Raw genomic sequence first — 72,089 nt, 5'->3', positions numbered from 1 at the left:
ATTAAGTTAATTTAACATTTCACTATTATATCTTTTGTGCTTTTGTCTTTCATATTTTGCATAAATAGCAAAAGTGTGACAAGCAAATATTAGCTCATTGATTGTCTAACTTCAAACTGATGATAAGTGACACTGTAAGAATGTTTACAGTGCAAGAAAGAAAACTTACATTAGTAGATAATCTAAACAAATTCGTAGTCTTGTAAAAGAATCAAAGTGACCATTTAATTCAAATACTTACAAGGATTATTATGCCGTCTACAATTCCAACTAGGGAAATGGTTAGTCTTGGCTATTGGAGCAGTTAGCTCCACGGGTAGAGACATAGATGTACTCATTAGAAGAATGATACATTGGACTGGACCCAAGATGAATTAATTTTGAACCGATTTGTGAATTAATTCATTTGTGACGTTCATGGTGTGATTTACCCAAATCCTGAGTTAGTCACTGACCATGCATATGTACCTCATGTTCTTTAATATAAATGAAGACTTATGTTCTAAATATGATCAAGTCCATAGCTGGTATGTTGGGTACATGACTTGTGTACGACATTGGTACATGACTTGTGTACGACATGTTTTTACTAGCAGCCATTAAAGAGTTAATGATATTCTCTCATTGGCATTTTGTGGATTGATAAATATGGAACGTGGTCATGGGTTGTTTGTTCTCGAACGAGCAATTTATCACAGTTATTTGTTGACAGTGATCATATTAATCATTAAGAAGACACAATGGTGATAATGAGATAAAATGAGATTGTATTCAGTGAATGAATTTAACTCAAAGGAATCAAGGATATCATATGAGGGTAACACACACAAGACGAGGTCATTGGACAAAAAAGTTGGATGAATTGCTTTCGTAAAGAGTATACAATAAGGAGTTTTCATTCATGACACTTCTTATGGACTAACTCATAATTAAGTAAATTGAGAATTATCATGATAATGCTTCTAGAAATCATTACAATTTCCAGAGCCTAATTGTATATCTGATTGGTCCCTCCGCTACCTCAACAAAAGCTTGACTAGACTATATTTGAATCAGAAGAAAATTCTATGACTTTGGAAATAATTTAATTGAGTCAATTTATTCGATGTGGAATCCAATTAGGCAGTTGTGAGAATTGTTCAACTAGAGAATTTGATCAAAGAATTTTTTTTGGTAAATTAATTTTGGAAAATCTAAGTGAGTTTTGGGAAAAATAATTTTGATCAAGTAAAATTAAATTAATCAAATTAATTAAAATTAAAATGCTATTTTTGGAAATTAATTTTCAAGTTAGATAATTGGCCCAATAGGTAATTGAACTTGAAAATTGGACATAAGATTGAAAATTGGGTTTGAGAATCCAAAACCGATATCGAGACCCAAAAACTGGTCAAATCAGTCCAAGTATATGAAACTAGGTCGACGGTCCAATCAGTGGTTGGACCGAACTGGTCGAGTCTTCGACCGAACTGACAATAGCCGAACCGGCTCGGGGTGTTATGAGGGTGTCACGCCTGCACCACCGGGCATAACGATGCCGGCGGTTGCGACGACAACAATTCGGTGGTCGGTGGGTGATCCTTCGGCGATTGAGGAGTGGAGGAATCATACTCCTACTGGGACTTTATCAGATAATTTGATTTCAAATTAACTATTCCAAAAATAATACTATTTTAACAAATTTAATTTAATACTTATTTTGATAGTATTTTATTAATTTAATATTAAAATGATTATCTTAATATTTAATTTAATTTAATATTAATCTTGTAGATAAATATTCTATTAATTTAATAGATTTAATATTAAATTTAATTTAATATTTATCTTGATAAGTATTATATTAATTTAATATTTATTTTGATAAGTCTTGGGTCATTATTTTTCACATACTTTAATTCAAGAGAAAGTTGGAGAGAAAATTCTCTAAAGAAATTATTTTAGAAAATTTCTAAAGATATTTTTCTTATTTCTAACTTGGTCCAAAAGTTTAGAGAAATTGCGAAATTACTCCACTGGTAATTTTTGTGAAAATTTTTCTGATTTGAGATGAGCCCAGACTCGAAAGACGTGAGCTTGAGAATAGTAGAGAAGATTACTCGGCAGAAACGTTCATCCTAAACGAATCGCAAATGTACAATTTTGATTAACTGGTTATTACTTTAGATATTACAATCAAGTTATTATTTTTGGAAAAAAAAATTAAAACTCTAGTTTTTCCCTTAAACTTATTTTCCACTGTGTTTTCCAACAGCCTAGACGTGAATGAAAACATCAACTAGAAGGGATATCTCGATATCGAAGCATGGAAGTCATAACACTCCTGGCAGTGTTAAAATGAGAAGAATTAAGGCCATCTATAGTGTTATCGCGATACTAACCTTGGGTATCACGATAACCAACCTCTCAAGACTCTCCCTTTTCAAAACTGTCGTGGATATCGTGATACTAGACCATGGGTACCCTTGTTGTGAGAGACAAAAATTTACTGCAGGGGTAGTCATTGTCCAACTCTAACACTAATAAAAAATGGACGATGAGGGGCATTTTGGGTATAAAATTTGGGTTGTAATCAAATGTTAAAAACTAGTTTTGGTTGAGAGAAAAAAAGGAGAGCTTTTAGTTTAGGTTTTCTTTCATCTTTTTAGCTTAAGTTTTAGAGTAGTTTTCTTCTCCATAGTTCTAGGGTTTTTAGTTTGTGCTTTTCTCTGGTTTTTTCTTAGCATTTTATTAGTTAGTTTAGCACTTCAAACTCTCCTGTAATTGCACTTTAATCCTTTAGTTCAATATCATTCAACTTTGTTATATTTCATCTTTCAAAAATCATATCTTTAATGTTTTTATTTATCTTTCTTGCTGACATTACTTCTTGTTCTTCTTGTTCTTTATGTTAGTTAAGTTAGTCAACCTTGTAGCTAAGATTTATTTACATTTCTAGTCCCTATACCTTGCATTCAAGACTTTTTAAGCTTAGTTTAATGTATTTCAGTTTATTTTACTTTAAATCTGCTAAAAGCTTGTTCCTTTTATGTTTCTTGCATTAGATTTCGCTGGTAGATGCTTTTGATTTCATGTTATTTAAGTTTTATTGCATAAAAATCTCAACTTTCACATTTTGCTCAAGCTTTACTTTCATGGTTGCTTTGTTTTCCATTGTTATGTTTATTTTCTTGACTTTGAGTATGTGTAGCTAAACCCTTAAGAAGGTTGGTTGATGGAGATGTGCATAAACTAAAATCTTTGGACAAAGAACTAAATCGTTACAAATTAGACTAATTTGAATAGAACTAAGAATTAAGGTAGTGACGCCCTTAAAGGAATATTAAGATAAAATGAGACCGGAAGGTAATCCTCTCATGCACTAGTTTGTTAGTCAAGAATTAACCGGTAAAATCAGAAGATAAACTAGATCTAATTCATCAAAGTCCGTAAAATTGAGATTGAAAGATAAAATGGAGCCACTTGTTAATTTACGCGATTTATGTCCCTAGTTTGAGGTTTTGTGAACCACATGAAGTCAACCAACCCCCATTAGTCATTTGTTAGATAGTCCCTCTAGTTTACGCTTCTTACAATTTAGTCCCTAAAGTAGAATGTTTAATTTTCTTACAAACTCATCTTTTATGAATCGTCGTAATATAAAATCGTATTAATAGCCACTTAGCCTCTATTGTATATGCTAGTTATTACTCAATCACCTCTTCCTTTGGGTTTGGTCATTGGAATACTTCGATGTTTCATTGTATCACTATAAATATTACAACTGACCTATACTCTTGCAATAAAATCGGGCTTTAAAAATTATTATATAAATTTGTTGTTTTAATGAGCATGCGTGCAGTCGGTCACTTAGAAATTAGTATAAGTAGCTAAATCTTAGGAGGTTGGTTGATGGAAATGTTGCTTAGCTAATTTTTGGGTCAGGGACTAAATTGCAAAAATTAGACTACATCAAATAAACTTCAAAACTTAAAACTGAAGCCCCTAAGAAAAAATTAAGATAAGTGAGACCGTAAGGAGATCTTATCGGGCACCAATTTGATAGTCCTGGGTTAGTTGGGTGAGGTCGAGAGATAAGCCAAACTAATTTGCCTAATTTGGTAAAATTGAGTCCGAAAGGTAAAATTGAGTTATTTTAGGAGTTTAAGTGATTTAATTCCCTAATTCGAAGATTAACTAGCAACACAGAAGTTAACCAACCATCATTTGTTATTAATTTGATAATTTTTTAGTTTTTTTTGCTTTACAATTTAGTCCCCCTTAGTGTTAGAAAGCAAATTAGTGTAATCAACTTCAAATTATGATATGTCATAAGATTTAATGACTAGTTAGTAGAATCCTTTAATTGCATGTTACTAATTGGAATCACTTAATCGTCGACTCTTGTGGGTTCGATCATTGGACTACTTCGATGTTCCATTGAACATTATAAATATTACAATTGACTTGTCACACTTGCAGATACCACTTTATTATTTGATTGTGTTAGTGTTGATTCTATGCCCTAGCGTATGCACGTTGGTGGCGCGAGCGGTCATTTATCTTCCTTTCAGCGGAGTTGCCTCAGGGCTTAGTAATCTGATCCCCAATAACACTAGATTTCTTTGGACAATCTCTCAGAAAGTGTTCCGTGGAACCACATCAGAAACAAGTTTTTATCTTCGCTCGACACTCACTGAAATGGTTTTTACCACAATGTTCACAAATTGGTCTATTCACATTACAAACACTGCTTACACTGGTTGTTAGTTTAATCAAGTGTCTTAAATTGCTCGATCTCGGTCTGACCCTCCCCAAAATCCTGGATAGAGATATGAAACAATTATGAACAACCCTAAACTTCTTCGGTGGAAGAGTCTTAAATAATCTAGTCGAATTCTGTTTACCAGAATCTTGGAGCTTCGATTCTGCTAGTTTCTTTAAGTTACATATCTCTTCCATTTTTTGAGCTCTTTTTGACAACACAACAAATTCTTTCAATTCTAAAGCCCCAACAAGCAGTCAAATGCCTTTATTTGAACCCCACTAGAACTGGTTACATATCTCGCCTCAGTGGATACTAAATCTTGGACATATTTGCTGAGTTAGACAAATTCACATTTATATTCAGCGACAATCAGATCACCCTATTTCAGTGCTATAAATTCTTTCTTTTACTTCTCGAGGTACAAACAACTAATATATTTCTTTCTAAACTCAGTCTTGAAAAACTCTCAATTTACACGGTTTCTCGGAACAACAGATATCAACGTCATCCACCACTGATACTCTTCGTCTTTTAATAATGATACCAAACATCTCAAACTATCTTCCGATGTACACATCATTTCGTTGAACACTCTCGGAGTATTTTTCGGCCAATATTCAACTTTAGCTGGATCATTGTCCATTTTACCTCGAAATTCTTCTGCCTCAAGTTTTCAGATTTTGTCGATTGGAAGTCGATGAACAATTACTGGATTTTTGTTTGAGGACAATGGGGTGTCATGGGAGGCACGGTCAGGGTAGAGGTTATGGAGCTGAGGGAGTAGCTCCTATGAATTGTGAAATCCACTGATTCATCATTTGGAAGAATGCATTTTTCGCTTCACTTCCAGAAGTCTACGAAATCGGAATACTATTACTTGCTCCCTAGTCAAAATTTGGTACATTACTATCTACCTCATCAGATACGACACGATTTGATTCGATCGACGTTGTAAATCTATAAGAAAACAGGGTGAAACCAGATCAGAAGGCACCACGCTATCACAGGTTATTGTGGCATGTATTTCTAGACTCGTACACACTACGTTCAGTCCTAGAATCGACTAAAATTGACTATGATACCATTAAATGTAAGACCCTCGCCTGACCCGATTGTTGGATCCAAGCTACAAAATGCTACAATATTTGCCAAACCAACTACAATCAAATAACATGCACCACCAACATTCCAAATACCCCAAGTTCTTTGTCATGACGATCACCATGATAGAATCATTAAATGGGTTCACTGCCGAGAACTCTTTCAGATAATGCCTCATAGGCATGCCCAGGTCTTACTAAAAGGATGGAATAACAACTCACTGTAACAACTGTCTAGAAAATTTGCCACCAAGGCTTTCCAAATGATATGCCACAAGGGCTTTCCAAATAATTCGCCACAAAGGCTTTCCAAATGATACGCCACAAGGGCTTTCCAAATAATTCGCCACAAGAGCTTTCCAAATGATACACCACAAAGGCTTTCTAGAGAATTCGCCACAAAGACTTTCCAAATGATATGTCAAAAAACCTTTCCAAAGAATTCACCACAAAGGATTTCTAAATGATATGCCACAAAAGTTTCCTAGAAAATTCACCACAAAGGCTTTCCAAATGATATGCCACAAAGGCTTTCCAAATGATACGCCAAAAACATTTTCTAGAGAATTCTTGAGTTTATAGTCCTAATGGACCTCGTGTTTAAGGTCTCGGTAGACTACATCTTCGCCATGCTATCCTTCTTGTTTACTGTCACAATGGACCAACACCATGGATGTCATGGAGCCTTACTTACATGGTCTTACATCATCTTGCCATCTTGGCATATTATCAAATGACGCCATAGGGCCTCACCTGCAAGGTCAGGCCGTGATCTGCTGTTCGGTTTGCAATAAAACTACCCTACCAGAGGCATCATAAATAAAGCTTCATTTACATACTTGCAGATACTTCTTAAAAAACACATGTACACATGTTTACATCACTATACAAGAATACTTATTCACTCACAGAAACATCAACCATAACATAATCAACATAAAATGACATGCATGAGTCAGGTTCAGAGGCTCACCAGAGACCTACCTTTACTTTGATCCAGAGTTTCTGTTTTGATTATCTTTCCTAACCCAGTAGCAGCAACTACTTAAAAGATCATAAGATTTCCATTAGAATCCTCATTATAGATATTTTACTAACATTTCAACTAAATGTAACCCCCATGCAAAGCCTTCCTATAACATTCTTCCCTTCTATAATCGTAATGTACAAAGCTGTAAGACTTACCAGAAGGCAGAATCACCTACTCATTAGACGAGATCTTAGTCCGATCTTAACGAAGAAAAAGAAATGAATGTTAAGGTTATAAAGAAAAAAATAAACTTTAAGCAGATAGAAAAACCATCTAAAATGTACCTTTCCAAAAAAATATACTCTCAATCCCCTTGATTTCCCTACCAAATACGAAAAAATCTGGCGAAGGTTTACCTTATTGTTGACTAGTCATGGGAAGGGTCAAGTTAATCTAATTGACTCTTGTTGAGAAATGACTAGTCATGCTACTTGTGATAATTTGCTTAATTGGCTTGTTTTAGTGTACAAGCAATCTTTCACATATCTTACTACTTTGCTCTTTCTTCTAATCTTTACTTCCGTTGCTGAGAAATCCAACAACTCCCAAACAAACCTGATACAAAAATCCAATTAGGCAATACATATGCAAATTGGGCATACCGTACATAACTTAGCTATAACTCATATTTGGTGTGATCTTAAAGAAAATTAAAACTTCTACAGCTTCCCCATACACTTGACAAGCTCTTAGTGCTCAAACAAAACTCTAGGGCGTATCCCTTTAAAGGCGCACACTTTCTTGAGTGTAATCTTTCTTCTCTTGGAAACTTCCTACAATCAATTCCTTAAATACCACCAACGGGTGGATGCTTTAACTCTAGTATGCACCAATACTTTAACTCACTATCAGGCCAACAGGATAGTAGATTATGCTACCACAACACGCCCAAAAAATCTACATACCTATCTTACTCATCTTTTCAGATCCGTCGATTTTTGGGGTGTGACACAAACACCATAATTATAGATCATAAATTCATTGTACCATCATTAAACCATCAATACGTATGCTCTAGAATTAGCCTGAAATAGCATAATGACCAAACTAAAGCATTTTTTTTTAAATTTCAAAATGACATCGTAATGTGAGGAGTTCTTCGTCACGATGTGATCGTCTGTGTCTTATTGTGACGATGGGGTTCCTTAACACGCGATGGTCAAAAATCTAGATCTCGTTGCGACGACCATCGTTTGACGTCAATATGTAGACTCTATTTTTGGCACAAACTAGACATTTTGGTGCCTACTTTAACCAACCATATTTATACTCTTTTGGTGTATATTTGCACACTTGCACATGCACAAGATTAACCAATAACTTATCCCAAAACATGCAGTTAACCATTTACACATCACTCAATCCATTATTCCACAATTTGGCACCAACTAAAACCAAACAACTTAATCTAATTCAACCTACATCATAAGCCTTTAAAACCTTTCAAACCAACCTTTTACAATGCTATATCAGTGCTTATTTATGCTACCAAATTGCCACACAAAATATGAACAAGTTACCAAACATAAATTCTTACATTTGAGCATTAACACTTCATGATTCAAACATTAACCAAGTTCAAAACAAACTATTCATCCAAAGTAAACTCATATAGATATAACACCTATGTACATGTCACATAATTGATCTACCGTAATTTGGTGTAGCAGATTAAACTAGTTTGTACACTTTTGAAGCTTGAAATTAAGCATTATCATTAGGATTTAATTATGTTTTAGCAAGTTTCGTTAAATTCAATAAAATGTGCAATTTGACTATTTTATTGACCTTAAGGGCCGAATGAGGCCTAAGAGTGAGCTAACGCACTTTATGAGTGTGCAGGAGACCATTAGTAGGCATGCTCAACAAATACTGATCACTATGTTGCAACACGAAAGGTTTGTTGTCGCACCAAAAGGAACATAATGGAGAAATCACGAAACTGCCTTTGATGTCGCGACACAGACTAGTAATATCTCGACATACCCTTGAAGATATCCCAAGAGGAGTACACTAACTACTATGTCGCAACACTGGTCCTGGTGTGTCGCGACACCGACTCTGGGACAGAAAATAAATACGAAACAGGGGTGCTTTGGTCTGCACAATCAAACTTAAAGCCTGGGAACGTCAGTTGTCCTAGGGTTAAGGACGACGGCCACCTGAAGGCTATAAATTGGCTCATTTGCAAATGTTATAGACACCAATCCATTATCTTAGATTCTTTCTTTAGATTTAGTTTTGTTTTCTTGCTTTCTAAGGTTTTCTAGAATTTAGTTTATTTGTTTTTTTTTTGTTTCAAGATATCTAAATTGTGAAGGAGATTAACTTCTTTGGATTCGCATTCATTATCAATATCAATCAGGCTTTTCTTAAACTCTTCACTTCAATTCATTCATTATGATTAATTCTTCCATCTATTCCATGTTGTTTATGAAAGCCATGAGGAACTAATCCTTCTATGGTGGATTAGCGAGTGGAGGTATGATCTATTAACTATTTTGTAGGGTTACTTAACAGATCAGCTGTTTGGGAAAGGAAGAACATGAAACAAACCCTAGGCTTGATAACCCCGAAAAGTCATCAAGGTGGGAATTAACCTAAAATTAATATGGCCCATCCGTGAACACCTTCACCCTAAGCCAATTTGGACTGTGAGGTAGGAAGATAAGTAGTCATTACTGACTCGTTATGTTAGTGGAAGATTGGAAGATCCTGCTAGGGTATCGGCTAGTTGATTGACAAGGAACCTGAAACAACAGTTGGTTGGAATTGTTGAAGCGAGCTAATCACTCATAATAAAATTTGATTTATTCTACTTTTTTATCTCTTAAATTTTATCCTTTTATGTTATTTTGTTATTAGTATTACTCTAAAAAACCCTAAAAAAATGTTTATTTATGTTTATTCGTAATATAGTTTATTTAAAGTACTAATTAGATTTATTGGCGTTTAGGTTAGAATTAATTTAGTACTAGTCTACCTTGGGTATGATCCTTGGAATACTTACGAAGTGTTTCATTGTAACAAATTATATTACAACCTGACTCATATACTTGCGAACATCGCCTCAAATTCCATAAATTTTGAAGTAGTATTCATACTTTGGACGTTAGTACATCTAGAGGCGGTCAATAACCAAGCTTAAAATGAGTGAAAGTCTATCGATTCGATAGTTGGATAGTGTGAGCTTCGAGGTGATCCAATCGATGAGTTCTGCAAACCAACAATCTATAGAAAAAGGGGGAAAACAACTAGGTAAGCATTTTGAATGCTTAGTAAGTTCATAGGCATAAATCATTAACTTACCTCACTTTACACTTATACACAATAAATTACTCAACTTGACAATTAAACCTAAACATGGTAATACAATTTCACAAGGTGAGTTCTCATATAAATGTACCATATAATAAATCAACATGTAAGATTTCATTTTACTATAAATCAACATTCCAATGTCATTCTCATAATCAATCCAACATCTAACCAAATGTTTATCAAGCTCATGTTATTTCAATATCATTTATCAACTTGTATTAATCATTTAGCCCAATAAACTCTAGTAAATAAAATCAGATACACAGGTAACTAAACCACACCTAAGAGCATCGAAGTGCCAAATAGAGAGTATTGAAGTGCTAAACATAGGACACAAGAGTGCTAATTAGAGAGCACTAAGGTGTTGAACCCGTATAAGTGTGCAAATAACCCTATTGACATGTCAACCGTATCCTAATCATTTACTAAGTTCACACGGGCATTAATATTTTATTCGTAACATTTAAATCACTATAGTGTAATCATGTACATATCATCCCATCATAAAAATTTTGTATCCATTAGGTACTTCATATATGTTTATAATTTTCACATATACAGTACTTTACAATTTAGTCTCTCCAATGTTGAATATCATTATATTCACATCAACTTAAATAACAAGCATCAACTGTAACACCCCTAACCCTTATCCGTCGTCGAAATAGGGTTATGAAGCATTACCGAGATTTATAGATCAAATGCAAATAAATTTATATCATTTCACATTCATATCATAAACCTGTAATAATCAATCATATCATCCCTTATGTGAGTCATCGAGACTCAAAACACGAATTAGAATCAAGTTGGGACTAAACTAGGTACTTAGAGAATTTTTCGCAAATTCTCAAAAAAATTTCAAGGTGCAGGGGACACACGCCTGTGTGGTCAGGCTGTGTGGCTCACACAACCAAGAGACACGCCCGTGTCTCAGGCCATATGGGCATTTGAAATAAGGCACACGGCCGTGTCCCAGCCCGTGTTAGTACCCGTGTAACTCTCTGACTTGGGTCATACGGCCAAGTCACACGCCCGTGTCCTAGGCAGTGTGAACATAATATTTTGCATTAAATAGGTGCAAGGGTCACACGGCTAAGCCACATGCCCGTGTTCCAGGCCGTGTGATCAATTTTGAGCATTCTATTTTGAAAATTTAAATATGCAGGGGACACATAGCCGAAACACACGCCTATGTGCTAGGCCATGTGTCACACATGGCTGAGACACACACCCGTGTCTTTACCCGTGTGGACGAAATAAGGTCATTTCCTAGCTATGTTTATCACCTAAATTTTCCTTTCACCTACATAAACACTTAGATATGTTCTCAATCAAATACAAGTCATTCAAATCCATCCAAAATAAAACTTTATACTTAATATCTTACCACATTCATTAAAAAAAATTACTTACCAACTTGACCATATACATATATATAAACTCATTTGTACCTAATTTACCAAGTGCAAACCAACCATCAACATATTTATAAATTATCCATCATTCAACCATACTAGCACACATTAAACATGATAAGGTCATTTACATACATATCAAAATATGTTCATCACAAGTCATTCCAATGGCTAGTTACAACCAAAATCATTTTCATATTAACATTGGCTAGTTAACCTATACATTTCCATGATAATTCATCTCTAGTTCAAATTATTCCATGTTGGAACTTTGCCCGTTGAATTTATTTGAAATATTGATGGAAACACAGGTAGTACACTTAATGTGTACAAAATTATAATCCGTCAATTCATATTCGGGAATGCTCATTATAGCACATAATCGGGAAGCTCTCTCTCGAGCCATATAACGGGAAGCTTATATGAGCTATGTAACAGGAAGCTTATCTGGGTTGTATAACAGGAAGCTTATAAGAGCCATAATCAGGAAGCTCATGCGAGCCAAAAACGAATAGCTCCGAAGAGCCATTAATTAGGAAGCTCCAGGTAACCTATTATCGGGAAGTTCAAGTGAGCCAATATCGGGAAGTTCAAGCGAGCCAATATCGGGAAGCTCTGGAGAGCCACTAATCAGGAAGCTCACAAAGAGCCTTTAATCGGGAAGCTCACGAAGAGCCATATATCGGGACGCTCATAAGAGCTGTGGTGTGTCTATAACACATGCAGAATCACTACCAATCGAGATGCTCTGAAGAGCTATTAATGGAAAACTCGCAAGAACCATATAACGAGAAGCTCAAGAAGGCTAATAATGGGACGCTCTTTCGAGCTGTGGTGTGTCCGTAACATATGCAGGAGCACAACCAATACGGGAACCCTGTATCAATCGAATTTCATTTGTCCAAACGGGACTTAATACTTGTCGGGCATTATTAGATATGTGACCGATTTTCATAAATGTCAATTGTACAATATACATACATAACATTCAATTTAAACACATAAATATACACAATTTTAGTTACACGAACTTACCTTGACAATTGTTTGTGTACGCAAAATCTACTAATCCGACACATTTTCTTTTTCACGATCTAACTCCGTATTTGGTTTATCCTGATCAATATGAGTAAATTTAACTCAATTTAATACAATTCACAATCAATTCAATTCACATCCTATGGAAAATTATCATTTTACCCCTATACTTTTGATTAGTTACAATTTCATCCATGGGCTCGGAAAATGAAATTTAGACCATTTAATCCTTATTCCAAGCCTAACTAATTTTTACATGTAACATTAACAACCCATGTATTTCATAAAATTCAAAATTTTTCCATGAATTTTACATCTTTACAATTTAGTCCCTAAATCATAATTTCATCAAAATTCCCTTTACAAAAGTTGTTTATCAATCAACAACCTTTCATTTTCTACCATAAAACTTCATAATTCAACTATATTCATCCATGGAAAAACCCTAGTACTTTGATAACTTTGCCAATTAATCTCCGAGATAACTAAATTAAGCTATTACGATCTCGAAAACATAAAAATTACTAAAAACGAGACTTGAATACTTACCTAATTGGGTCAAAGTAAGCTTGTCTATCTTCAAGCTTCAAACTAGGGTTTCCATGTCTTTTTATTTTAGGAAAGATGATAAATGATGATAATTTGTTTTATTTTATTATTTATCATCTTTCCAAATTTATCCTTTTCTTTTCTTAATTTTCCATGGATGAATCATCATACTTATCTACTAACCCTTCTTAATGGTCTACTTGTCATATACGGACCTCCAATTTGAATTCCATAGCTATTTGATACTTATAGCTACTAGAACTCAACTTTTTCATTTTATGCAATTTGGTCCTTTTCTCAATTAAACATGTAATCGGTAAAATTTTCTTAACAATTTTTTATACGATATTTCTATCATACTGTAGACCATAAAATAATTTTAAAATAATTTTTCTTACGGGCTCGGATTTGTGGTCCCCAAACCATTGTTCCGATTTCACTGAAAACAGGTTGTTACATCAACTCAAATAACAAGCAAAATAAAACACTTCAAATATAACATAGTAAGTTCCATAAGAACTTACTTGAAAAAAAAAAGCAATGTTGAGGATTATTCCGTAATTTTACCTTTTCCTCGATTATCCTCATGTGGATTCAAATATCGATCTATAGTAATAATTCATTTCAATTATCAATTCCAAATACTTATAACATTTTTTTATGCATATGGAAGTTTAATTTTATTTTTTGAATGATCCTTAAAATTTTGCATTTTATTCAATTTAGTCCTTAAAACCAAAATTGCTATAACTTTCAAATTTGAGCTTCGATTTTGAAACATATATCAATTGCATCCTTCTAAAACCCCTTATTATTCATAATTATAAAAATTTTATACCAATTTCAAAATATTTACACTTTAGTCCCTATGTTCAAAACTAACGATTTTAACTTTAAAAATTAGTCATTTTTCACTTCTAAGCTTAAAATTTAACAATTTTTCACCAATTTCATCAAGTATTCAACAATGAAAACTTTTAAAAACTTAAACTGTAATAGAAATTGGTACACGATCTAGCTAAATCAAGCTCCCAATACCTCAAAAACATAAAAATTATAAGAAAAAGACTTAATTGCACTAACCAATTAGTAGTCAAAAGCTTAAAACCCTTGGGATGTTTCTTTCTTTGTTTCTCATGGCCAAAAATGAATAAGATAAAGAAATGGTTCATGTTTTCCTTTTAATTTTTGTTTATATATTTTAATTAGGTATTAATTAAGATTAACTTAATTAATCTATGCTTAATTAATATTAAGCTTAATTAACACCTTTGGGTGGTTCTCAACTCATCCCCATCATCGTTTAACAATCTAACACGGGTCCAATTTCTCAATTGGTCCCTCAATTAATTAAAAAGCCATAGCAATTAACTTTTACTAATTTTATGTTTTAGTCCTTATACCTTAATTAACTATCCAATTGAAAAAATTAAAGAACTAAAATTTAATAAAACCTTATACTAACCTCATAAATATTAAATAATAATATTTATGGACTTGTTTGTAGAAAATGGGGTTCCAAAACAGTTGCTTTTGACACCACTAACTTTCGAATCGTTACACGATCCGTTGAGAGGGAAAGAAAAGGCGAGAGTCACCGATGAGTGACGCGAGATTTTAGTTAGTGCTTTTATGATTTGAGATCAATATATTTATTGCATATTTTTATTATAATGCATGATTGAGTATCAATGTGAGTTATAATGATTGTATGAATTGATTTTTTATGAGTGGTACTGAATACGAGATAGTAGCATGATTTAGTTGGAATATAATATGTGATATGAAAAATGAATTTAAATATGCTATATGATATGAGATAATTTTGTATTGATGATGAATTGAAATAAGATTATGAAATTGAATTTGAGATTATACATTGATTGAATGATATAATGAAAAACTAGATTATTGGTACCCTAACTATTCGGGATGAGTCGGATAAAGTTGGCACGCCATAGGATTAGATTGTGTATGGGTTTTTGCACTTTTTGTGCCAAGATGCACTTCGTGTGCTAGGATGTGCTTCATGTGCCAGTATGCACTATGTATGCTAGTTTCCCTTACTTCAATTTATCCAATGATGCACTTTGGTGCCAGATTTGTGTGTTGGTTGGATGATCTGTGTATCTGTCCAAGTCTCAGTTAGGTTAATAGGGATTATAAAATGTAATCTTGACAAATCATATTGAACTTAAATGATTTGATGATATGGAGTTATATGTGTGCATATATGTATATAGATAAAGAAAATATATAAAAGATTGTACGATCCGATTAGAATTGAGCCTTAGGGGCTGAATTGAATACGAATGAGTCAATAGACTTCATAAGAGATTCAAATGGTAAGTTGAATATTATCCAATTAGAATTGAGCCCTAGGGGTTGAATTGAATACGAATGAGTCAATAGACTTCATAAAGAGATTCAAACGGTAAGTTGAATATTTAAATGGCATCGATTGAACATGGAAATTGGATAGCTTATTTTTAAAGTTATGCATGTTTAATACATAAATGGTATTGAAAGTTTTAAATGACATATAGATAGTCACTTGATAAATGGTATGATGTGGTCAATTCTATTGCAAATGTTGAATGAATTGATTTAGAACTTGCCATAAGTATATACATATATAATATGATAATGGAAATTATTGGCATGATAGAATGTAAATTGGTTAGACATTGAGCTTGAATCCACTGTAATCATAATGTTAATGTTGTATTGTCTTGAATCATGAAAGTATCATTGAGCTTTATCACTCAGTGTACGGTTTATCTATTCTATGTGTAAGTATTGGTGATTAATCAAAGTCTCGAAAGGTGAATTCAGCATCCAAGTTGCAGCTATCGACTCAACTAAGTTAGTATAGCTCTTTACGTTTTGATAAATGGCATGTACCTAGGATTAAGCTAGTTCTAAGTCATAAATAGTCAACTTTGAGTAATTGTGTAGTGGGTGAATGAAAATGATAATGGTTCATGCATGAAAAAGGTATTGTCAATTTTGAGTTGTATATTGAACTTGTTAATTGTGTTGAATTGTCATTTTTGGACTTAAGACCAACTATATTTTGCTATATGTTAGGTTAGAACCAAAAGGGATTGGGATTGTTGAATTTTGCCTATAGAGTCACAACACCACCTTATAGATGTCGCAACACCAGCCTTTAGTGTCATGACATCCCCTATTTGATGTCGCAACGCCAACTAGGTGAAGTTTGAAAAACTTTACATTTCAGTCCCTAAGGGAGGAACCAACCTACTGTTTCGGAGGTCGCGACATCGAAACCCTGAAGTCACGACTCCAACCTAAAATTTTTTGAAAACTTTTTAGTTTGGTCTTAATTCGATCTTGGGATAACAAATAAGCTTTCATAAGCTCACATGAGACTGAAAATGATTATGTATCATATTATAAACATGTAATATACATATTTGCATGTCAAAATGATTGTTTTGTGTATAATTGATCATAGTTGCTCCAAAAAGGATATGACATCCTGTAGCTCAGACCCAACGATCGGGTCGGGTATGGGGTGTTACTGATAAGTTGTAATTTATACATATTTTTATCCTATGTTTAGCATATTTTTAGATGAATTATCATCAGATTTTTGGAATTCGATGCTCCTAATCCTTTAATTTCATGTTTTATACTTAGGTGAGCATAAGAGGGTAAAAAGAGCTAGAAAGGGCCAAAAACAGAGAAAATGGTCAATGTGGGAAATTAACACGGCCTGGACTTCCTCACACGAATAGTTCACACACCTGTGTCTATTTAACAGATTGCAACACGGCCTAAGCCACCTCACACGGGCGTGTCCCTGTCGAGCCCAAGTCTAGTCCTATTCGGAAAAGGCCACTCTTGAGGGTTTTGAAGCATTCTAAAGCCTATATAAACACCCCAGAAGATACCTAGAGAAGACACATGGAGTAGGAGGCAAGGAATTACTCTAAGAAAGTCGATTGATCCATCTTAGAAGTCAGATTCTCCTTCAAGACTGAAGATCTCCCTTCACTTTCCTTCGGGATTTTTGGGTTTCTTTATGTTTTGTTATCATTATTCTTTTAAGATGTTTTCTTTTACACTTATGAACTAAATCCCCTAAATACCTAAGGGGAATGAAACCTAAGACGGATCTTGTTATTATTTTCTGAACTATATGATAAATATTTGATTTGATCTTAATTATGTGTTCTTAATTCTTACTTTAATATTCCAGGATATTGATTCAAGTATTGATGTGCTTATTCAGAGGAGCAAAAGTCCCTGTCTAAGAGTAGATCTAGCATAATTAAGCAGAGTTGATTGCAACCCTAGACATAGGGCGACATAAATCTGCCAGATTAGGGTCAAACCTAATAAGGGAATCCATAGATCGAGTTAATGCAACACTAGGGTTTTAATTAGAAAGAGATTTCAATTAATCAACCTAGGGTTAGACATTTTTAGTCTTGAGAGAAATAATAATATAAATTAGGGATTTCTACAGATTAAGTCAAATGAATAAATCGTCTACTTCAGAGTCAAATAACAAGTGAAGTCTAGGTGGATTTTTCCCTTTGGTATTGTCTAAATTAATCAGTTTTCCTAAAAGTATTTCCGCAATTTACTTTAGTGCATTCTTAGTTTAGTTAATTAGTTTAGATAAAATAAATCCCCTTATTTTTAGGCTAGATAATAAAAAAAAGTTAATACTAGTACTTTTAGTTCCTGTGGGTTCGACATTTCGGTATTGCTATAAACTATACTACTGTTCGATAGGTGCGCTTGCCTTTATCGTGATAATAGTTAGTTTTCAAGTATGATCAATCATAAATATAAAACTTATCACGAGACATCACATCAAGTTTTTGGCGCCATTGCCGGGGAACTAAAATATTAGGAACGCTTAATTTTTATTACTTTAGCCATTTATTTTATTACAATTTAAATTTTATTTTAGTTTTGTTAATTTTACTAAATTTTCTTTTGTTTTCTTCTGACAGATTTTTATAGTTTATGACTAGAAGAAACCCGTCAGGACCATTACTTTTTGACAGTGAGATTAAAAGCACAGCTCGCAGAAATCGAAGAGAAAAAAGTGAAACCTAATAAACATAGAGGAATGACAAGAGGAAGAAATTCATAATACAACCGAGGAGATGGCTGAAAATCAGAATAATCAGCTTCCTCCTGTGGTTGCTGCAAATCCAATAAATCAGAATCCTGCTCCTCATACTATTTATGATTATGCTAAACCTACTTTAACAAGAGCCGAATCAAGTATAGTTAAACCTGCTATTGCTGCAAATAATTTTGAACTGAAACCTAACACAATTCAAATGATACAACAGTTTGTTCAGTTTGATGGTTTGCAGGACGAGGATCCAAACACTCATTTGGCAAATTTTCTGGAATTCTGTGAGACCTTTAAGATCAATGGCATTTCTGATGATGCCATTTGCCTTCAGTTGTTTCCCTTTTTGTTGAGGAATAAGGCTAAACAGTGGTTGAACTCGTTACCACGAGGGTCAATCACTACTTGGGAACAAATAACTGAAAAATTCTTACTTAAATATTTTCCGCCGGCTAAAATGGCTAAGTTGAGAAATGATATCTCTTCTTTTGTGCAGATGGATCTAGAAACACTCTATGATGCATGGGAGAGATACAAGGATCTATTGAGAAAGTGCCCTCACCATAGGTTACCTTTATGGTTACAAGTTCAGACTTTTTACAACGGTGTGAACCCCTTAACAAGGCAACTCATCGACGCAGCCGCTGGTGGAGCTTTAAACAACAAAACACCTGAAGAGGCTTATGAATTTATTAAAGATATGTCACTGAATAACTATCAGTGGCAAGTCATGAGAACAGAGCCAACAAAAGCAGCCGGTGTTTTCAACCTCGACGCGGCTACTATGCTATCTAACCAAGTAGAACTTTTAAATAAAAAGATTGACGATTTATATGGTTCTACTTAGGTACATCCAGTTATGAGGTGCGATTCAAATGGAGGAGGAGTACACACAGAATATCAATCTTTCAATCCTAGCACAGAGGAGGAACAAGTTCAACATATGGGTAATAATAATTCTAGACCTCAAAATAACCCATACAGTAACACTTATAATGTAGGTTAGAGGAACCATCCCAACTTCTCGTGGGGCGGCCAAAGAAATCAAAGGCCACAACATCCCCCAGGCTTTCAATAACCACCTTACCAGCAGGAAAGAAAACCGAACCTTCAGGAGATGCTAATGAAATTTATCTCGGTGTCAGAAACTCATTTTCAGAATACCAAGACAGCACTTAAGAATCAACAAGCTTTAATTCAAGGGCTCGAAACCCAGATAGGCCAACTTGCCGAACTGATTTCTGAACGACCACAAGGTAGCTTGCATAGTAATACTGAATCGAACCCAAGGGAACAACTCAATGCGATTATCATTCGAGATAAGGAAGGGTTAGTTGAACCTAAACTAGAACTGAGGCAAGGAATTATGGTAAGTAAAGGTAAATGTGAGAAGGACCACAATGAGCAAAAATCGGTAAGTAGAAAGTACAAACTTCGTGTGTCATACCCCAATGTGACAAGGAAAGACCACACGGACGGACAATTTGGTATTTTCCTTAAGCTATTAAAGAAATTACATATTAACTTACCATTTATTGAAGCTCTTTCGCAGATGCCGAACGCAATTAAATTCTTAAAAGAGCTTTTAGCAAACAAACGGAAGTTGGATGAGGCATCGCATGTAGAGTTGAACACAGTTTGCACAGTCGTTCTACAGAATAAGCTACCCAACAAGTTGAAAGATCCAGGGAGTTTTATGATTCCTTGTTTAATTGGTAGTTTGAACGTGAATAATGCGTTGGCTGATTTAGGGGCGATCATTAATGTTATGCCTTATAAAATGTTTAAATAACTAGGTCTTGGGAAACCCAAACAAACTAGGATAAGTATTCAATTGGCTGATAAAACCATTAGATTTCCTAGGGGTATCATTGAAGATATTCTTTTTAAAATCGAGAAATTTATATACCCAGTAGACTTTATTGTTCTAGATATGAAGAGGATAGTAACATACCTTTGATTTTAGGACGACCCTTTTTAGCAACTGTTGGAACCATTATTGATGTTGGCATAGGTGAACTCACACTTCGTGTGGGTGATGAGACAATCACTCTTCAAGCTCGTAATTTTAATAATACATCGACTATTGAGGGTGGTTGTATAAATCATGCTACGAATACTAATAATGTGGTGTAACCTTCTTTGTAGGAAACACGTTCGAAGAGCATTCATGAGCCATGTTCAAGTAACAACAAAGAACCAATCTATGAAGAACGAAGACTTCAGGTCGATGAACTAGATGAATGGTGAACGCCTATCAAGGAGAAACCAAAAGCATACAAAAAATCGAAGCAACACCACAATGAACATAGGGATGAAACAAAGTAAATTAAAGTTGGGGACAAAGTATTGTTAGATGAAAATGACCCCTGAATTGCTACTTTGAAGCACAATAGGGATCGAGCGACTTCCTTCACGGTAATGAACATCTATCCAGATGGTACAGACTAGGTAACACATACTGTATTTGAAACTTTTAAGGTAAATAATACTCGACTTAGACTTTATTTTCATAAAATTTATAGCAGAGGTGAGAAGTTTCAACTCCTCAATCCACCGTAATCACATGAAATTGAGGTAAGTCGAGCTTAGACTATAAATAAGCGCTTCTCGGGAGGCAACCCGAGCACTAACAGTGTTGATTTCTTTAAAATTTTAGTTTTTAACATCTAAATCATTAACTGAGTCCTTGAACACAGATTTTCCAAATCCACACGGCCAAGCACACAGGTGTGTATTAGGCCGTGCTCATACCACGTGAAGGGACACGGTTGTACGATACGACCGTGTGAAAACAGAGTAAATTTTTCCTAAAACACGGGATTCAATATGTTGCCACGGCCGTGCGACATGGCCGTGGGCAATTCTGCCAAATCAACACGGGCGTGTGACACGCCAGTGTCTATAAGCCGTGATAGAAACTGAAAAATTAACACGGGCGTGCGACACGCCGTGCCCACCATCCGTGGTCAAAATTGTCAAAATAACATGGGCGTGCACACATATACATGAGTATGGGAGAAGCGAACGAAGTAGGACAAGGCCGTGTGCACCAACACACTCAAGGAACACGGGCGTGGGCCGAATTTCAGACGCGCCCAAATTTGAAAATCACGAAACACACGGGCTGAAATAAGGGCACACGAGCGTGCCCCACGGTCGTGTGCCCCAAAATCTATACAAACCCCTACTATTCATCATCCCCTTCCCCAAAAACCCTAACCCTAGCCGCCAAAATCTCTTTCCCCCCACCGACCGGCCACCCCTAACTCCCATTTTCTTTTCTATTTTCTCCCATATCTCTTTCCCCTCTCTTCTCTTCTTACCTTTGCACACTCCACGGCCTCACTGCCCACACCCGTAGCCATCGCACCAACCCTATCGTTGCCACCATCTGCTGGACATCGAAGCTGCGCTCCTCCTCCGTTAAACACCACCATCGTTCATTTGTCGTTTGTTTTCCTTTCACCCGATTATATTTTATTTCTCTCTAATTTTTGACTTATACTTGTTTTATTCTTAGTAATTTGCATGCCTAATAATTCTTATTTCTGTTTCGTTGTTTAATTCATCAAGTTTTTAGTAATCACTATTTCTAGTATTAGCTAATATAACTTCATTGATCTCTTAGCATTCTCTTGGTTTAGCCTTAGCACTCTGACCATCTTATATTTTGCCTGTTGGTATCACCTCGTTTGTTAGCATGCTTGAATGTGTATCCATATCATCTTACTAGCAAGTCATTATTTTTGGGATTATTCAGATTTTGCTTAAAGATGTGAGAATTATTGTTGACTTAATCTTTTCTTCTTGCAGGTATACCATGTCAAATCCACGTGGTAAGAAAACCGCCGTCCCTGCCTCAAAGAAATGAAAATGAGCAGCATCCTCCTCGGGTCCTACCACTGAAATCAGGCACCCATTCCTCCAATTTCCACTGGGACCCCAAGAAGAACTATTCCAGATACTACGGGTCTGACCCCTAGGTGTGGGTCGTTACATTGATTGGACCGCCCTAGAGCAGATCTAACTCGCTGAAACAGTCCGAGCTCTCCTGACTACTAACCCGTGGGGCTCTTCTTCGAGATCATCGAGCTGACGTACCTCGAGCTCACACTCGAACTCTATTCAACCTTTCATCTTCAAGTCATTATGACAGAGTTTGATGATCCTGGAATGGTCCAGTTCCGTCTCGACGGTTTAGTTCGTCAGTTGAGTGTGCTTGAGTTTGGAGTCGCGTTTGGACTATACACGGAGGAGTTCATGAGCAACGACGACCTCACCAGCCTCTATCGCCACATCTACTACTCTCCTTCAAACTACTGAAGGGCCCTCATTCCTACTTCGGCCACCTATGGCCCTAGTCGCTCCAAGGCATTGGCTCTAGCCCCATCCCTGAGATACTTATACGCCATCCTAGCCCACACCCTAATAGGACAGCGAGAGAGCACCGGCGTCGTCAACACTAACGACGCCTATTTTTTATGGAGCATGGAGCATGGGCACGTATTCGACCTCGCCTATTTCATTGCCCTCGCCATTCGCCATCAGACGGAGCGGCATAAGAAGGGAGTCATTTCTATCGACCCTTATGTGACTCACCTGGTGCGGTACTTCGGTCTCCTCAACATGGCGGCGCAAGCATCTTCCCTTACCCTCATCGATCAAATGTCCCCACAAGGCATCTCGAGTATGCTCCATATGAGGATGATCGAGTGACGACGTAGATTTGATCCTCCCCAGTACCGTCTCGTCTAGTCAGCTAAGCAAGAGGACCTAAAGGACATTACTAATGATGTCCCACCATCTCACGAGGATCCACCCTTTCAGCCACCACCTATTCTTCGTCCAGTTCATGCGGTTGCTTTACTCTCTGACATCTCTGATCGCCTAACTCGATTCGAGTAGCAATGTTTTCAGCGCTTCGATCACATTGATGTAACATTACATCAGATTTGTCACCACCTTCACATCTCATCTCCACCCCCACCTCACGAACCATCCGACAACGAGGATTTTTAAAGACTTTACTTTATTTTTATTTGTTTACTTTTATCTTTATTTACCTTTTTAAATTACTTTTTATTTTATTTTTAAGATCATTTTGACTTACTTTTTATTTTATTTTTAAGATTATTTTTACTTTATCTTTAGGTTTTATAATTTATATTAAGAATTTATATTTTCGGCCATTTCTTTATGAGTAATCATGCTACTTTATATTTACTAAAGAGTTAATGATTCTATCGCAGTTATGAAGAGCTCCAAAGCTTACTATTACTTAAGAATTTGCAACTCCACTGGAAAAGGTTCTCCACGATTGTCATGTCCTGCTCGACGACGACCATAACTACCACCAGATATAATATTCTTTTGGCGCAGGACTTATGGACTAACAACCTCTACTACCACCAGAGTATCCTTCTCCAATCTCAGCCTTGTCTTGGCCGATTACTTTCCATAACTCCAATTCAAGGATTCCATCTAACATTTAGGAAGTTTCACTTCTTTTCCTATCATATGATCTTATCTCTATATTTTTTAGTAAGTCTATCTTTGTACATTGAGGACAATGTACATCTTAAGTGTGAGGGGGTTATTCATATCATTATCAGAAAAATCCCTGAATTTTGCCTTATTCTCACGTGACTCACTCATATCACTATTAGAATAAATTTTGATTAACCCATATTTTTATCGATATGTTTTGAATTAAATCATAAGTAAATGTGCATTGATTGTTTAAACTTTAAGACATTAGGGAGCCAAATATGATAAGTTGAAATTTTTGAAAATTAAAATTTTTAGGTTGTTTCCCCAAGTTTAGGTATTATCTTGAGTTAGAATTTACAGGATTAACATCAAAAAGTCATAATTTTTGTGAGATCTTGAGCTTTTAGAGCATATATTATTTCTTGCATGCTCACTTTTATTGTTGCTATGAGTGCGTCAATATTGATTTGTTATTCTAAAACTTGCTTCGATTATGTATGTCAAGACCACATCATTTGATTTGATATGTCGAGATGATAAAGGTACTTAGGTTTAACCCACTTACTCCATAAAAGTCTACCCTCATAATTAACCCTTAGTGAACCCCCTTGAGCCTAACAAGCTATTCATTGATTTACCCTCAATATTAACTCATAACCCATTATTGTTGAAATCCCCTCATTTGATCCTTTTTTTTTGTTGAGATTGGATTTGAATAAATTGCTTAGCTATGTTTTATTAGCAAAGTTCTATGTTACTTGATTTGTTCTAAAAAATACATATAGCAAAGTTCTATGTTACTTGATTTGTTCTAAAAAAAATACATACATATTAGTAGTAATTTTTTATTTTTAAGCTTAAGTATTTAATTCAATATTCCATGAAGAAAAGCTCAATTCTAGGATCTTCTAATTAGGAATGTAATTTGTCAGTTTTAGTATTTTTCTAGTCAGGTAGTTTTTCAATTCAATCTCGATTCTAACCTTTTCTTTCAGCTTGTGACCACACCCCCTAACCAAAACCACATTACAACCCTCTAAAGACCTTTTGATTGATGTATCATCTCAATATATAGTGGTGGAGATTTGATTTTCACGCAAGCCTATGGTAATAACTTTTCATATTGACTGTTGAGTGCTAAATTTCTTGTCCTTAAACACAATATTTAGTGAGGATCTGAAACTCTGTGATATTTTGAATCAAAGGTGATTACTTAGATGAGGGGAGACACCTATGTTTTCGTGATAAAATGCTCAACTTGGAATGTTTGAAACTTTGATGTTCTTTGAGTTGAATTTTCAATGTATGATTACTTATGGATTATTTTGAGATACTATTGATGAGAATTATAAGTTGAGAAGAATTTATTTTTGTGAGTTAAGAATTTTGCTTGAAGACAAGCAAACGCTTAAGTGTGGGGGTATTTGATAAATCGTAATTTATACATATATTTATCCCATGCTTAGCATATTTTTGGATGAATTATCATCAGATTTTTGGAATTCGAAGCTCTTAATCCTTTGATTTCATGTTTTATACTTAGGTGAGCATAGGAGGGTAAAAATAGCGAGAAACGACCAAAAACGGAAAAAATGGGTCAACGTGGGAAATCAAAACGGCCTGGACTTCCTCACACGGGTAGTTCACACGCCCGTGTCTATTTAACAGATTGTAACACGGCCTAAGCCACCTCACACGGGCATGTCCCTGTTGAGCCCAAGTCTAGTCCTATTCGAGAAAGGCCACTCTTGAGGGTTTTGAAGCATTCTAAAGCCTATATAAACACCCCAGGAGGTACCTAGAGAAGACACACGGAGTAAGAGGCAAGGAATTACTCGAAGAAAGCCAATTGATCCATCTCAGAAGCCGGATTCTCCTTCAAGCCTGATGATCTCCCTTCAGTTTCCTTCGGGATTTTTGGGTTTCTTTATGTTTTGTTATCATTATTCTTTTAAGATGTTTTCTTTTACACTTATGAACTAAATCCCCTAAATACCTAAGGGGAATGAAACCTAAGATGGATCTTGTTATTATTTTCTAAATTATATGATAAATATTTAATTTGATATTAATTATGTGTTCTTAATTCTTGCTTTAATATTCCAGGATATTGATTCAAGTATTGATGTACTTATTCAGAGGAGCAAAAGTCCCTGTCTAAGAGTAGATCTAGCATAATTAAACGGATTTGATTGCAACCCTAGACATAAGGAGACACAAATCTGCCGAATTAGGGTCAAACTTAATAAGGAAATCCATAGATCGAGTTAATGCAACACTAGGGTTTTAGTTAGAAAGAGATTTCAATTAATCAACCTAGGGTTAGACGTTGTTAGTCTCGAGAGAAATAATAATATAAATTAGGGATTTCTACAGATTGAGTCAAATGAATAAATCATCTAATTCAGAGTCAAATAACAAGTGAAGTCTAGGTGGATTTTTCCCTTTGGTATTGTCTAAATCAATCAGTTTTCCTAAAAGTATTTCCCCAATTTACTTTCTGTGCATTCTTAGTTTAGTTAATTAGTTTAGGTAAAACAAATCCCCTTATTGTTAGGCTAGATAATAAAAAGAAAGTTAATACTAGTACTTTTAGTTCCTGTGGGTTCAACATTCCGGTATTGCTATAAACTATACTACTGTTCAATAGGTGCGCTTGCCTTCATCGTGATAATAGTTAGTTTTCAAGTACGATCAAGCATAAATATAAAACTTACCATGAGACATCACATCAGTTACAATCTTGAAATACCATATCTTAGTGTCGTATTGGGCATTAATGTATTTAGCAAACAACACACGACTTGATATAACATTTCTTGAAAGTTTATTAGCAAGATTCAACTCTTCTCCAACACATAGATATTGGAATGGAATTAAACATATATTTAGATATCTTGAAGGAACAACTAATTTGAAGTTATTTTATTCAAATGATTTAAGTTCTCAATTAGTTGGCTATGCAAATGTTCAATATTTATTGGATCCCCATAAAGGTTGATCCAACAAGATAATTATTTACATGTGAAGGTACAACCATATCATGGCGTTTAACAAAATAAACATTAGCCCTTGCCTCTTAAAATCATTGAGAAATAATTGCAATGCATGAGACTAGTATAGAGTGTGTTTGGCTAAGGCTAAAACAAATCATGTATAGTTTATCTCTACAAGAAAAGGCACCAACCATTTTATACAAAGATAATGTAACGTGTATACCTCAATTAAAAAAAAGAGAGGATACATTAGGAAATAGAATAAAAAATATTTCACCAAAATTATTCTTCACTCATGATATTGAGAAGAAAGATGATATTAAAGTTCAACAAATTCATTCCTGTGATAATTTAGCAGATCTGTTTACCAAGACATTACCAACCACAATATTTGAAGGCTGGTATACAAAATTGGAATGCGCTACCTCAAACATGTTAAGTGTCATCATCATTAGGAGAGTCCAAAATATGTTAGACTCTTTTCCTTTAACCAAAGTGTTGTCCCATTAGGTTCTCCTAATAAAGATTTTTAACGAGGCAACAGACAATGAGAGATTGTGCACTTCTTTAATTAGGTTCTTATCTCATATAATTTTTCCTAATAAAGGTTTTAATGAGACACAGTTTTTCTTGGGTAATCTACAAAAATAGTCACTTTTGTTTGCCTCAAGTTACATTTTAGTCACTTATGTTTGAAATGTTATGTTTTAGTCACTTATGTTACTATTTTGTTACGAAGTGATCACTCTACCGTTAAGTTCCGTTATCTCTCTAACGATAATCCTACGTGGCAGTCCAACTAGATTTTAGATGCCAACTTGGATTTCTAAATGGGATGAAAATAGATTTTTAATTAAAAAATTTAATTAATTAAAATTTTTAAACCTAAACCTTAACTAAAAAATCTGTTCACCTCCTCTTTTTAATTTTCTTCAGTCTCTTCTTTTTTTCAATGTTTTTTTTCATTTGATTGGAAAAACTATTATTAAGATCAAAATAGTTGAAATCAAATTGACTACTTCATAAAGATGGATTCAATGGAGGGTTCAGGTATGTCTTCTTTGCATTCCTCTATCTATTTTATTCAATACTGAAAAACAAAAGATTGGATTTTTTATTGTTTAATGAAAACCCTAAATTAAAATTCTTGATATGAATATTAACAACTAAAAGAATTTCAAATTAGAAAAAAGGGATACTCACAAAGAGATTGTGAACAAACAAGCCGATTCAGATAAAAAAAATCGAATTGAGAAACTAATTATTCGAGAACGTGAAGAGTTGAAAAATACAATAATTAGGAACAAAAATGATTACCATCTTCTTATTTGTCGACAACCACTTCATTTTAAGTTTTAGAACATAAATTTGTCGGTGAAGAAGACATACTTGGACCCTCCATTGAATTCTCTTTTGTTTTCATACGTGAATAAAAATATTTTGATGGTAATAGCTTTTTTAGTCAATTGAAAAAGAAAACTAAAAAAAAGGGGGGAGATGAACGGTTTTTTAACTAAAATTTAGGGTTTAAAATTTTAATTAATTAAATTTATTTAATAAAAAATCTATTCTCATCCCATTAGGAAATTCAAGTTGGCACTTAAAATCTAGTTGGACTGCCACATAGTATTACTGTTAGGGAGATAACGGAACTTAACGGAAGAGTGATCATTTCGTAACAAAATAATAACATAAGTGACTAAAACGTAACATTTCAAACATAAGTGACTAAATGTAACCTGAAATAAACAAAAGTGACTATTTTTGTAGTTTACCCTTTTTTCTTTTATAGACATCTAAGTGAGAGTGTTGTATTAATAATAGATCTCTATAGTCTTCTTAAACTCTAATTGAAGTGATGAGATAAAACTCTCTAGTTCATTTATAAACATCAGCGTAAATTAGATGTTTTTAATGAAATAATTAAAAAGACTTATTTACTTATACTTTATTGAATTGAATGTAAATAGTTTATAAATAAAACGTGAAATTTGAATACATGAAAAATTTCTAGCTTATTTTCCATCTTCCTTTTACTTTTTTTTTAAAATTATTTTTAATGCATAACATATAAAACTAATTATAAAAAATCCCTGGCTTATTTAGAGGGGTTTTAAATAAAACAGAAGAACAAATAATAGAAGGCTTTTAAATAAAACAGCTAAGGAGTGGACCGGAAGAGATAGCAAATAGTGATGTTTCTATTCTCTGGGTTCGTCGGAAAATATGTTGAACAACACTCAATCATTTGAAAAGAAGTTGTGAAACTTGTCCTTTTACGTCCAGTCTCTCCTTTTCACAGCACCCTTGTTCTGCTGTTTTATAATTACAGCCACGAACAGAGAGGTCGACAGGGGTAAAAAGAAGACATACATGATGGAGACTATTTTTGTAGTTTACCCTTTTTTCTTTTATAGACATCTAAGTGAGAGTGTTGTATTAATAATAGATCTCTATAGTCTTCTTAAACTCTAATTGAAGTGATGAGATAAAACTCTCTAGTTCATTTATAAACATCAGCGTAAATTAGATGTTTTTAATGAAATAATTAAAAAGACTTATTTACTTATACTTTATTGAATTGAATGTAAAGAGTTTATAAATAAAACGTGAAATTTGAATACATGAAAAATTTCTAGCTTATTTTCCATCTTCCTTTTACTTTGTTTTTTAAATTATTTTTAATGCATAACATATAAAACTAATTATAAAAAATCCCTGGCTTATTTAGAGGGGTTTTAAATAAAACAGAAGAACAAATAATAGAAGGCTTTTAAATAAAACAGCTAAGGAGTGGACCGGAAGAGATAGCAAATAGTGATGTTTCTATTCTCTGGGTTCGTCGGAAAATATGTTGAACAACACTCAATCATTTGACAAGAAGTTGTGAAACTTGTCCTTTTACGTCCAGTCTCTCCTTTTCACAGCACCCTTGTTCTGCTGTTTTATAATTACAGCCACGAACAGAGAGGTCGACAGGGGTAAAAAGAAGACATACATGATGGAGACTATTTTTGTAGTTTACCCTTTTTTCTTTTATAGACATCTAAGTGAGAGTGTTGTATTAATAATAGATCTCTATAGTCTTCTTAAACTCTAATTGAAGTGATGAGATAAAACTCTCTAGTTCATTTATAAACATCAGCGTAAATTAGATGTTTTTAATGAAATAATTAAAAAGACTTATTTACTTATACTTTATTGAATTGAATGTAAAGAGTTTATAAATAAAACGTGAAATTTGAATACATGAAAAATTTCTAGCTTATTTTCCATCTTCCTTTTACTTTTTTTTAAATTATTTTTAATGCATAACATATAAAACTAATTATAAAAAATCCCTGGCTTATTTAGAGGGGTTTTAAATAAAACAGAAGAACAAATAATAGAAGGCTTTTAAATAAAACAGCTAAGGAGTGGACCGGAAGAGATAGCAAATAGTGATGTTTCTATTCTCTGGGTTCATCGGAAAATATGTTGAACAACACTCAATCATTTGAAAAGAAGTTGTGAAACTTGTCCTTTTACGTCCAGTCTCTCCTTTTCACAGCACCCTTGTTCTGCTGTTTTATAATTACAGCCACGAACAGAGAGGTCGATAGGGGTAAAAAGAAGACATACATGATGGAGACTATTTTTGTAGTTTACCCTTTTTTCTTTTATAGACATCTAAGTGAGAGTGTTGTATTAATAATAGATCTCTATAGTCTTCTTAAACTCTAATTGAAGTAATGAGATAAAACTCTCTAGTTCATTTATAAACATCAGCGTAAATTAGATGTTTTTAATGAAATAATTAAAAAGACTTATTTACTTATACTTTATTGAATTGAATGTAAAGAGTTTATAAATAAAACGTGAAATTTGAATACATGAAAAATTTCTAGCTTATTTTCCATCTTTCTTTTACTTTTTTTTTAAATTATTTTTAATGCATAACATATAAAACTAATTATAAAAAATCCCTGGCTTATTTAGAGGGGTTTTAAATAAAACAGAAGAACAAATAATAGAAGGCTTTTAAATAAAACAGCTAAGGAGTGGACCGGAAGAGATAGCAAATAGTGATGTTTCTATTCTCTGGGTTCGTCGGAAAATATGTTGAACAACACTCAATCATTTGAAAAGAAGTTGTGAAACTTGTCCTTTTACGTCCAGTCTCTCCTTTTCACAGCACCCTTGTTCTGCTATTTTATAATTACAGCCACGAACAGAGAGGTCGACAGGGGTAAAAAGAAGACATACATGATGGAGACTATTTTTGTAGTTTACCCTTTTTTCTTTTATAGACATCTAAGTGAGAGTGTTGTATTAATAATAGATCTCTATAGTCTTCTTAAACTCTAATTGAAGTGATGAGATAAAACTCTCTAGTTCATTTATAAACATCAGCGTAAATTAGATGTTTTTAATGAAATAATTAAAAAGACTTATTTACTTATACTTTATTGAATTGAATGTAAAGAGTTTATAAATAAAACGTGAAATTTGAATACATGAAAAATTTCTAGCTTATTTTCCATCTTCCTTTTACTTTTTTTTTTAAATTATTTTTAATGCATAACATATAAAACTAATTATAAAAAATCCCTGGCTTATTTAGAGGGGTTTTAAATAAAACAGAAGAACAAATAATAGAAGGCTTTTAAATAAAACAGCTAAGGAGTGGACCGAAAGAGATAGCAAATAGTGATGTTTCTATTCTCTGGGTTCGTCGGAAAATTTGTTGAACAACACTCAATCATTTAAAAAGAAATTGTGAAACTTGTTCTTTTACGTCCAGTCTCTCCTTTTCACAGCACCCTTGTTCTGCTGTTTTATAATTACAGCCTCGAACAGAGAGGTTGACAGGGGTAAAAAGAAGACATACATGATGGAGATACAGGGTATCGATCCCCGTACCTCTTGCATGCTAAGCGAGCGCTCTACCATCTAAGCTACATCCCCATTTTATTAACAGCTTGAAGATATAAATTCACGACTTCTACATCTAAACTTTAAGCCTATGACAAACTAACGGTCAACGAATCCAAAATCAGAAAGTCGCCAAATGGGCGTTTGTTCATACTTCATATATCATACGACGAATTTATTTGAAATTTCCTGCAATCACATGGCTCACAAATCATATCCCGACAGCTGTCCAACAAAGTCATAAAATGAAGTTCAAAACGCAAGCTTCTTTTTTTATTCTTGTTTTGATAAAACAAGCTATATTCTTTCTTGACTCCTGCTTGACAAAGTCTCAAATTTTAACTTTTTTGCATTGGGTTAATCACTGAAACTAAGCAAAGCAAGAAAAAAACAGGTCTTTGATCCAAACCAAACATCCCCCGAAACTTTGAAAATAAAAAAGAAAAATTCCTCCGATTTGCTTTCATCTTAATCTGGTTTTACCATGTTCGCTAAACGCCTGCTTCAGAAATCGGTTCATCATTCCCAGGTACGAAAAATGAAATTCCTTGCTTTTAGTTTTAGAAATTTCAGATTCTTCCCTTTTTTTTTCTTTGTTAGTAAAACATCTGATTGGAGCTTGTTGGTTTCAGCAAAATGTGCAGCGTGGGGATTTGAAATCAGAAGATTTGGATTTGCGAGTTGCTATTCACTATGGGATCCCATCTACTGCATCAATTCTTGCTTTTGATCCTATTCAGCGCCTCTTGGCTATCGGGACTTTGTGAGTTTCAATTTTTAAGCTTTAACTAGTAAACATTATCAACTTGAATTTTTTTTCCTTTGGTATCAATCCAAAAATGTCTTAGATAAGAATGTTTTGAATGTTGACCATTCGATTGCTTCATCTTCAATTTTCTTTTTGGTCCTAGTGTGGTGTTTCATTACTTGCCTTCTCAATATGTATTTTTGGTTCCATTTATTACAGAGATGGACGGATTAAAGTTATTGGGGGTGATGGAATTGAGGGACTTCTCATATCTCCGAAGCAATTGCCTTACAAATATTTAGAGGTGTGCATGATTTCAGCGCAAATTTTTTTCTCAAGGCTTGCTGGCAATTTTGTTATTTCTTTAATCCTTAGTAAACTCTAGTGAACTTGGATTTGAAAATTTGGATTTGGATTTCAATTATAATATAAATGGTAAGAATGAAATGCATATATTATGGACAAATTAGTTAAGATTCAATCTAATATATATTAGAAAAGTATAAAAACATGGATTTGTCAAATCTAAAAATATTTTAAGGATTTCAAATTCATTACTAAATAGGCTTCTAGCAAAATCATGGATTTTAGAAATGATCATGAATGTTACATTTTTAAATAGTTTACTGCTCAATTTATACTAATTTTGAAATCCAAATCCAAATTCTAAAATCTTAATTCCCAAACATTACCTTGAGCAACTCCAAGTTGAAGTCTTTCTTTGTTGAGATAAATTTTTTTTGTTCATCTATGAAAACTATGTTAAGATTGTAACTTACACATATAGCTGTGAACTAAACTTCAGTATTTTCATGGCAGTTCATACAAAACCAGGGTTTTTTGATTGGTATCTCAAATGACAATGATATTCAGGTACTTATTTGTCATAAAATGTGCAGCGATTGTGTCGTAAGGGATCTTGCCAGTATGTTAAAAACTTCCCAATTTTTTGCAGGTCTGGAATCTGGAGACCAGGCATCTAGCATGCTGCTTACAGTGGGAGTCCAACATTACTGCCTTCTGTCTCATTGGTGGCTCACATTTCATGTACAATAGTTTGAAAAATAATGATCTTATATATTTATAAAATCAGCTGCAAATTTGGTAGCTATGGAAGTGGTATGTGGCAATACTTACCACATTATTTCTCTATCTTATCTCACAGGTACATTGGAGATGAGTATGGGATACTATCAGTGGTTAAGTATGATGGTGAAGATGGAAAACTTTCGCACTTACCCTATAATATATCAGCAAATTCTTTAAGTGGTAGTTTCTTCTTTCCTTTCTAATGGTCAATTAATAATCTCCACTGATTAAAATAACTAAATGATTTTTCATGTTTCTCCTTAGGAAGTTTTTGGCCTATGTTACTTGGATTTCCTATGTATCAAGCCAGTCTGAATATGTACAGTTTTTTTAGTCTCTACAAAATATGCAACTGCGGCATGATGAATTTAATTCATGAGGAGTCTGAAATCCTATATATACTATTTAAAGCTTTTGGGTTCTCTGTTCCTTTAACGGACTGTTTTACACTGTCTTACAGAAGCAGCTGGATTTTCATTTCCTGATGACCAACCTATTGTTGGGATTCTTCCTCAACCCCATTCTTCTGGAGATAGGTGTGGTGCAATTGCTAATATTAGCTCGACCTTTGGAATTGATAAAATAAAGACTTAAGGCTCAACTTAATAACTAGTCAATTAATCCTGAATGCTTGGATTTGTACCGTCACCGTTACTTTTACATGTGGGCTATATGGTGAAACGAACTGGGATGATTTGATGCATCACCATAAAATAACATATTTTATATTAAGGTATTGTATCTAGTCTTTCATTCCATCAGTATCTCGATGTGCCTGCAGCCTTACCAGGATGAAACAACTATCTTAAGTTAGAACCTAATTACCATATGCAATAAGAAAAAAGAAATCCAGATTGCTTTAGCATCTTCTTGTTACTTTAATATTTTGAATTATATTCTTTTACAGGGTCATAATTGCATATGCAAATGGTTTGATAATTCTTTGGGATGTTTCTAAATCTCAAATTCCCTTTATTGGAGGTGGAAAGGATCTTCAATTAAAGGATGCAGTGGATTCAGATGTTCAAGATGATACATTTGAGCATCATCTCCAAGAAAAGGAAATAAGTGCTATTTGTTGGGCATCTTCTGATGGATCCATTCTCGCAGTGGGATACGTAGATGGGGATATCTTGTTTTGGAATACAAGTATTACCTCTTCTAAAGGTGAAAGAAATGGACAAAACAAAAATGTTGTTAAGCTGCAATTGTCATCCGCTGAGAGGAAACTTCCTGTCATTGTGTTACAATGGTCCTCAAATAATACATCACGCAATGATTATAATGGCAAACTTTTTATCTATGGTGGTGATGAGATAGGATCTGAAGAAGTTCTGACAGTACGTAACACATTTGATTGCAATTTGACATTTTCTATTCTAGAATTTATATAACAAAATGTCTGATGTAATGAAGTTTACTAATTCTGAATGCATAGACTATATGTTCCAAAAGGGGGTAAAAGTTCTGACTAGCATTTTAGTAGATTTAAAAGAATACTCATCCGTTAATATGTTTTATTCATTTTAAAGGCTACAATTTCTAGTGAATACATTTAATTAGGAATTCCTATTTTTATCACAATAACAATAGTCATACTGGAAGTTGTCATGTCAAATTAATTTTAATCTTTGCTTTTGGATGATGGAAAATCTAACTTTGGTAAGCCTTGATTTTTATTAAGTCAATTAGGAACTTTATTGCAAAATGAAGATTGTATATATTTAGAGCTTAATGTGGCTGGTACAGGTTTTGAGTCTTGAATGGTCATCTGGGATGGAGACTGTTAGATGTGTTGGTCGTGTGGACCTTACATTGACTGGCTCTTTCGCTGACATGACTTTGTTGCCAAGTGCTGGGGCAACAGGGGGAAATCACAAAGCTGATCTTTTTGTGTTGACAAACCCTGGACAACTGCATCTTTATGATGGTACAAACTTGTCTACCTTGCTATCTGAGAAAGAGAGGAAACAATTTGCCCATCCAGTGGAATTTCCCATGGTTATACCTACAGCTGACCCATCAATGACTGTTGGAAAGTTCAGCGCCCTACCTGCTGGTGGAATTTCATCAAAATGTCTTTCAGAGGTATTGTGTTTTGTCATAAATATGTTGATTATTCGATGTCGTTGTGTTCCCTTAAGTTTTTCTTGCCTAATGTTTTCCTACTGTTGCATCAGCTTGCATCAATAACGAAACCTTGCTCAACACCAACCCCTGCTGCTGGCATAAAGTGGCCCTTGACAGGCGGTGTACCCACTCAACTAGCTGTCTCTAAGGATAACAGTATTGATAGATTGTACATAGCAGGTTACCAGGATGGTTCGGTCCGGATCTGGGATGCTTCTTATCCTATACTGACTCTTCTCTTTGTTCTTGAAGGAGAAGTGAGTTTCAGAATACTGTCCTTTCAATGCAACTTTGTTTGCATCAAATAATTTCTATTGAATGTCAGGTGCAAGGCACAAACGTGGCTCATTCTAGTGTTCCAGTTACAACTCTGAACTTCTGTTGGCACACTTTGAATTTGGCTGTTGGAAATGAATGCGGTGTGGTTAGTACTTTTTCTTTACATTTTCTCTTTAACTTTTAATATTTCAAGGTTATGCATTAAGCTGATACTTTTATGTATATGTTTTTAACATTTGGTCTTGTATAGGTAAGCATTTATTACCTTGGCAGGTCTGATAAAACAAGCTTTCACTATGTCACGGAGACCAAATGTGAAGGTAAGCTTTCACTCAGCGATGCTTTTGTTAAAGCCTTTATTTTCTCAGATTAATATCGTTCAACTTGCCCTACAGTTCAGAGTTTTACGCAAGGAAAAGGACCTCAGCGTAAAGCTGTATTTTCCCTTCTTAAATCACCAGTTCAAGCCCTGCATTTTGGGAATTGTGGAGCCAAGCTTACCATTGGATTTGAATTTGGTCGCGTAAATTTCATCTGTCTTCTCTTTGTTTGACACATCCTCTTCATTTGTCTAAGAAGATAGGTCATTGTTGATTTGCTGGTTTTTTAACTTTCTGTTTCAGGACTCATCTTTCTTTATTCTTCCACCACAGGTTGCGATGCTTGATGTGAGTTCGCCATCAATTTTGTTTCTCACCGACTGTGTATCTAGTTCATCATCTCCGATCATTTCATTGTCTTGGCTAGAGTTTAAAAATGTTCATAGACATGTCAAAAGCTCTGAGCATTCAGAAACAGATGTTGCAATCAAACCTGAAGAGCAAATAATATTTATATTAACCAAGGATGCAAAAATAATCTCTATTAACGGTGCTAATGGTGAGATGATACAACCTCATCCATGGCACTTGAAAAAAGAAGAAACTGCACTCTCCATGTACATTATAGGCAAGTGCCGTAATAGAGCTAGATGCTTATAGTTATAGTTAACACTTCTTTTTGCATTTAGTATTAATGAACAATAGAATTCTAATAATATTTCAAACTCCAGAGAACAGTCTTCCATTATCCATATTAAACTGTGAGAAGAGGTCTGAGGAATCCAACAAGGATACCACTGCCAAGATTGAGGCTGAGCTTGATGCTTCTTCAACTGAGCATCCCTCCTCTCCAGAAGCTGCATCCTCTCTGGAACACTCACTTGATACACTTGTGTTGCTTTGTTGTGAAAATTCCTTGCGGTTGTACTCTATGAAGTCTATGATTCAGGTGCCTTTATTGCCTTTACTATGTATTTCTTCTGAACATTGTTGTGCCTCCATTTGTACGCTAAAGTGATTTACTTTCTAAAGGGCAAGGATAGAACAATTCATAAAGTAAACCATACGAGACCTTGCTGTTGGACCACCACTTTTAAGAAAGATGGAAGAGTTTGTGGACTTCTATTGCTGTTTCAAACAGGGGATCTGGAGATCAGGTAAAAAATGCTGATATTATTTCTTTTTTCTTTTTTCTTTAACTAGGGTAGTGATTTCTATGTCATATCATCCGATTCCCATGTTTATCAAATGACTGAATGCTACTACCTATCTCCATGCAGATCCTTGCCAGACTTGGAATTGGTTAAAGAAAGCTCCATAAAGTCAATCCTAAGGTGGAACTACAAGGCAAATATGGATAAGTTGATGACTTCTGATAATGCTCAAGTTGCACTGGTAGATTCTCTTCTTTCTCTTTGGAATGCCGTTTCATTGTTTAGCAGTGTGTATCATGACATATTAAATATAGATTTAAGAACATGCATTAACATCTGCGATTATGCTGTGCTGACAAAAACAAAATTACCTGTAATACTGAAAAACCCTTTGTTTTGGTCAGTATATTTGTATTCTCAGTAAGTCATCTGATATATGTCTGATGTTTGGTATAAATAGACGAGCAGATGTGAAATGGCATTCATCTCTCTCTTGGCTGGTGCAAATGATTTCAGGTACTGCCATCACTAAATTAACTAATTCTTTAGCTACAATTTTAAATTTAATGAAGAAAATGATTCTGAGAACTTTCTGTATTGTTGCTAGGATTCCGGAATCTCTGCCTTGTCTCCACGATAGGGTTCTTGCAGCAGCTGCCGATGCTGCCTTAAGTTTCTCTTCAAACCAGAAGATGAAACAGGTCCATAGAAATCTCTTCTAGGTCTAATTTCTGACAAAACAAAGCTGCTTATCTTTTTACCATATTGCCGCAGGTTATGGCACCAGGGATTCTTGGTGGTATAGTCAAAGGCTTTAAAGGAGGAAAAGTGAATACATCTGCAATGCCTGAATCCAATTTTACTCATTTGGAGAGCAAATTTTCAAAGACCCCCTTCATAGACACAAGCCAGAATGTTAATAAGCATGAAGAGATGGAGCTTGACATAGGTTTGGTCCATAGTTACATCTACACTCTTTCTTAATTATTGGTTTTCTCTGACAACACATATTTCTTGTGGCACCAGATGACATCGAAATAGATGACACTCCACCTGTAACTAGCTCCTCATCTCATGAAGCTGTTAAAACGAAAGGAGGTAAACTTCACAATCTTACTTGCTTTTCTTTACTCCTAAACTCCTAAAACGAAATTGGTGAATATTCACTTTCCCTTGCAGGAAAAGAAACAGACAGGGAAAAACTGCTAGGTGCAGCAGATGATTCAACACCCAGGGTTAGAACAGCTCAAGAAATTATTGCAAAATATAGAAAAACTGGGGTAACAGATCTAGATACATTTTTGCTTTTACTGGTTCACCTTTTATCAGTAACTGCTCTCTAAGCAGACTCTATTGTCTGATATTGCAGGATGCCTCTTCAGCAGCAGCGCATGCGAGAAATAAACTGGTAGAAAGACAGGAAAAGCTGGAGGTAAAAAAGGATTTCCCATAAAATGAAGCTGACATTTGTTGGATGAATAAAATCTAATTATAATTTAAATTTAAACTGCTTTCTCTTTTGTTATTCTTAGTTAATGAGATGAAAGGGTACAAAACTGTAAATAGTTCCTAGAACCAGAAGACTAGTTAATGCCATTCGATGAACATTTTACTGCAGTGAATAAAATTTAAAAGTTGTCAATATAACAGATCCTGCCTTATCTCTAAGTGTAACCTGCTTCTCTGTGGTTGCTTATGATTGTATCAGAGAATCAGCAGACGCACCGAAGAGCTGCAGAGCGGGGCAGAAAACTTTGCGTCATTGGCAGATGAACTTGTGAAGGCAATGGAAAATCGAAAGTGGTGGCAAATATAACTTGACACAAATTGGGAATTATGTCTCGTGATCATTTCTTCATACTCCATAGTAGTTGATCACTTTCGAGCTCATGATGGCGCCATTATTGTTCACAGTAAAAAAAATTGGAATCATATGATTTGGTTGGTGAAATAGTGAATTGAAGCTTCAATTTACACTGTGTGTCTTGAGAGTTGTTTGTTTTCTGATGTAAAGTAGCATATAGTCAACATTTCAGCTCCTTAAAAAAAAAATCATTATTGATAAGAAATTCTTGGGTTGAAAATCATAGATTTTGTTTTCCATGCAATATGCATGTTTAAATATCGAATGTAAAGAGTTGATGTTGATTTAGTATAGAGTTTGTAAAATCCTTACTTTGAAACAGTCAAAAACCATCCGTGTTATTGGTAAAAGTATTGATTTTCTATTCTAAGGAATGACCAGACCCTGCCTTTATCTTTGTTGAATTTAGGTTCTTTTGTTTGGTCTCACACTAGAAATTATTTAATTAATAATTAATTCCCTTTTCGTGTTTCGCATGGTCCACGTATTCCTTGCCGACTTGGTCGGTTGGCTAATTTGTTAGAGTTTTAGTTTGGGGGAGCAAGGGAAAAAAATGGGTATAATTGAAAATTTAGTTCTTAATATTTATATTTTTTTGTCAATTTAGTCTTAATATTTTAAAGAAGAGTTATATTAAAAAAATAGTCATATTATTATTACTTTTAATAAAATATTGATTAAATAGTTAAATTTTTAAAGATGTAGTTCAAATGATAGACCATGTGTAATATATGCTATTATTTTAATTATTTATTTTTTAATATTTTGTAATTTTTAAAATTATTTATTGACATAACATATAATACAAATAGTGTTATGTAAAATGCCACATGGGTTGCGATGGCAATATTTTTAAAAAATTAAAATTTTAGTGAATATTTATTTGACTTTTTTTTAAAAATTAATATTTAAATTTAAATAAAAAATTAATAAAATATACAAACATTAAAAAATTAAATTCATCGTTATCAAAAAAAAAAAAGAGTTAATACTTTGACATTTTAAAAGTACTCATTAGCCCGTGTAAAACAAACAAGGTCAAAAGTGAAATAAAGATGGGAGAATAGACAGGAAAAAAAAGGAAGTGATTGTTTGCGTGTTTCATGAGCGATTAACGTGAGTTTGAGTTGGAGATTAAATTAATCAACCATTCAATGAATCATAAATTTCATCACGTGTGAGGGAGTTCCCACTCTGTGGGTTTTTCATCATTTTGTTTTTGGGGAACCGACCTTAAGAAGCTCGTGTTGAAAACCCTCCGTCCATGAATAACTGATGAAGGGAGCAGGAAATCCACTGCTACAACCGCCTACCTTTGGAAATATCAAATCTTACAACTCTTGGATTTTTGAGCCGTCCTGATTTTATATTATAAAAAAATAAAAATCGAGTTCTCAGTTGGATATGTTGGGTTTTTCATTAAAATTCTCAAATTTCTGTAATATATTTATTAAGATTTTCATTCTATTTTTATTTTTTTAGGTTTTAACTATAATTTCTACCGTATATTTATATTATTATCTATGCTTTTGATTAAGTTAATTGGCTATTACTTTAAGTTCTTTTATAATACATTGAAAAATTAAATCAATATTAATGGTTTAATTTTATATAAAAAATAAAAAAATGATAAGTAAATAAATATTTTTTTATAAATTAAGTAGATAAGTAATTTCTTACCACTTAAAATGGAGAAAATTTTCAATCTATTTATTTCTATTAACATTGTATTATCATTTACAATATTAAAGCTTTTTTTTTAAAATTGACTCCTGAAATGTTAAAAAAAAAGGACTAAAATGCAAAATAAAAAATTTATAAATTAAAATATCAAATAACATCTTAAAAAAATCAAATTAAAATGTTACTATAAATAATTGAGATATAACCAAAAACAAAATATTATTATAAAAATAGAGCGCATTATCTTTCTATTTATGAGTTGTGTAAGAATTATAAATAATTTTAAATATTGTGTCAAAAAAGAGGAGATATAATTAGAATCTATAATAATTTTTTTAAAAAGGTAATAATATTTTTACCTTAAAAACAATTCTTTAATATTTTCATTGCTTTTGTTAATTTTTTTAAAAGAATTTAGATCAAAAGTTTAAAAATAAGATAAAAAATTTTCAAGTGGATTGATTTTTAGTTTAATTGATTCTGTATTTAAATGTATTTTTTATTTTAAAATAAGAAGAATTATGAATAAAAATATTTATAGTATAAAAATTATTTCGAAATTGAGTTTAAAATTAAATAATAAAATATTTAAAAGAAAAAAAAAAGGGCGGGGGTGGGGGGGGGGGGGAGTGAGATTGGGAGGAGAAAAAAACGCCCGCCCTACCGGTTGCGCCAGTAATAGGGGCTGCTGAACCCGTAGAAAAAGTGAAATACACGCTCCAATGACAGGGACTGGAAATCGAGTTGAGAGTACTCGGTAACTTTATTCCATACATACCTCCATTATATATATTGAAAAAATATGTTTCTGACTCTGAACAACCTCTCCGCAGCCCGGCAACCTTAAATATAAAATCCCCACTCCCCTCTTCTTCGTTCAGCCGCGATCCTCTCAGTGTTTGCCTATCTCTCTTTCTTTCTCACTATAGCACCCTTCTATCTCAGCCCTTTTTTATTTTCTGTTATTCTGTGAGGAGGAACATCATTAAAAAGGCGGGATCTTTGACGTTGTCGTGTAACCAAAGATTGTTACTTGTACTTAACATATTTTTTTCCCTATATTTTATTCTTTTCTGAAAGCAAACCGGTGGTTGAGTTTTTCTTTTTACCTGAGTCTTCAATGGCGGGTTTCATTATATCTGGTTTAAAGCCTCTTCCTTGTATCTACGATAGACCCGTCGCTGGCGTTATCTCGAGGAGTTCTTCAAAATCCAGATTTTTAACCAAAAACAAGAATTTCCCAGATCTAAAAATATTAAATCCAATCAAATCCAGGAACTGGGGTCTAAACGTGAGTGCCCCATTTAGAGTTGCATCCGTTGAAGAAGATGAGGGAAGGAAAGAGAGGAACCATGGTATTAATGGATTTGAGGAACAAGAACAAGAGGCAGGGTTCGACCCTGGGGCGCCTCCGCCGTTTAAGTTGGCTGATATAAGAGCGGCCATACCGAAGCATTGTTGGGTGAAGGATCCATGGAAATCTATGAGCTACGTGGTGAGGGATGTCGCTGTGGTGTTAGGCCTGGCGGCTGCTGCGGTCTATGTTAACAACTGGATTGTTTGGCCTCTTTACTGGGCTGCTCAAGGAACCATGTTTTGGGCTCTTTTTGTTCTTGGTCATGACTGGTAAACTTTTTTTTTTTTTTTGATTTGCATTTGCGAGTTACAACCTCCTCTGTTATTAGATCTGACTGTCTTAATATGTTTCATGGATTTTGTTTCATTTCTTTGTGCAGCGGCCACGGTAGCTTTTCAAACGATCCCAAGTTAAACGGTGTAGTGGGGCATCTCTTGCATTCTTCCATTCTTGTGCCTTACCATGGATGGTATGCCTAGTATTTCTTGAAAGGTTCATCTCTTCTCCATTTGCATATGAAAAGTTTTAATTGAATTCATTTCCATTATGATTGAACTTTACAGGAGAATTAGCCACAGGACTCACCATCAAAACCATGGTCATGTTGAGAATGATGAATCATGGCACCCGGTGAGTTAATTTCTCTCTTCTTTTTTTTCTCTTATATTGAGAATGATGAATCACGGCCTTTGGTCTAAATTGTAAACACTTTTGTCAATTCAATTGCAGTTATCTGAGAAGATATACAGGAGTTTAGATACTCTAACACGAACATTGCGGTTCATATTGCCTTTTCCCATGCTTGCATTCCCTTTCTACCTTGTAAGTGTTTTCGTGGTTATTAAATTTTTGATGATTCCTATATGTTGAGAAATTAATGGTTGATTTCACTTTAAATTGCAGTGGAACAGAAGTCCGGGAAAGAGCGGTTCGCACTTCGACCCCAGCAGTGATTTGTTTGTCCCGACCGAACGAAAAGATGTTATTACTTCCACTCTATGTTGGACAGCCATGGCTGCTTTTCTTGTTGGCTTGGGTTTCACAATGGGTCCTATGCAGTTGCTTAAACTATATGGCATTCCATATTGGGTAGGTTTCAAGTTTCTTCTTTCAAGGAAACGATATCGGGAAGTAGAAAATATGATTTGACTCGTCTTTGGTTTGATGTTTAGATTTTCGTGATGTGGCTGGATGGGGTTACATACTTGCATCACCATGGTCATGAAGAGAAGCTTCCTTGGTACCGTGGGAAGGTATATGAACTTTGTTGGTCTAATTTAATATGCTAAGGCGCCTATGTTGAAATTCATATGGAAACTTACAAATAAAATAACAAATATGGATAGGAATGGAGTTACTTAAGGGGAGGTCTTACAACACTTGACCGTGACTATGGATGGATCAACAACATCCACCATGATATTGGAACCCATGTCATACACCATTTGTTTCCACAAATCCCACACTACCATTTAGTAGAGGCGGTTAGTACCTTTACGTATCTCTTTTTTTTTTTTTCCCACTTTGATGTTCTCTTATTTCATTTTTTTATCTAATTATTATGTTGGTATAATGTTGTGTCATAGACCGAGGCAGCGAAGCCAGTTCTCCGAAAATACTATCGAGAGCCGGAACAATCAGGGCCTTTACCTTTCCACCTCATCGGAAGTTTGATGAGAAGCTTGAAGAACGATCATTATGTTAGTGACACTGGGGATGTTGTTTACTACCAAACTGACCCAGAACTCAAAAAGAATGCTTCATAAAATAGCTCAGCCCCACACTAATGGGTGGAATTCAAGCTCTTGGCTTCAGACTTGCTAGCTTAACCATAAGAGACCTGTGCAATGAGCTTTCATTGCCATGGTAGAAGACAATTGGAGTTTCAATTTTTTTTTTTTTACCTTTTTCTACGAGGAAAAAGTTAGGTACATATATATTTACTGTATTGGCATTCTACTAGTGAAGGAAAGATGTATAGTTTTATTCTTTGAACGAGAAATAGCAATTGCTTAAACCAACAAAATGAAAATGAAAATTTATCGCTTTCTTCTAAAAATGGAAGGAAGGAGTTATAAGTGTGTGAACAAGAATGGAAGTGCCGACATTATAGTTTTGTCAATTTTGTGATGGAGAATCACATCATGTTTACCTATATTCAGTTTTGTGAAACTACTGTTTTGTTGCTTTATAGCTTTGGTAATGGATCCATTATCAACAATCCTTATCATTTGCGGTACCAATAAATTATCCTAGTTAGTTGTCATTTTCCTCAACTACCATTATATCAAATGGTGTCAACTTCAATCATTATTATAATATTTAATTTATTACATACATTTTTTTATGTAATAAAATTTAGTATTTATTTAAAAGGTATTTCATAATTACACTTTATTTTGATCTTTTAATTTGAATTTTATCTAAATTTGATCACAATACTTTAAGATTTTACCATGTTATCCCTTGAAAATTATAAAAAAAAATATTTAGATGATGAGTATCAATTTTATCAATCCATTTACATTTGTCAAGTTTAAGGATCAAAATGAATTGAGTTATTGAGTTCAATACTAAAATAAACAAAAGATGTAAATACTAAAATATATTTACTTGACAAGTTCAGTAACTAAAAATTATATTAACCTCTAAATTTTTTTATTTTATTTAGTAGTGGTATTCTATTATTAAAGGAAGTTAAGATTAAATTGTGAAATTTGGACAATGAAATTTCTTATAAAAAAAAAGTAAAAACTTTTAGATTAAAAGATAATAATAAATAAAATGATTATAATCAAATTGTTTTTCTAAATATGGAGTGTAACATCGTCATTGTCGGACTTTGTTATTGAATTTCTTCTTTTTATATATAAAATAAACAGACTATCACCATATGTTCTTGACTCCCTATAGTATCCTGTATCAGACATTGAACCACCCAGAGGCGGTTGGCTAAAAATCACCATACTCGTATCAAGATTTCTACCTATCCTTGCAATACTGTCAGCACATCTGTTCACCTCACGTTTCACATGGCGCAAAGTTAACTTTCATTTCCTACTGCAGAGGTTTCGAAGCTGATGGATCTCAGCTAAGACATGGGAATCACCATTCCCCCTCTGTAACGTCTCCATCAACAATGCATTGTTTGATTCCACCTTGAAACCACTATCCCACTGGCCAGACATAACCACATGATCAATCAGATGCCCCAAACTCTCTATACCAAGCTTATAAAGGTAACTTGTTGAAGGCTTGATGTATTAATTTTACATTTTTTTCTTCACATTGGTATTATTGAGAAAATGAGTAAAAAATATCATACAGAAACTGGACTCTGAGATTAAATTAAAATTTGAGTCATCAATGCTTGCCCCTAACCAATTCTTAAAATCGTTTCTATTTCTTTATATTAAATAGATCGAGTAGAGGTCTAAAACACCAGTGAAGTTCAACGAATCAAATACATTCAAAATAAGAGATCTTTTTGAAGCTTTAGGATGCAAGATGCGAAATTTATTAGTGTTCGGCAGTGATCTCTTAGCATCAGCTTGATAAAAAGTACAATTTGATGCCCAGGAAAAGGTTTATTTCCAAAGGAATATCCGCATACAACAACAACAACAAAGTGATTGAAGGAATTGGAGGGTTCATTTTTGTTTAGAAAGAGGGAAACATTCTTTCAAGAAAGTATGAAACTCTGATGAGCACAAGTTAGGGAAATTCCAGTAGTGGTCGGCATGATGAGATGTGTCAAAGTTGAAGGACGATACCTTTATCCCTTTCTTGCTCATCTCCTCGATACAACACTCAATTGACTTATAGGGAATGACCTTATCAGCTGTGCAATAAAGATATAGTTGCGGACAGTACGAATGGGCTCCCAAAGCTGCATCAACCACCGCTCTAAACTTTCTGCATTAGGAACCACAAGTTGTTTATAGTGAGCACAAGATTTCATCGCATTCGAAGAGAGCAAATAGCATGGGTCATACTAAAGAGTGCATGCTTTACTTCCTTGTTACGAGAGAAAATGTTTACTAATAAAGGTGGTTAGCAACGAAATGGGATAGGAGCAAGGTGAATAGTGCACTTTGATTATATACTAACAACTATAGTAACCAATTACCTATTAATTTTCTTTCCAGCTACATAAGGAAGGCAGTGTATGCATGACATATTCATTGAATATTTGGTTAATCAGCTCATCCTCTTATCAATTGTCTTTCTACTATTCTATTTTCTCTGCTTCTCTATTTTCTTTTCAATTCCCTTCTTCTTTTTCTCTCGAATTTCTCTCTTTTTTCCCTTTCTTCTCTGTTAGTTTCTACTTTTTTAGTTCGTTCCAAAACAAAGGTATCAGAGCTTCAGTCGGTTCTCATGGTCGATGATGGGATTACTACCAAGCTTTAAAAGGATGTTAGCCAACTCCAACAAGAGATGGCTTAGTTGCATGCAGTTGTGTCTCTATTGGATACCAAATGGGAAGAATGCACGAAGGAGTTACGTGAGGATGTGTGCGGAGAAATTAAATTTGAACTGCAGAGTCTCTTTAAGCAATTCTTAGGTCACTTGACATTGAACCTTAGGGTGGCTAGTACATCTCAGGATCGAGGCAAAGGCACTTTGGGGAGCCCTCCACCTAGGTTCCCTCTACAAGAGCCCCATCTGTCATCTTTGGTTGAGGAAATGAGAAGTGTTGGCTCTCTTATTCATGGTGATCATATTGAGAAATGTGCACATATTGTAATAAATATGTAATTGTTTTCTTTATATTTAAATGATGAATAAATAAATAAATTTAATTTCACATTTTATTGTTATATCTTTTGTGTTTTTGTCTTTCATGTTTTGCATACATAGCAAAATTGTGACAAACAAATATTAGATCATTGATTGTCTAAGTTCAAACTGATGATATGTGGCATTGAAGAACATTTATATTGCGAGAAAGACAACTTACTTTAGTAGATAATCTAAACGAATCCGTAATCTTGTAAAAGAATCAAAGTGAGCATTGGGTTCAAATACTTAGAAGAATTATCATGCCGTCTACAATTCCAATTAGGGAGATTACTAGTCTTTGCTATAGGAGTAGTTGACTCCACAGGTAGAGACTAGACCCAAGTGAATTAATTCTGAATCCGTTTGTGAATTAATTCACCTGTAACATTCATGGTGTGATTTACCTAAATCCTGAGTTAGTCACTAACCTTGCATATATAATTCATGTGCTTTGATATAAGTGGAGGCTTATGCTCTAAAGATGATCAAGCTCATAGGACGTATGTTGGATACATGACTTGTGTATGGCATGGTTTCATTAGCAACAATGGAATTCATAGCTCGATTAAAGAGTTAATAATATCCTCTCATTGACATTGTGTGGATTGGTAAATATGGAACGTGGCCAAGGGTTGCTTGTTCTCGAACAAGCAATTTATCATGATCATTTGTTGATAGTGATCATATTAATCATTAAGAAGACACAATGGTGATAATAAGATAAAATATGATTGTATTGAGTGAATAGATTTAACTTAAAGGAATCAAGGATATCATATAAGGGTAACACACACATGACAAAGTCATTAGGCAAAGAATTGCTTCTGTAAAGAGTATAAAATAAAGAGTTCTTAATCATGATACTTCTTGTGGATTGACTCTCTAATTAGGTAAATTGCGAATTATCAAAACGATGCTTTTGGACATAATTGCAATTACTCGAGTCTAATTGTAGAAAATTCTACGACTTTGTAAATAATTTAATTGAGTTGATTTATTTGATGTGAAATTAAATTAGGCAGTCATGAGAATTGTTCAATTAGAAATTTTGATTAAAGAATTTTCTTGAAAAATTAATTTAGAAAATCTTAGTTATTATTTGGAAATTTTAATTTTGATCGAATAAATTTAAATTAACAAATTTAAATTAATATGATATTTTTAAAAATTAATTTTTAAATCAGACAATTGACCCAATGGGTAATTGAATTTGAAAATTGGACCTAAGATCGAAAGTTGGGTCCGAGAACCCAAAATCGAGATCGAGACCCAAAAATTGATCTAACCAGGCCTGCTATGTGAAACCGGGTCGACGGTCCAACCAGTGGCAGGACCAGACTGGTCGAGCTGTCTTTGGCTCAAACCGAACCGGTAACAATCGAATCAGTTTGGGATGCCGTGAGGGTGTCGCACCTTCGTTGGCACTTCCAAACACGATAATGCTGACGGCGATGACGACATTCCAGTGACTGGAGAATGGTGCCAACGGCAGTGACAGTGACATTCCAATGGCCAACGGGTGGTCCTTTGGCGGTTGAGCAGTAGATGAATCACACTCCTATTAGGACTCTACCGGATAAATTGATTTTAGATTAACTATTCCAAAAATAATATTATTTTAATAGATTTAATGTTTAATTTAATTTAATCCTTATCTTAATAGTATTTTATCAATTTAATATTAAAGTGATTATCTTAATGTTAAATTTAAGTTAATATTTATCTTGTAGATAAATATTTCATTAATTTAATAGAGTTGATATTAAATTAAATTTAATATTTATCTTGATAAGTATCATATTAATTTAATATTAAAGTGATTAAGTTTAATCATAATTGAATTATTTAAATTTTCTCCCTATAAAGAGAGCTATAGGTCATTATTTTTCATACACTTGAATTTAAGAGAAAGTTGTAGGGGAAAAATTCTCTGAAATTAATTCAGAAAGTTTCTAAAGATATTTTATTATTTACAACATGACCAAAAGTTTAGAGAAATTGTAAAATTACCCCACAGGTAATTTTGGGAAAATTTTTCTAATTCGAAGCGAACTCACACTCAGCAGACGTGAGCTTGAGAATAGTAGAAAAGACTATTCGATTGAAGCGTTCACCCTAAATGAATTGAAACGGTAAATTTCGATCAAGTTTTTATTACTTTAGATATCACAACCAAAAGTTCTTGTTTTTTGGAAAAAAATTTAAAACATTGGTTTTTCTATGTTTTTCAAACCTGATTTTCCAACAGGATAGTGGGAAGGACCACCACGTAGCCATAGGTTAGATTGTTCCAAATTCAATGGCACTAATTACCGTGGTTGGTGGGCACAACTTGAGCAATTTTACGAGGCTGAAAGGATTCCAAACCATCCCAAGTTTCGTACCATGATTCTCAACTTGGATGGTAAGGTTTTGGATTGGCACCACTTATTTTCTTAGAGACAAGTGGGATTCCATATGCTAACTTGGGAGGTCTACTCTCATTGTCTACAAGAAAGGTTTAGTTCCATTTGATTTTTGGATCCTATGGCTGAATTTGTTTCTTTGAAACAACTAGGATCGGTTGATCAGTTTCATGATGAGTTTGTCATTTTACTCAACCAACTTGAATTGTATGCACTTAGTATATTTACTAGCAATCTAAGATCTGAAATTGCGCAATATTTATCATTGTTCAAACCAAAAAATTTGGTGGAGGGTTACTTGGTAGCTAGATAGGTTGAGTTTATTTCGAGGAGTATGAGTAGGAATTAGTCTCTAACAAGGGCTAATGGGTAGCACAGAGTCCCTACCAAGGTACTTACACCTCTCCTACTGGATTGATTAACCAAACACATCCTATCGATGTACTCTCTCAGGCTGATTTGGAATACATGAGGAAAAAATGGGCTATGTTTTTGGTGTGGTGATAAAAATAGTTTTGGTCACAAATGCACGAAATCACAGCTTCATCAATTGTTGCTGGAACCTCATACAAAAAGGGAAAATGAAGTTTTCAATACTATTCTAAAGACTTAGAGGACCTGCAACACTAGTGATCGCATTTCGATCCTTGAGGATAAGGATCTTTTTGGCAAAGGGGTAATAGTTACAGGAGAAATTATTTACTAATAAAGGTGGTTAGCAGTGAAATGGGTTAGAAGTGAGGTGAAACGATGCACTTTGATTAGTGATGTGGTGCATTTTACACCAAATCTAAAACGATGAGTTTTGACAATTGTATACTAACAATTGTAGTAACTAATTAGCTATTAGTTTTCTTTTCAACTACATAAGGAAGGCAGTGTATGCATGGCATATTCATTGAATATTTAGTTAATCAACTCGTTTTCTTATTAATTCTCTTTCAGCTATTTTGTTTTTTTTTTTTTGTTTCTCTATTTTCTTCTCAATTCCCTTCTTCTTATTCCTTCTTATTCTCTCAGATTTCTCTCTTTTTTCCCTTTCTTCTCTGTCAGTTTGTCCATTTCCAGTTCGTTCCATAACATTCCTCTAATGAAATCCCAACAATTAAAGCCATTTTATTTGCCTTAGAAATGCAAGGAAAACATTGTGCTAATGGGAACAAAGGCGGTGCCACAACATCAACATGGTATAACATTGAGTTAAAAATACAGTGCATTCTTGTAATACTTCTTGATCGATTCCCTCTTTTTCTTGCCATGGTTCGACTAATTTAAAAAAAAAGAGTTCTTCTTCTTTTTCAAATATTAAAGGAAAATATTTTTCTCTTTTCCTTCCCATATGAAAATGGAAAAAAATTATATTAGTTTTTCTTTACATTGGAAAGCATCTTATTGGCTGAGGATGCCAAATTATTTTATTTAATAATTCTATGTTTAAGTATCAATTTAATAGTCTATTTTTTAGTGGTATCGAAAACGATGGTTTCAAAACCTTATTTCTGATTTTCGAGTCCATAAATATTATTATTTAATATTTATGAGGTTAGTATTAAAGTTTATTAAAGTTTGGTCTCTTGAATTTTGTCAAATAGATAGTTAACTAAAGCATAAGGACTAAATTGTAAAAATTGTAAAATTTTATCACTATATATTTTTAATTAATTGAATGACCAAATGAGTGAATATACCATTAAATAATAGCCAAACAAATAATTATGCTTAAGGCAGCTTAATTAAGTTTTAATTAAATAAATTAAATTAAATTAATTATTAATATAAGTACAAAATACAAAATATGATAAAACCAAACATTCCTCTTCTTCATCTTCTTCAATCGAAGAAAAAAGAAGAAAGTTAAGATTCAAAGCTTCAAACTGTTGGCTAAAGATTAGTAAGTTCAATTTATTTATTTTCTTGTAATTTTTATGTTTTTGAGGTCGTGGGAGCTTAATTTAGCTAGCCCATGTGCCAATTTGCAAAACTGTTAAAGTTTCTAAAAGTTTCCATTGATGAGTTCTTTATGAAATTGGTGTTCAATGGTTAGATTTTAAGCTTCGAAGTGAAAAATGACTAGTTTGTAAGATTTAATTGCTAGTTTTTGAACATAGAGATTAAAGTGTATAAATTTCAAAATTTATGTAAAATTTCTATAATTATTGATAGTAGATAGTCTTAAAGGATATAATTGAGATCAATTTCGAAATTGAAGCTCAAATTTGAAAGATAGTGCAAATTCGATTTTAGAGACTAAATTGAATAAAATATAAAATTTAGGGGAATTCAAAAAATAAAAATTAAACTAATTCATACTTATAATAAGATTTTATAAAATGTTTGGAATTGATAAATTGAATTGAATAATTGTATAGATTAGAAATTGGACCAAATCGAAAATAATCAGGGAAAAGACAAAATTGTTGATGTTAGAATTGAATGAACCGAATCCTTATTTAAATAAAATACAGTAGTAAAATAAAATAAAAGTAAAACCCATATAGAACTATACTTCTTTTATTTTATTTTAGAATAAGATTTTTTAAACCTTCTTAAACTCTATCTATTTTATATTGATTAGAATAAGGTGTTTCAATCTTACTAGAATGTGGTTTTACAAGCCTATAAATAGACATAATTTATTCCTCTTGTAATCATTCGTATTCGACATAGTGAATTTTCTTCTCCTCTGCCCGTGGTTTTTTTTCCTGAAAGGGTTTCCACGTAAAATCTATGTGTTCTTTATTTTATTTTATTTATTTTTATTTTTATTTTATTTTCACAGTTGAATAGTCATTGAAGTTCCAACTTAATTTGTAACGACCCGAAATTTACGGGTATCAAAAAATGCATTTTCGAGTCACCATTTTCGTAAAATGAATTCGTAAATATTTATTAAAAATATTTACGAAGTTAGTTGTATAGTTAATTAGGTTTTGGTTAGGTGAATTTGTCTAAATTAAGAGTAATTAGGTATAAGGACTAAATTGAATAAAATGGTGAAAGTTTAATTATAGATTAGAGAAAATTGAAGGGACTAAATAAGCAATTTAACCTTAATTATAAGTATAAGTGTATGATGATGGTAAAATACATGTGTAAAAATACTATACATATGTATATAATAATTAAGTAATACAAGTAATATGTATTATATTATATTATATTATAATAAAACAAAACAAATAGAGAAAAGAATAGAAAATAACAAAGCATTGGGACGAAACAGAGAGGAAAAAGAAGGAAAGAAAAGAAAAAAAAGGAAAATTAGGGTTTCAAGTTCAAAAGTTTAATTGGTAAGTCAATTTAGCCCATTTCCTTATAATTTTGATGTTTTTAGAATCCTAGAACAAAATTCTACTTGAATTATGTTGAAATTTTAGAGATTAGTGGATTTTTAGATATAGTTCATGTTGAATAAATTGAAGTATTATGGGTTAAAATTGATAGAATTTCAAGTTAGAATTGAGAAAATGATTGAATTGTAAAACAAATTATAAGTTTTGAAGTAATAGGGGTTAAATTGGGAAATTTCAAAATTTAGGGATTTATGGTGAAATTAGAGAGTTAAATTTAGTTTTAAGTGGTAATTGAATGAAAATAAGGAATAAAATTGTGAAGAAAATAAGGTTAGATTTGATTAAGGAGTAAATTGGAATTTAGGCAAAAGTTGTGTATAAATTGAAATATTCGATGTTAAATTGTGTTGTATTGATGATTTTTAATTGTTTTCATTCCATAGCTAACGTTGAGCCAGAAATCTCAACTAAGAAAGGAAAAGACAAGTTTAACGAGGAGTAGTTTGAGAATTACAGCTTGTATTTCTATAATCCGAATTTAAAAATTGTTGTTGTATTTATTATTTAATATGTATGGTAAGTGGAATTGAGGTAAGTATTGGTATTGTGGTAATGAAATGAATTGAATTGAATTATGAGTATATGTGATTATTTGAATTGAAATGTATATTGGTTGGAATTGAAAAGTGATGTGAAACCCTATTAACTGTATCGGGCTGAGTCAGATATAGTTGGCATGTCATAGGATTGGAAGTGTTTAGGGATACTTCGGCTACAAGTCGATAAGACACTGGGTGTCAAACTTTTACTTCGGATAAATTCGATGAGGTATTGGGTACCAACTTACTTCGGCATGGCCTATGAGACACTGGCTGTTAATCTATTACTTCGAATAATCCGACGAGGCACTAGGTGCCATACTAGCGTGTTTTGGTTAGATCCGTGTATCCATCAAAGTCCGAGTCCTGTTAATAGGGGTAAATAAATGAATTAGAAATATAAATGATATTAGATGATTTTGAACATGGATTGGATTAGGATGTTGAATTGAGTTATGAAATTGAAATGTATGAACCAATGGGTTCATGGAATGGTTATTGATATAGTGAGATGATATGTGTATTTTATTGAGAAAAGTTATTTGAATAGCAATTATGAGATTGAAATAGTAAGAGATGAGAATTGAAAGTGTTATGAATGATGTGTTTATGAAATTGATTATTTGTTTGAATGATTTTTGTCATGTGTATTTAGATATATAAATAATATAAATTATTGCTTAATAAGTATTCGGATTATAGAAATACCGCTGAGTTTATACTCAGCATACGGTTTGTTTTCCATGCGCAGGTTAGGTTGAAGTCAAATTGTTGAATCAACACCCAAAGCCAATCTCGAACTCCTAGCAGTGAAGTATATTTCTTTTTGGTAATGGCATGTACCTAGGATATTATGTATGTTATTTTGGAAAGTATATGTAATAATGTTATAAGAGAATAAATGTTATATATAAATTAAAGAGTTATGTTGAGGTTGGTACAAAAATGAGAATGAAATAGGCAAAATTTGAGTTGAATTTGGTATGAAAATTTGAATTAGCTTGAATGGTGTTCGATTGTTTGGTTAATATATGTGAAATTCTTATGAATATACATTAGATAGGTTATTGGATTAATAGTTTTGACATGTTTTAGATGTATTTGAATGTGTTTTGGATTGGTTGAACTATTGATTTTTGAATTGCTTGGTGCTCAAGATTTGCAAGTTTGGTGTACTTAATGTGTAAGGCTCATTTTGAGTCCACACGGCCTAGCACATGGGCATGTGACCAGACCGTGTGAGACACACGGTTTATACACGGGCATATGGTTAGGTCGTGTGTCCCTTGCAACTTAAAATTTTCAAAACAGAATACTCAGGTATTACCTCATGGGCAGAGACACGGGCTTGTGTCTCAACCATGTGAGGAACACGGCCTAGCACATGGGTATGTGCCTTGGCCGTGTGAAAAATACACTTAATTTTTGAGATATAAATTAACTATGCGGCCTGGCACACAGGCTTGTGACTTGGCCGTGTGAGGTAAGTCAGGGAGTTACATGGGGTAAGACACGGCCTGAAGCACGGGCATGTCATGGGGCCACACGGGCGTGGCCCTTGACCACACGGGCTTGCATGCCCTGCACTTAAGAAAAATTTTGAAATTTTGTGAAAAATTCTCAAAGAACCATAATTAATTCTGATTTTTTTTAATACGTATTTAAGGTCTCGAGTACTTATAAAAGGGACAATATGATTAATTTATGAAATGTACACTAATTGAATTGTTTAATATTGTAATCATTCTGAAAGGTCCATTAATGCTCTGTAACCCTGTTCTAGCGATAGATAAGGGTTAGGGGGTGTTACATAATTGTTGATTTTTCTTCAGGTAAGTTCATATGGCATTATTGTATTTAAATTGTTATATATTTTAATTATTAATTTTTTATAGCAATTTGAATTGTTTTCAATTTGATATAAAATGTGAGATATGGACTAAATCGTAAAGAAATAATAAATTGACAATAAATTGAATATGATGAATTGCAATATGAGATATTTAATGAATTGATATTTGATTATGACTGACCGAATCGTATTGGTATGAATTTGATTGATTATTGAGATAGATGATTAAATTGAATAAAATTGAAAATAATATAACTAGGTGAAATTGTGAAATTTTCTTGGAATTGAGATAAATCATGATACGCTATCTTTGAAATGATATTTTCATTGATGAAATGATGATATTGAGATTGATAGAATGAGAATCAAACAAATAATGAAATTTGATTATTGGTTAACCTATTAACTGTTCGGGTAGAGTCGAATATAGTTGGCATGTCATAGGATAGACAGAGTACTGGTTACTTCGACTACGTGCTGATGAGTACTGGGTACAACTTTTACTTCGGTTATACCGATGAGCACTGAGTGTAAACTATTTACTTCGGAATTGTCCGTTGAAGCACTGAGTGCCAAATTGGTATTTTGGTTGAATCCATGTATTCATTCAAATTCGAGTTAGGTTCATAGAGATATAAAATGTAAAGTTAATCATGGTATATCAATTGATTTGATGTTGTGAAATAATGCTTAAAAGAAGAGTTATAATATATGAATTGTGATAGTATACGAAAGATTATGCAAACAAGATATACAAGTCCAGATGACTGATATGAGAACAAGACAAATCAATTGATTTGATTTGGAAAATGATATAAATATGATATTTAATTGATTAAGTGTTGATTGATTTTGTGAACGGCATTGTAATGTTGATTATAAGTGAACTGGAATGTTATATGTTTGAATTACTATGTGATACAATTATAAATTCAACTTACCTTGTTGATATGTGATACTATTTTCGATATTTTCATACTGGACTTTAGATATCGTGATACCACCTCGATATATTTTAAAAATTTTCAATTTAGTCTAAGTTTATTCCTGGGATGATAAAGAGTTTTTGTAAGTTCGATCAAGGCTCAGATTTAGTTGTATATCATAATGCGAATGCGTTTATACATGATTGTATGATTGTATGTTTGTATGTTATATTTACGGTGTATTTGACTGTAGTTGCTCCGACAACGGATATGGCATCCTATAACTCGGACTCAACAGTCGGGTCAGGCGAGAGTTGTTACAATCAGAATAATCCAAAACAAAATATCAAAGTGGACTTATTAAGTTTAAGGGTTGAAAATTACATTAACCTTAAAAACTCATTTTGGAATGGAAATTGTGTGAGTTAGTGCTAGATAAAAAATCAAAAAATTGAAAAATATTAGAACTACGGTGTTTGAAAGGTTTTTGAAATAGGCCTAAGATATTATTTGATATTCCAGTTTGACATTTTTTTCTAATGTGGTACCTGTGTTATTTTTTGGTCTAATATGATACCTATATTTGACAAAATTTATATATTTTGATACCCAAAGGTAGCAATGTTAGCTTTTTAGTGTTTAATTCGAGTTTTTGAGTTGATTTGATGAAAGTTGATTTCTAATATTATTAGATTTGAATTTTTAATGATTTCAAAAAAAATAATTTTAGTATTAATTGTGAATTTGTTTAATTTTACGTTTAATTTGTCAAATATAGTCCGATGAATGTGATTTAATTCCGATTTTAGAGTTGATTTGATAAAAGTTAATTGTTGAAATTATTAGCTAATTATAAAATTTTTATCAAATTAACTCTAAAATTCATATTAAACACTAAAAAATAATATAAATACCATATTAAAAAAAATCAAACTTAAGTAACAAATTATGCATTAAACCTTTAACGTATAAATAATAATTTACTCTACACAAATTCTTTTTTTTATTTAATTTACAATTACATTATCTAGATGTAAAAATAAATATTTTATATTAAAAGAAAAACCAACCAAGTCTTAATAACAAATTAAAAAAATTAAGTCGAGTCATCAACTCAAAAGAACTATGAGCAGAAAGAAATTTCTTAGAAGGCGTCCCCATCAGCAGCAGCAGCGACCAAAGTCGGTGATTGTGAATACGCGCTACCTAGGTCAACACCTCCATCCTCTGCTCCAAAATCAAAAGTCCACAACTTCGGCTGCCCAAACACTGCTTACCCTATTTATTTATTCCTCTTACTCTCCAATCATGGCGCGTAGTCAAAGCACGGCTGATCCTCTTCGTCTTAATGCTTCTACATTCTGTACGCCACTTAATTGCGCGTAGGTCTAGTGCTTTTCTCGTTTTCTAATGTGAACCCGACGACCAAACCTAGCTTTAGTCTTTGGGTGTACAGATTATAGACCGACCTTTCTACCTGGCATATGAATCAAATTACAAAACTATTTAGGGTTAATACCACAAGACATACCCAAAATATACTCTAAATTCTAAATTAATCCTCAAGTTTCAAATTATTGTACTTCCATTACCTTCTTTGTCAATTAAATGTTAAATCTAGTCCAAATTTCACATAGAATATATTTAAAACACATGATAAAATTTTAAGGACATGGCTATCACATTAGATCATTTAGATTTAATATATGATAAAATGAAAGAAAAAAGAAATCTCTCTCTTAAATTTTAAGGACACATTCAATTCTTTTTTAATATATCAAATCAAAAATGTTAAATCCGAGCTAGTATTAATGTTCAAGTTGAAGGTTAACTAGATGGAAATATCTTATTATATGATATTTGATATTTTGATAATTCAATTAAAATGTTTTGAAGTTAAAGGATCAATTTTAAACTTAGACTATAAATTGAGGATGTTTGGAGCAATTAATCCAAGTTTAAAAAACTCATTTGTACGAGTCAAAATCGAAGCCCGTCGTCCCCCTTGTTTTTGCTGACTATATTTTGAGCCATTATTCATCATTATCATAATCATCATCTCACAATCACGGAAGCAAATTTGTGATTCTCACTAACTTCACTACATTTCAGCTATTCATTATTTTTTTGGTGCTGGTAAGCCATGAGGAACACAAAAAGTTCAAGTTCTGGGTGTTTCTCCGCCGTTTTCCGCCGGCTTTTTTGTTCGGGGACTCCTGAAACACATCCATCAGTCCCCATTATAGAGTTAAACGCCGTTGATATCATGGCTAAGGCTCAAGTCCAAGCATCTGAAAGTGGTCCTGGGATAGTGGCTAGGCTAATGGGGCTGGACACATTGCCAGACAACAACTGGGTTTGTAGAGGCAAAACTCCAAGTTCAGTTCCTCGGAGCAAGTCAGCCAATTTCATGGATTATATGCTGGATTTTGATTTAACAAAAGCCACTCATCGTCGAGTGAAAACGTCGACGTCGTTTCAGGAGCTACCGCAAAGTCCGCAGCTGTTGCAGCACAATCAAGAAACAATGTCTGAGCCAAGGAAATGGAAATCCCAAAGAGTAAATGGATCAAGTGGTAAGAATGTTAAGCAAAATGTGAATGTAAGAGAGAAAGTATGTTCCAAGAAGAAAAACAAGAAGATATCTAAGCTTAAAAACGAGCCAAGGAGAGTTTCTAGTAAACAATCTTTGAAGTCCAGTGGCTGCATTGGTGTAAATTCAAAGGCAAAAACTCCATTGGAGGAAGTATCTGTTAAGACGAAGAAAAAAAATCAATCTGCAGTTAGGAAAGTTGAGTATACTGACAGTAACTCGGAGGGCTCAAGTTCAAGTTTAAGCCCAGTTTCTGTCCTCTATGTCAATGATTTTGAGTCGACGAAAAACGAGGAGACTGCGTATTTCATGGAGTTGGTGGATAGACCTAGCAAAATGACAGATGAAGATATAAAATTCTCAAATTAGATAACGAAGAAACTTTTCACGTTTGAAGACTTTGAAGAAATCTGTGTGAAGCTTGAGGAGCAAATACTTGATTTAATGTTGCACCAAGTAGCTGATGAACTTGGGGGATTCCACACATGGAATGTTTGAAAACAAAAACCAACTTGGTGGGTACTTTGTGCAAAATCCAGAGTTTTTATCCTTCAAATCTACAGGTAAACCTTGAAAAATAAAATTCGAAGGAGTTGACCGAATTTGATTACTGGTGCGGTTGCCTCTGCTAGCAAATTGCAGCATGGAGTTAGTGTCAAGTAAGCAAAGGATATATGGGAATGATATTTTACATGTTCAGAAATTGTAAACTATAGTTTTAAGCGGGGGGGTGGGGGTGGGGAATGCCCCTTATTTATAGTTTTATATTTCAGCTTTAGGCAGAGAATGGATATTTTCCACCCTTCCTTGAATGTGACATGAATACATCTTCATTGACCATTATAGTTTTTGGTATGACTGAAATCGGAACTAAGAGAATGATCGAAAAAATATTGCTTCTGTGTACTAAGAAAATGGTGTCAAAATCTAGCTCTACATTAGCTATATAACACCTCTGTCTGTCTGATCCAAAACCCCCTAAATCTTTAGGTTTTACCCTTATTTTTCCTCACTGCATCGATGAAATTAGTCATCACTTGTTGCTCATCGAGTGGTGGTATTGAGGCAAAGTGCTGCTGCACAGCATTGATAATTTTTACCCTTGATGAACCAGGCCGGATTCCCTTGATTTTGAAGTACCTTATATATCTTCTCAAAGTATTAGTTTCTAGTTTTGCGAAGTTCACCTGAGTAGTATGTCTTTCTGTACGAACTCCACGATTTTTCCCATGCTCAGATTTGACATCATTCATTTTGAATTCACTCATTTTCATTATCAAGTCTTGACCATTGTCTTCTGCATCTCCCTCAGCGAGTTTTTGCATAGTAACATCTCTGGAGCAATGGCCTTTTTTCTTACGAACCAGACTATTTTTCCCATGCTCAGACTCTTCGAAATTCTTGGTTACAAGTCTAATTGTTTGTCCACTTGATGAATCAGGTTTGACATCCTTCATTTTTAAGTCACTGATAGTCTTTCCCTCGGCAGGTTCATACATAGGAACTAGAGGATTTTTCGCACGCTCCTCCTCTTTGAAGTTCCGAAGTTTAATCTTTAGTCTTGTTGATGAATCAAGTTTGACATTCTTCATTTTGATGTCACTGATCGTCTCTCCCGAGCTTCGGTCATTGTTTTGTTTCTCTATCCGTGACTGGTTCTGTTCCCATGCATCTCCCTCAGCATGTTCATACATAGGAACTGCCGGGTTTTTCGCGTGCTCCGGATCATTGAATGTCCCAATGACGAGTCCATTTGATGAATCAGGTTTGGCATCCTTCATTTTCAAGTCACTGATTATCTTTCTCCGGCTTTGCATATTGTTTCGTTTCTCTATCTGTGGCTTGTTCTGGTCTAATGCAATTCCCTCAAAATGTTCATACATAGGAACTGGAACTGCAGGGTTTTACGCGTGCTCCAACTCATCCAGTCCAAGTCCTAGTCCTAGTTCATACATAGCCCCCACTTTTGCAACATTCCAAACTTCAACTGGTAAGCTCAGCACAGAGTTAAAAACTATCAGGAATATGATAGACCACAGTTGACTAGATTACAAATCTAACAAATTCTCTGCTTTTCCCATCATTTTCTTGCCCACCAAAATGAATGCAATGTACTTTTGTCCTATTTTCTGTATAGCTCCAAGAAAACTTATTCATAAAGAGCAGTTGTTGGAGTCACGCCATAAACCCCAACACCATGAAACAACTTTCTTTTTGTTGTTGTTTCAACACGTTGAATATCTGGAACAACTACCAAATGCGACTTTAGGACACCCTTGAGGAACATTTTTCACTTCATTATGTATTGAAAGTCAAAAGCAAAACATAAAGTTTTCTAAGTAGTTCATTAATTTCCTTTGGTTTCTCAACAACTAAAACAATATATAATTAAAGCCTGAAGATAACTACCAAAAGAACCCTAAAAAGTACTAAAATGTCGGGTATTCTTTTACGACTTTCTTGATAAAGAATCAAAAACTTTCAAAACAGAAGAAAAGAAAAATGCGTAACGAAATCAGAGAAAATAAATAGTTTGACAAATGACAAAGGGGCTAGAGAGAATGACCGTACGTACGTACCTTGAGAGGGACAAGTGGGTGTATAATTAAAGATGGTGACGTGAAAGAGAATAAGGAGTATTTTGTTTCTTTCTTCACCTTTGAAATCGGCACTCAGAATTTTACACCTTTTTTCTTTGTGTAATTAATGGCAGAATATATAACTAGTCATGGACCATCTCTCCTTTCAGTTTTAAAAGCTATTTTAGTTGAGTTCCCGCGGAGAAAATTGGTTAAATTCGTCTTCAGTCCTTGTACATTGATAAATTTTAAGATTGTAGTTCTTATATACTTGAAAGTTATATTTTGAAATCTTCTAACAGAATCATTAAATTCATCAGTATTTCTCATTAAAATTTATTTGATTAAGTTATGAGATAGAAAATAAATATATTAAATTAATAAATTTTGATGAAATATATTAACTATGTTAATAAAAATAGAAAATTTTCAATCGAAAAAGTATGAGAATTTTTAATTTTTAACTTTTCAAAATAAATATCACGCCCCATCATCCTAAACCCACGGGTCACTCCATGTGTATATATATATCTCAATTGAAGTATAGGTGTTTATATATATATATATATATGTATATATATTTATATTAATTATATAACAAAAATATTTTTGTATATATTTTTTTAAATTATTGAACAATGAATCTTATCGAACCGGGCCAAGATCAACGGCCATGAACACCTCTAATTAGAATTGAAGTTAGTATTAAAGGTATGATGTCAAATTTAGCCCTCAACATTTACATATTTTGTCAATTTGACTTTTATTTTTTTCAGCTAAATTTGGCCCTCAACTTTTTGAAAAGAGTCAAATTTGACTATCAACCTTCCAAAAAGAGTTGAATTGTTATTTTGAACGAAAATATTGACTAAAACATTAAATTTTTAAACATTACAGCCTACATGTGCTCAATGCTAATTTTTATGGAATTTTTACATTTTTATTTTTTATTTTAACTATTATTATTAATTTTATATTGTTTGTTAGCATGATATAAGATAAATAATGTCATTTAGTATGAAGTATACATAGATTGCCACACGAGTTGTTATTGCAACATTGTTTATGATTTAATGTTTTAATCAATTTTTCGATTAAAAAAACGTTTAGACTCCTTTTGAAACTAATGGTCTAATTTATCTTAAAAAAAGAATAAAAATTAAATTGATAAAAGTGTAACTATTAAGTGCTAAATTTAACATTATACCTTTATTAAATTACTTATGTAAAAGCTAAATTGTTTTGGTTTTGTTTTATTTCTTTTATGGTTAATTTAGATAGAAAGTTTCATATATAATATATTTATAAATAAATTTTGACTTTTCTAGAAAAAAAATGACTTGTCTAATTAATTAATTCAATTATAGAATTCAATTTTTTTCTTTATTTCTGTTCTGATTGATTCTTGGTAAATGAAAAAAAAACACTGATATCTTGTATTTTACAAAATACCATTACATAAATTGTTTTTTTTTAAATATTTCTTGAAAGAAAATTATACAATTCTTCAACTACTTATAACCTCCAAAATCTTAAATTGGAAAATAATAAAAATTCAAAAAGAAAAAAGAAAAAGAATACGTACTTAAACAAGCTTGAAACACATTGTCGTAATTGTCATGACAACAGCAATACCAACAAAATTAAGTCTTAACCCCTTGCCTGACTTGATTGCTAGGTTAGAGCTACAAAATGCTATAGTCGAAAAACTGAACAATTACAAACATTTAAAGAACAATTCAAAAATGAAAAAAATTAAATTACATCATTTCAATCATTCAATACAATTTAAAACCTTTCTCGAGTCTTATTCGAGCTTATGTAAGCTCTAAAGTTAACCTGGGATCAAACAAGGACTAAACTGCAAAGATCTAAAAAGTTCAGAACGACATAGTAACAAACTAACTTGACCTTGTTGCGACGACAAGGTTCCTCGTCTCGCAGTGGCCTAAAGTTCCAAGCTCATCGGGACGAGCTCTACACAACGTCAAGATGTGGACCCTATTTTTGGTGCAAATTAGGCCTTTTGATACCAAATCACTTGGCCATCTAAACCATCAATCATATAGGTGCAAAAATGCACAATTAATTGTATAAACCAAGCCAAAACACATACCAAAGCATTCATTTAATCATTTTTAAAATCAACAAATGCATTATGCCTTAATCATGAACATTATTATCACATAATTTTCCATTCAACAAGCTATACACAATGGACATACCATGCATAAACCTTATATCAAGATCATATCATAGTAATAAGCCAAATTCTTGCCAAATATACTAACTCAACAAAATAAACATTACTATGCATTTCTCATATATATATATATAAAAACATACAAATGTTCCAAAACTAAAGTTTATAAGGCTCCTATATACATGCCACATAACTGAGCTTAAAAGCACTCAAAAGTCTACCAAAAAGACAGTTGGGTAGTGTGAGCTCTATAGTGATCCGATTTATAGGTTCCACAAACAAACAAACTACAGAGAAAGTAAAACAACTAGGTAAGCATTTCGAATGCCTAGTAAATTCATATGTACAAAACAGTAAACTTACCTTGATATGTAAATAAATAGATCAACTAAGTACATATAATCATTGCTCATATATATATTAAAGCACAATAATCGTGTCAATTCCACAACAATCAAACAACAAGTAATCATACTTATATATTGATACTCTCATCTCTACTTTATTTGAACATTACTATTTCACATGTTAATTCGATTACTCATTCTGTGCTATTCGTATTATACTTATTAAAATTCAGCAAACAAATTCTTACCATTTCATTTTCGATTCATAATTTACATTAACCATTTAGTCTAATGAACTCTAGTAAACCAATTTGGATACATAGGTAACTACACCACATCAAAAAGCATCGTAGTGCTGAACAAAGGCACCAAAGTGCAATCAAAGAGTACAAATGTGCTATATAGAAATCCAATTTCATGATAATTTTGATTCTCATTCTATCTATCTCAATATCATCAATTCATCAATCAAGGTATCATTTTATTCATAGCATTGTATGATTCGTCTCAATTTCAAGTCAATTTCACAATTTCACCAAGTTACACTTGTAACGCCCCGTACCCGAGACCGTCGCCGGAGTCGAACACGAGGTGTTAACAGACTTAATTCATTACTTAAACAGCTCAAACAATTTATTTTTAAAATTTTCAGTCAAGCTAGCAATCTGCATCACAGTCACTTAAAAATTCATATCTCGAGTTCCAAAACTCTAAATCCAATTCCGTAAATTTTACCTGAAACTAGACTCATATATCTATTTACTAATTTTTTTCTAGAATTTTTGGTCAAGCAAATTAGTACAGTTTATTAGTTAAAGTATCCCCTGTTTCAGGGTTCGACTGCTCTGACCTCTGTGTATTACGAATTAGATATCTCCCTGTACAGAGTTTCAATGACTATGCCGTTTGTTTCTAATAAAACTAAACTCAATAAGGAATCTGTACATATAAATCATGACTTCTAATTATCTTTGAACAATTTATGGTGAATTTCCAAATTCAGAACAGGAGATCCAGAAATCGCTCTGGCCCTATTTCACAAAAATTTAAACATCTCATAAAATATAACTCATATACCTGTTTTGTTCCATCCATATGAAAATAGACTCATAATTCTTCAATTCCATATTTTATTCACCATCTAATTGTATCTCTACTATTTTTAATGATTTTTCAAACTCACGTCACTGCTGCTGTCTGAATCTATTTTATGGTAAATTTTACCTATTTCATGGTTTCCATGAATTAGCTAGCAATTTAGCATACATAACACCAAATATGATCATGATTAGCCATTCCAATGGCTAATCATTACCAAGCATTTCCATACCACTCAATAACCATATCATAAGACCATATATACAAAATGATTATAATGCTATACATGCCATACTCAAAATATGCAAGCCATTATGCCAAGATGGTATACGGATATAGTGTGAGCATGCCTCCGACCGTTCCCGATTTCCGAGCTGGCTTGTCAACACTACAAGGAATGAAAAGGAGGAAGTAAGCATAAATGCTTAGTAAGCTCACATGCAAATAGCAAGTAACACAACTATATAAGCAAACATAAAACATCATTTGCATAATCATCACCGAGACATTCATATCACATTTTCATTTATCATCTTACCATATTATTGTTATATCGAGTTTTCAACCCGAGGTTAAGTACATACCTGTTCAAAGTATTCATTTCACAACACTTACCAATACGTCCCTTTCATCTCGAGTATTCCTCCATTTGAGTAGAATTTTACCCGTTGAACACATCGGAATATAATTCGGATACATGGAAAGTTTGCACATAAGTGCCACATATGTAGCCAAGCTACCATGTAACCTGCCCATAAGTGAACTCGGACTCAACTCAACGAGCTCGGATGCCTAGTAACATCTCTCGAACTCAGACTCAACTCAACGAGTCCGGACATTCGCATCCATAAGTGAACTCGGACTCAACTCAACGAGTTCGGATGCCCAAATATCCTAGTGACATGTCACTTGTATCCTAATCTATTCCTAAGGTTCAAATGGGATTTTCCTCGAACACATCTCCATGCCATCTTCCGTAAAATGCCGAAACCAATACTCGGTAGCACTTTATATTTAACAAATAATTCACATAATTTGCATTTTATTCGAAAATAACCACAAAACATATATTTCATGATAAAAATCAGCATATCATATAATTAACACCAATAACTTAAAAATAACAATTATACTACATTATTTACACATGAACTTACCTCGTATGCGAAAATGGCTATTTTACCATTTCGTCCACAACTTGGTATTTTCCCCATTTTAGCCCGAATTTTAGTTTTCCTTACTCTATCATTTAAAATATAGTCTAATTAGGACTCACATTATTCAAATTGACCCAAAATCATATTTTGGAAAAATTACAGTTTTGCCCCTAAACTTTCACATATTTACACTTTTGCCCAAAAGCTCGTAAATTAAACTTCAGCCTATTTTCTTATGTTTTATGATATGCTGATTATTTTCCCTTCTATGGCAACATCAAATTCTCACTCTAACATGTACTTATGACTATTAGGTATTTTTACCGATTAAGCCCTTTTGCTCGTTTTCGCTTAAAACCGAGTAGTAAAAGTTGTCTAACATAATTTAAAACCTCATATTCTATCATAAAATACCAAAATACACAAATTTCACCTATGGGTATTTTTCCAAATATGAACCCTAGGTTGAATTATTGCTAGCATAAGCTTAATCGAGCTACCGAGACTCCAAAAACGTAAAAATCGTTAAAAACGAGGCTAGAACGGACTTACAATCGAGCTTGGAAGCTTGAAAAACCCTAGCCATGGTTTCTCCTTGCTACATTCAGCCATGGGGTTGAAGATGAGCAAAATTGGCTTTTAATTTTGTATTTTAATTCATTTTACCCCTAAATGACCAAAATGCCCTTACTACTAAACTTTCCAAAAATTCCATCCATGTCCAATTTTTGTCCATAGACTTAGAAATTGGTAAAATTCTATTTAAGACCTCCTAATTAATATTTTAAAACAATTTCATACTAGAAACTTCTAGAATGCAAGTTTTGCAAATTATTCAATTTAGTCCCTAATTTAAATTTAAGCACTTTATGCATAAAATTTCTTCACGAAATTTTCACACAATCATGCAATCATATCATAGACCTCAAAATAATCATAAAATAATTATTTCTATCTCGGATTTTGTGGTCATGAAACCACTATTCCGACTAGGCCCAAAATCAAGATATTACAACTCTCCCCCCTTTAGGGATTTTCGTCCCCGAAAATCTTACCAAAAAAGTGGTCTTCACTTTTAATCTCATATTCGGTGCCGAAGAACTTTCACTTAGGCTGTACCTCCAATACATCTCTTTAATTTCTCATATGATCTGAAAGCTTACAGTCTCAACTCTCAACTGTTCTTAAATTTTCAACCCTTCTCAGTTTCCCATGATATCATGACATAAAACCCGAATCTTAACTTGATTAATGGAGACCGAAATTCCAAGAAATCCAACAATCAAAGAGACCTGAAATTTCATGAATCTGATAAGTAGGAATTCATTCAATATAGATATGATTTATAGATCTCGCCAAACATTTAACAATAGGATACATCACATTTTCCTCTTTCCGCTATGGAAATAATTCTGATATGGCCTCAAGAATAATCCTTCTCATTTCCATCCCAATATCAACACTGGCAAGGATAATTTTGATAGATCCCAATGCTTGGCTTTAACCCCTTTAACAACTCCGATTTTATGTAACATCGAATGCTCTAAACTATCACATTACCTCACTGTCTTGAAACACATCACAATTCATACAATAGTACATTACTGAAAGTCAGGAAGTCTTTACTCAATGTAGACTAGTCTAGTTCAGACGCTTCGGTTACCAATATTCTCATCTATCCAAACTTTGTCAACATGTAATAAACTTTTCAGCTTTCACAAGACGAAAACCTTATCATTCGTAGTGACTTTAACTAATATCCAACTCTTTCTAATAAATATACACTTCTCGTTCAGACTATTTACTATTTTATCAGAACAAAAATGAAATTATATTATCAGACTTGAGAAAAATAATCCTGACATAATTGTCACATGAAATCTTTCAAATAAATAATTCACCATACCGACTGAAACTCGCGCTTTTATCACCTATGCCTTTACTGATGTCAAATCCTTACACAGAAATTAGAAAAAATCCCAATACTAAAATCACCACATTACCAAGATCAAATTAGAAGTATAGTCATATTTGACATGATTATCACGAGCTAAAGAGCGTACTTCGAACATGAGTCATAATTGACAAATTATGGAACAAAGATAATAAGAAAACCGAATAAAGAAATCCAAGATAGAGAAACCCAGAATAAAGAAATCCAGAATAAAGAGATCCAGGATAAAGAAACCCAAGATACGATATTATGCCAGAAAATCGAAAACCAAACTCATAGAGAAAATACAGAATACCCCAATAATTCTTCAAAGAAAGAAAGTCCAAAAGAAAACATCATTTAATCCCACTGAAATCAAATATAACAAGATCAATATATCTTCCCATACATATATATCAGATGAAGCATCAAGTAGAAGAAACAGAATCATAATATCATATGTATTCTCTCATCAATTCTTATCAGACGAAATGAAATAAAATATCCGATGAAATAGAGCAATATAAATTATAAACCAGTCAGACTACCAATGCTTTCATCCAACACCAGAATTAGAAGACATTCCCATATAATAAGAATTTCTTCAGAAGATCAATAGCCATAGAAATATTTCTGAGAACGGGTAAACACATAGAACATCTCAAAAGAGACTGCTAAATCTGTCCAGTCATAACTGTCACACTCAGATAGTTCACATTTCAAATATCATTTCCCCAACTAGTTCTACCATCACAAATTTCATATTAAACCATTCACTAAAGAAGGCCAGTTCTGAATAAATTTCGATTTACACTTTTCTCGACCTTGCACCTGAGTAATTCGATTTACCAAAGAGAATTCCTTCTCTAACTGGGACAGTGCATAATTCCAATAATCTTTATATCAATCCGATACTTTACTGACTCTGACTTTACTTATCAGCTCATTTTCAATCTCTGATCATACTTAGAATTATTCTATCATTGAACTCTTTGGGTTCTCAACCGGAAACTTATTCAATACAAATCTCATGAAATTCCATTATAAGTACCATTTCGGTAAGGGGGAGGGGTTGTAGGACCTCTGACTCGACTTTCTTATACATACACATATGACACAACTTCCATCATTATAGCAACATCATCAAAATCATGTCATTCATTCAGGCAATGCAACATTCATGTTGGCTTACACAAATTTTCCTATTGTCCCATTTAGACAATATACTTATGCATACATTCTATGTTTTCTAGATAGCTTTACTTATCCATTCATTTAATTAAATTAATTCATGCTCATGACATTATATAAGGCCAAACAAACATAGATATTTGCATCACAATCACAATTTTCATTTCGTGCATCATCATGTACATATCATTACAATCATATAATTCAATCCAATAATTTAATTAACATAGATAAGTTCATTTCATTATAATCCTTTATCTCATAAAAATTATATATCATTAGCATTCATCAACATTAGACATCCAAATCAAGACAAGGACATTTTCATTCGTATCATAATATTATGACTTTTATTCATACCTCTACTACTTTCTATTTATTCCGTTCATCTTATCAAGTAAGCCACATACACTACATCATATGAGCATTAAGTAAATATGAATATTTATCACATATGTATCATAAACTTTTATTCATACTTTTCTGAACCGAGACTTATCATAATCATAATTTTACTCAAATACCTTCACATAACATTGAACATGGTCGGCGCAGCCCGATTGGAGAGTACCCTGTCTAAATAAGACGGTACTCATACGCGTCGGAAGACATTACACTATCACAGATCAGTGGCATGTATAGCTAAACTTTTACACATGCTAGGTTAGTCCGAGAACCGACTAAATCTACTCTGATACCACCAAATGTAACGCCCCGTACCCAAGACCGTCACCGGAGTCGAACACGAGGTGTTAACAGACTTAATTCATTACTTAAACAGCTCAAAGAATTTATTTTTAAAATTTTCAGTCAAGCTAGCAATCTGCATCACAGTAGCTTAAAAATTCATATCTCGAGTTCCAAAACTCTAAATCCAATTCCGTAAATTTTCTCTAAAACTAGACTCATATATATATTTACTAATTTTTTTATAGAATTTTTGGTCAAGCAAATTAGTACAGTTTATTAGTTAAAGTATCCCCTGTTTCAGGGTTTGACTGCTCTGACCTCTGTGTATTATGAATCAGATATCTCCCTGTACAGAGTTTCAATGACTATGCCGTTTATTTCTAATAAAACTAGACTCTATAAGGAATCTGTAAATATAAATCATGACTTCTAATTATCTTTGAAAAATTTATGGTGAATTTCCAAAGTCAGAACAGGTGATCCAGAAATCGCTCTGGCCCTGTTTCACAAAAATTTAAACATCTCATAAAATATAACTCATATACCTGTTTTGTTCCATCCATATGAAAATAGACTCATAATTCTTCAATTCCATATTTTATTCACCATCTAATTGTATCTCTACTATTTTTAATGATTTTTCAAACTCACGTCACTGCTGCTGTCTGAATCTATTTTATGGTAAATTTTACCTATTTCATGGTTTCCATGAATTAGCTAGCAATTTAGCATACATAACACCAAATATGATCATGATTAGCCATTCCAATGGCTAATCATTACCAAGCATTTCCATACCACTCAATAACCATATCATAAGACCATATATACAAAATGATTATAATGCTATACATGCCATACTCAAAATATGCAAGCCATTATGCCAAGATGGTATACGGATATAGTGTGAGCATGCCTCCGACCGTTCCCGATTTCCAAGCTGGCTTGTCAACACTACAAGGAATGAAAAGGAGGAATTAAGCATAAATGCTTAGTAAGCTCACATGCAAATAGCAAGTAACACAACTATATAAGCAAACATAAAACATCATTTGCATAATCATCACCGAGACATTTATATCACATTTTCATTTATCATCTTACCATATTGTTGTTATATCGAGTTTTCAACCTGAGGTTAAGTACATACCTGTTCAAAGTATTCATTTCACAACACTTACCAATACGTCCCTTTCATCTCGAGTATTCCTCCATTTGAGTAGAATTTTACCCGTTGAACACATCAGAATATAATTCGGATACATGGAAAGTTTGCACATAAGTGCCACATATGTAGCCAAGCTACCATGGAACCCGCCCATAAGTGAACTCGGACTCAACTCAACGAGCTCGGATGCCTAGTTACATCTCTCGAACTCGGACTCAACTCAACGAGTTCGGATATTCGCATCCATAAGTGAACTCGGACTCAACTCAACGAGTTCGGATGCCCAAATATCCTAGTGACATGTCACTTGTATCCTAATCTATTCCTAAGGTTCAAATGGGATTTTCCTCGAACACATCTCCATGCCATCTTCCGTAAAATACCGAAACCAGTACTCGGTAGCACTTTATATTTAACAAATAATTCACATAATTTGCATTTTATTCGAAAATAACCACAAAGCATATATTTCATGATAAAAATCAACATATCATATAATTAACATCAATAACTTAAAAATAACAATTATACTACATTATTTACACATGAACTTACCTCGTATGCGAAAATGGCTATTTTACCATTTCGTCCACAACTTGGTATTTCCCTATTTTAGCCCAAATTTTAGTTTTCCTTGCTCTATCATTTAAAATATAGTCTAATTAGGACTCACATTATTCAAATTGACCCAAAATCATATTTTGGAAAAATTACAGTTTTGCCCCTAAACTTTCACATATTTACACTTTTGCCCCAAAGCTCGTAAATTAAATTTCAGCCTATATTCTTATGTTTTATGACATGCTGATCATTTTTCCCTTCTATGGCAACATCAAATTCTCACTCTAACATGTACTTATGACTATTAGGTATTTTTACCGATTAAGCCTTTTTGCTCGTTTTCGCTTAAAACCG

At 33.3% G+C, this 72,089-nt stretch overlaps 3 protein-coding genes, 1 long non-coding RNA gene and 1 other non-coding gene across 8 annotated transcripts; 3 read left to right on the top strand and 2 right to left on the bottom strand.

Annotated features, from left to right (window-relative positions):
* Window positions 1-18,791: 18,791 nt before the first annotated feature.
* Window positions 18,792-18,898, bottom strand: LOC121228481 (small nucleolar RNA R71). The gene has a single exon (XR_005926057.1). It is a non-coding gene; the product is annotated as a small nucleolar RNA R71 (small nucleolar RNA).
* A 13,113-nt stretch (window positions 18,899-32,011) lies between these two features.
* Window positions 32,012-39,719, top strand: LOC107948942 (uncharacterized). Of its 2 annotated transcripts, XM_016883612.2 has the most exons (24): window positions 32,012-32,260; window positions 32,364-32,494; window positions 32,699-32,783; window positions 33,299-33,352; window positions 33,435-33,526; window positions 33,645-33,748; window positions 34,029-34,104; window positions 34,476-34,908; window positions 35,318-35,656; window positions 35,749-35,955; window positions 36,024-36,122; window positions 36,228-36,297; window positions 36,373-36,500; window positions 36,631-36,925; window positions 37,029-37,246; window positions 37,330-37,454; window positions 37,578-37,692; window positions 37,912-37,967; window positions 38,059-38,152; window positions 38,226-38,400; window positions 38,478-38,549; window positions 38,631-38,731; window positions 38,821-38,883; window positions 39,160-39,719. In XM_016883612.2, exons 1-24 carry the CDS (start codon window positions 32,216-32,218, stop codon window positions 39,265-39,267), a joined length of 3,285 nt encoding a protein of 1,094 aa, XP_016739101.1. In that variant the 5' UTR covers window positions 32,012-32,215; the 3' UTR covers window positions 39,268-39,719. The 2 variants fall into 2 exon arrangements, with proteins under 2 accessions (XP_016739101.1, XP_040967341.1); XM_041111407.1 differs by lacking the exons at window positions 32,012-32,260; window positions 32,364-32,494; window positions 32,699-32,783; ... (1 more) ...; window positions 33,435-33,526; window positions 33,645-33,748 and having other exon boundaries at window positions 34,029-34,301.
* A 2,399-nt stretch (window positions 39,720-42,118) lies between these two features.
* Window positions 42,119-44,121, top strand: LOC107948941 (omega-3 fatty acid desaturase, chloroplastic-like). The gene is made up of 8 exons (NM_001327553.1): window positions 42,119-42,624; window positions 42,735-42,824; window positions 42,919-42,985; window positions 43,085-43,177; window positions 43,259-43,444; window positions 43,528-43,608; window positions 43,702-43,839; window positions 43,942-44,121. Exons 1-8 carry the CDS (start codon window positions 42,119-42,121, stop codon window positions 44,119-44,121), a joined length of 1,341 nt encoding a protein of 446 aa, NP_001314482.1.
* A 14,100-nt stretch (window positions 44,122-58,221) lies between these two features.
* On the top strand, window positions 58,222-61,163 carry LOC107948940 (uncharacterized). 3 transcript variants are annotated; one of them, XM_016883610.2, is made up of 3 exons: window positions 59,173-59,467; window positions 60,298-60,573; window positions 60,694-61,163. In XM_016883610.2, exons 1-3 carry the CDS (start codon window positions 59,452-59,454, stop codon window positions 60,849-60,851), a joined length of 450 nt encoding a protein of 149 aa, XP_016739099.2. In that variant the 5' UTR covers window positions 59,173-59,451; the 3' UTR covers window positions 60,852-61,163. The 3 variants fall into 3 exon arrangements, with proteins under 3 accessions (XP_040967340.1, XP_040967339.1, XP_016739099.2); XM_041111406.1 differs by having other exon boundaries at window positions 58,222-59,467; window positions 60,298-61,163; XM_041111405.1 differs by having other exon boundaries at window positions 58,222-60,573.
* Window positions 58,579-61,619, bottom strand: LOC121228167 (uncharacterized). The gene is made up of 4 exons (XR_005925698.1): window positions 61,388-61,619; window positions 59,245-59,433; window positions 59,022-59,136; window positions 58,579-58,718 (listed from the first exon to the last, which is right to left on the bottom strand). It is a non-coding gene; the product is annotated as an uncharacterized lncRNA (long non-coding RNA).
* Between the last annotated feature and the right edge of the window lie 10,470 nt (window positions 61,620-72,089).

This window comes from Gossypium hirsutum, chromosome A04, assembly GCF_007990345.1.
Source record: "Gossypium hirsutum isolate 1008001.06 chromosome A04, Gossypium_hirsutum_v2.1, whole genome shotgun sequence".
NCBI lineage: Eukaryota > Viridiplantae > Streptophyta > Magnoliopsida > Malvales > Malvaceae > Gossypium > Gossypium hirsutum.
The sequence above is the reverse complement of the archived record's forward strand: the minus strand, read 5'-3'. Positions and strand labels throughout refer to the sequence as shown.

Bases quoted from the DNA above. Each gene is read 5' to 3' on its own strand.
- LOC107948940 (XM_041111406.1), top strand. From the start codon at position 58,359: ATGAGGAACACAAAAAGTTCAAGTTCTGGGTGTTTCTCCGCCGTTTTC.
- LOC107948941 (NM_001327553.1), top strand. From the start codon at position 42,119: ATGGCGGGTTTCATTATATCTGGTTTAAAGCCTCTTCCTTGTATCTAC. The intron at 42,825-42,918 runs GTATGCCTAGTA...TGAACTTTACAG, and splicing joins CTTGTGCCTTACCATGGATG to GAGAATTAGCCACAGGACTC. The intron at 43,178-43,258 runs GTAAGTGTTTTC...TTTAAATTGCAG, and splicing joins TTGCATTCCCTTTCTACCTT to TGGAACAGAAGTCCGGGAAA.
- LOC107948942 (XM_016883612.2), top strand. From the start codon at position 32,216: ATGTTCGCTAAACGCCTGCTTCAGAAATCGGTTCATCATTCCCAG. The intron at 38,732-38,820 runs GTAACAGATCTA...CTGATATTGCAG, and splicing joins CAAAATATAGAAAAACTGGG to GATGCCTCTTCAGCAGCAGC. The intron at 38,884-39,159 runs GTAAAAAAGGAT...TGATTGTATCAG, and splicing joins AAAGACAGGAAAAGCTGGAG to AGAATCAGCAGACGCACCGA.